Source organism: Coregonus clupeaformis, chromosome 8, assembly GCF_020615455.1.
Source record: "Coregonus clupeaformis isolate EN_2021a chromosome 8, ASM2061545v1, whole genome shotgun sequence".
Lineage (NCBI taxonomy): Eukaryota > Metazoa > Chordata > Actinopteri > Salmoniformes > Salmonidae > Coregonus > Coregonus clupeaformis.
In genome coordinates, this window is record NC_059199.1 from 54,727,944 (window position 1) to 54,791,461 (window position 63,518).

The window sequence follows — 63,518 nt, forward strand, 5'->3', positions numbered from 1 at the left end:
GTTGTATCAACATGTTTTGACCATGACAGTTTACAATCCAGGGTTACTCCAAGCAGTTTAGTCACCTCAACCTGCTCAATTTCCACATTATTTATTACAAGATTTAGTTGAGGTTTAGGGTTTAGTGAATGATTTGTCCCAAATACAATGCTTTAAGTTTTGGAAATATTTAGGACTAACTTATTCCTTGCCACCCATTCTAAAACTAACTGCAGCTCTTTGTTAAGTGTTGCAGTGATTTCACTCGCTGTAATAGCTGACGTGTATAGTGTTGAGTCATCCGCATACATAGACACATTGGCTTTACTCAAGGCCAGTGGCATGTAATTAGTAAAGATTCATGTCACATCGCACCACCTCTAACCTAATCATCCCATCAGAGGAACACCTCTGTTTCCATCCACGTCAATGGCTCAGATTATTGTGTGTGTGTGTGTGTGTGTGTGTGTGTGAGTGTGTGTGTGTGTGAGTGTGTATGATTATGAGTATGAGAATGTCATGTCAGAGGAACAAATCTTTCCATCCACGTCATGGTTATGTTATTATATTACCAGGTTATTATTATTATTACCTGATTATCACACCTATGACAAACGTATTACTTAGTGTGTGTGTGAGAAAGAAGTAGCGGAATAGCAGAAGTAGTGTGTGTGCATGCGTGCACATGTGTGTGTGTGGTATTGGGTATTTTTCTGTAGACTATATGTTAAACATAGTAAATCTTTTTAGACTATAATGTTAAAACATAGTTAATCATAAAAACAAGCAGTATGACTAAGTGAATACAGAGGGTGGTACAGAGTGATACAGAGTGTGGTACTGAGTGGAACACAAGGAGGGAGCCTGAGCCAGAGTCAGGACATGGCTCCTGGGAATGGGCCTGCTCATTCTTACTATGTGTGGGAAATATACACTATGCATGAAAACGGTACATGTCTGAGAATTGATTATACTGTTGTGCATGAGGCAATGCATAAGGAATGTCTTGAATGTATACGGTTGAGAATTGGTTATGTACCTGCCATGTTTAAACCATATTTAAGTATGGATTGATATGTTTTAGAATAAACATAGCAGAGCCAGGAGATGGCTCTGTTATTTTTTACATGAGGAAGCTTGGTTCTGCCACTATTGTTTCCAAACTAGATACATAGAAGGCGGAGATTGAATACATGGGAAGAGGAGAAGTCAGATTTTGCCACTATCATAAATAAAGAGAGTGGGCGGAGCGGTCAAAAGATGAAAGCTTGGAAACAATGGTGGAGGAACTAAACTGGGAGGGTTTAAGCTAAAGAGTATGTAAAATGAGCAGGAATAGAATTGTATAGAAACTGAGGGCTGAGGGTTGGGAAGGCAGTTGCTCTGCAGACCAGCTCGGCTTTTGTTGCTTTGTGTAATAAAGTCTATCTTGATTCTACAAAAACTCTGGAAGAACTTTGATTTTTAATAAGTATAGTGATACTTTTCTAAGACAGTGGTAGGACTTGTACCAGGTACGGGCTGGTAGACAGGGTGAGATGTTTATGCAACATGGGCCATAAAGCTCATTGGTATCCGGGTTGGACTGTTACCTCTCCCTCAACGTGATCAAGACAAAGGAGATTATTGTGGACTACAGGAAAAAAAGAGGACTGAGCACGCCCCCATTCTCATCGACGGGGCTGTAGTGGAACAGGTTGAGTGCTTCAAGTTCCTTGGTGTCCACATCACCAACAAACTATCATGGTCCAAACACACCAAGACAGTCGTGAAGAGGGCACGACAAAGCCTATTCCACCTCAGGAGACTGAAAAGATTTGTCATGGGTCCTCAGATCCTCAAAAAGTTATACAGCTGCACCATCGAGAGCATCCTGACTGGTTGCATCACTGCCTGGTAGGGCAACTGCTCGGGCCTCTGACCACAAGGTACTACAGAGGGTAGTGCGTACGGCCCAGTACATCACTAGGGCCAAGCTTCCTGCCATCCAGGACCTCTATACCAGGCGGTGTCAGAGGAAGGCCCTAAAAATTGTCAAAGACTCCAGCCACCCTAGTCATGGACTGTTCTCTCTGCTACTGCACGGCAGGCGGTACCGGAGCGCAAAGTCTAGGTCCAAAAGGCTTCTTAACAGCTTCTACCGCAAAGCCATAAGACTGCTGAACAGCTAATCATGGCTACTCAGACTATTTGCATTGACCACCCGCTCTTTTACCCTGCTGCTACTCTCTGTTTATTATCTATGCATAGTCACTTTAGCTCTACCCACATGTACATATTACCTCAATTACCTCGACTAACCTGTGCCCCCCCACAATGACTCTGTACCGGTACCCCCTGTATATAGCCTCCCTACTGTTATTTTATTTTACTGCTGCTCTTTAATTATTTTTTATTTTTATTTTTTACTTATCTATTTCTTTACTTAACACTTATTTTTCTTAAAACTGCATTGTTAGTTAAGGGCTTGTAAGTATGCATTTCACTGTTGTATTCGGCGCATGTAGCAAATTTGATTTGAATTGATTTGTTATGTCTCCTACAGTTACCAACCAATAAACGGTATATTTTTATTTAAAATCTGCTTTAGTGATGCTTTAGCCCTTTAAAATTGAGGGAATATCACTGTAAATTCATTTAGTGTTGCGAAGTAGATGGTAAACCAACGTGACGCAAGGGTTGCTGTCTGTTGTCTCACCAAACGTGTAACTTGTCATAGTCACTATAACATAGTGTGAATTATGTTTTTTTTCTCACGGTTCTAACTCTTGTGAAAACGATGTCCTAGTCTAATCTAGTCTACTGTTCATTTGAATCAGCTTGCTGCTAATTTGTACACTAATTTTGAGACAATTCAAAACCTTATCTTGTCTCTCTAGTCCCTGTGCCTTAAGGTATATCTCAATAGTCAATAATCACATTAAACGAGACACTATCAATCAATAACTAATGAATGCATTTTAATTTTCTTTGATAATCTTGAAATACAGTAAGCGGCTGAGCCACAGTCAACATTTTAGTGGGGAAACACTTTAATGAGTCCCCTTTCATTCATAGTTGATTTCTGTTCTCTCTCCTGAGAGGTCAATGTTCTTCTACGGGAGTCTCTGAAAGAGATAGGGAGGGTGTGGAATGGAACGGAGTTAGGTAGTATGACGGGAGGGGAGTCCCGAAGATTAAGATTAGTATTTTACGACCGGTAACAGCCTGAGTACAGCACACCACCTGGCCTGCACGTCTCACTACCACCATAGTCAAAGAATAGGGCACACACAGCTTGGACACCCATGTATACCCCACAAGACATGCCACCAGAGGTCTCTTCACAGTCCCCAAGTCCAGAACAGACTATGGGAGGCGCACAGTACTACATAGAGCCATGACTACATGGAACTCTATTCCACATCAAGGATCTCATGAAAGCAGTAATATTAGATTTAAAAAACAGATCAAAATACACCTTATGGAACAGCGGGGACTGTGAAGCAACACAAACATAGGCACAGACACATGCATACACACAAGATAACATACACACTATACACACACATACACATGGATTTGGTGTTGGAGACCCTAACCCTAACCCTAACCCTAACCCAAAACGTTTGACCCAAGTTAAACAATTTAAAGGCAATGCTACCAAATACTAATTGAGTGTATGTAAACTTCTGACCCACTGGGAATGTGATGAAAGAAATAAAAGCTGAAATAAATAACTCTCTACTATTATGACATTTCACATTCTTAAAATAAAGTGGTGATCCTAACTGGCCTAAGACAGGGAATTTTTACTAAGATTAAATGTCAGGAATTGTGAAAAACTGAGTTTAAATGTATTTGGCTAAGGTGTATGTAAACTTCCGACTTCAACTGTAGGCTTTAGTCATTTATCCACAGCATACAGTCTGAAGAGCTCAGGTTTTCAGTGGAAAGCCATTTCTAGAATGTCTTAAGAGGTATTCCATTACAAATCTATCCATGTCATAGAATTAGTGGGAAAATTATGGGTGGTCAAAACAGTATGACCCCAACGTGATTTGAACACGCAACCTTCTGATCTGGAGTCAGATGCGCTACCGTTGCGCCACGAGGTCCATGTACTAACCATCTCTCTCTCTCTCTCTCTCTCTCTCTCTCTCTCTCTCTCTCTCTCTCTCTCTCTCTCTCTCTCTCTCTCTCTCTCTCTCTCTCTCTCTCTCTCTCTCTCTCTCTCTCTCTCTCTCTCTCTCTCTCTCTCTCTCTCTCTCTCTCTCTCTCTCTCTCTCTCTCTCTCTCTCTCTCTCTCTCTCTCTCTCTCTCTCTCTCTCTCTCTCTCTCTCTCTCTCTCTCTCTCTCTCTTCTCTCTCTCTCTCCTCACAAAAGTTTCAAAGGAATAGAGACATTTGAAATGTCATATTATTTGTGGGTCTGTGTAATCTGAGGGAAAGATGTGTCTCTAATATGGTCATACATTTGGCAGGAGGTTTCCACCTCATTTTGTGGGCAGTGTGCACATAGCCTGTCTTCTCTTGAGAGCCAGGTCTGCCTACTGCTGCCTCTCAATAGTAATGCCATGCTCACTGAGTCTATACATAGTCAAAGCTTTCCTTAATTTTGGGTCAGTCACAGTGGTCAGGTATTCCAGTTTGCTCTGTTTTTTGGTAAATTCTTTCCAATGTGTCAAGTAATTATCTTTTTATTTTCTCATGATTTGGTTGGGTCTAATTGTGTTGCTTTTGCTGTCCTGGGGCTCTGTGGGGTCTGTTTGTGTTTGTGAACAGAGCCCCAGGACCAGCTTGCTTAGTGGAGTCTTCTCTAGGTTAATCTGTCCGTAGGTGATGGCTTTGTTATGGAAGGTTTGTGAATCGCTTCCTTTTAGGTGGTTGTAGAATTTAACGGCTCTTTTCTGGATTTTGATAATTGGCAGGTATCGGCCTAATTCTGCTCTGAATGCATCAATTTGGTGTTTGTCCCATTTTGTGAATTGTTGGTTTGTGAGCGGACCTGAGACCTCACAACCATAAAGGGCAATGGGTTCTAAAACGGATTCAAGTATTTTTCTGCCAGATCCGAATTGGGATGTCAAATTTTATGCTACTTTTGATGGCGTAGAAGGCCCTTCTTGCCTTGCCTCTCAGATCGTTCACAGCTTTGTGGAAGTTACCTGTGGTGCTGATGTTTAGGCCGAGGTAGGTTTTGTGTGCTATAGGGCAATAGTGTCTAGATGGAATTTGTGGTCCTTGCAACTGGACCTTTTTTGGAACACCATTATTTTTGTCTTACTGAGATTTACTGTCAGGCAATGTTAACTTTAAAAAATGTAGGCACTGAGCAAATTTCAGGTCTGCTTAGCGCAAACTTGAACGTTGTGAAAATTCTGTGCAACTTCCAGCGAGCGTATACTGTGAACACTGAGGCTGTACCTGCTTTAAGTTACAGTTTTAAAAGTGGCCAAGTAGTCTACTGTGGCTATTTGATCATAATGTAGGCCTACCAGAGTGGCCTACCATAAAAAAAACTATGGAGAAAATGCATCCCATAACATTTTAACATGGAAATAGCTGTTCTATCATTCAGCCTACAGTAGCAGACAATGTGTGGTGTTCAATGTAGGCCTTAATTCCATGAGACTTTTGAAGAAAACATGCAGAGCTTGACATTAACCTGTTTATCCACTTGTCCATCAGAGAGGGAGGTGACTGAAAATGTTGTTGTGTTATTTGATGCAAGAAACCACTTTACAAAATAAAAAGCATTATTATTCCTATACCATTATTAGAGAATCAGACAAATTATGCTACCCTCTGCCTATTGGCTACTTAGCTTATTCAAGCCCGTCTCAAAATACAACACTGCCCCTTTACCTGACTCGCTTTTCAAAGATGTCTAGAAATGTACACGTTTTGTGCTCTTGTAGGAAGCGATCACTCCCCTATTGCTGACAACAAATGATCTATAACTGGGCTAGTAACTCACTAACTAGCAAAGGATATTAACAAAATGTGCACACGTGGCTACATGCAGCTCTCGCTTTGATCTCAAAACATGCACATCTACTCACGACCGCTCATGCTGTAAAACAGTCCAGTTCAAAGTGAATGGCACAGATCCATATGTGGCAATGGTCTATTTGCATGTAGGCCTACTGCAGCTCTGGTTGGTTATGCCGCACCGGTCTGTGTAGAGTACGGAATGAGTCATGCTTGTCAATGCAATAGAATCCTACTCCAATGCGTTCTGCCTACAACAAAATTCCTTGCATAGTTAGTTTTGGATACTAAGTCTGGCATAGTTTGTTTTGTTTCGGTATGTTGCATTGAAAGTGGCAAATATTGCATTGATTCGATCACAATTGCCACAGTAAAGGGAAACGTTGATAGTGTTAAATAACAGGGAAAACTCTCGAAAGTTGAGTGAAGTTCAATCTCATGCTTCTCTCAGTGGGCTGATATTTCTTCTGAGTGGCAGTCCCGGGAGCTGTGCGGCAGTCTTAGAGGGAACATTGGTGTCAGGGCCCTGGTCTGACAGAATCTGTGCAGAAGATCTAGGTGCTGCAGTAGGCCCTCCTTGGTTGGGGACAGAAGCACCAGATCATCAGCAAACAGTAGACATTTGACTTCAGATTCTAGTAGGGTGAGGCCGGGTGCTGCAGACTGTTCTAGTGCCCTCGCCAATTTGTTGATATATATGTTGAAGAGGGTGGGGCTCAAGCTTCATCCCTGTCTCACCCCACAGCCCTGTGGAAAGAAATGTGTGCATTTTTTTGCCAATTTTAACTGCACACTTGTTGTTTGTGTACATGGATTTTATAATGTCGTATGTTTTTCCCCCAACAACACTTTCCATCAATTTGTATAGCGGAACCTCATGCCAAATCCGAGCTCCTAAGTCCCATAGGGCGGCGCACAATTGGTCTGGGGTAGGCCGTCATTGTAAATAAGAATTTGTTATTAACTGACTTGCCTAGTTAAATAAAAAGCTTTTTTGAAATGAACAAAGCATGAGAAGTGTTATAATATAATAATAATATGCCATTTAGCAGACACTTTTATCCAAAGCGACTCAAATTTGTCTCCACTTTTGTGGATTGAGGTGATCAGTCCTTGGTTCCAAATATTGGGGAAGATGCCAGAGCTGAGGATGTTAAAGAGTTTAAATATAGCCAATTGGAATTTGTGGTCTGTATATTTTATCATTTCATTTAGGATACCATCAACACCACAAGCCTTTTTGAGTTGGAGGGTTTGTATTTTTTCCTGTAGTTGATTCAATGTAAATGGAGAATCCAGTGTGTTCTGGTAGTCTTTAATAGCTGATTCTAAGATTTGTAATTGATCATGTATATGTTTTTGCTGTTTGTTCTTTGTTATAGAGCCAAAAAGATTGGAGAAGTGGTTTATCATACATCTCCATTTTGGATAGATAACTCTTCGTGTTGTTGTTTGTTTATTGTGTTCCGACTTTGAGCTGATTTCTGACGAGCTGTTCCTTCTTTTCCCGTAGTGTATTTCTGTATTGTTTTAGTGATTGACCATACTGAAGGCGTAGGCTCAGGTTTTCTGGGTCTCTACTGTATGTTTTTGGTTGGATAGGTTTCTCAATTTATTTCTTATCTTTTTTTCATACTGACCCCCATGGGAATCGAACCCACAACCCTGGCGTTGCAAACACCATGCTCTTCCAACTGAGCTACATCCCCGCCAGCCATTCCCTCCCCTACCCTGGGCCAATTGTGCCCCACCCCATGAGTCTCCCGGTCGCGGCCAGCTACGACAGAGCCTGGATTCAAACCAGGATCTCTAGTGGCACAGCTAGCACTGTGATGCAGTGCCTTAGACCACTGCGCCACTCGGGAGTATACAGTACAGTGATAGTACTTGCATACTTGCATAGTAGCAATATCAAAAACAGAAAGTGTCCAGATAAAAATATAGTATAAATATTTTATCGTTATTAGATGCGCTTACCCGTGAAGGAAATGTGAAGGAAATGCTAAGTGGATGGTTCACTATTGTCTAGACATATACACATGTTCATGAAATACAATCAATCACCCCCAGACACACCTGCTAATTTGATGGGTCATGTAATAATCCGGCCTAAGTGGAGTCTTTTGTTTAGACATGTAGCTAGCTAGGTAGCTAGCTAGCTAAACAATGAACAGGCATAACCCCAACTAATACTACTACTAATACAAACATTGTTATATCTGCAGGTAGCTAAAGCTAACAAACTAGGTTCAATGTTAACTAGCTAACATTAGGCTACAACTAGCAATGCAAATTGATTTTCTGATTCAAATAATATTACTACACAGATCATACACATAACATTAACTAGTGAGCCTAGCTAACTAACAGTATGCTTTAACTTTCAATAAAAATGACTTTCTGACAAAATCAGGAAAATGTAGCTAGACTCTTACCCGTATACATGGATGAACGCTTCGCAGGCAGCTTTGTGTCAAGTCACTCCGGTTCACACTGACAGTGGCGTGTGCAGAAAGTAGCCCATCACTTTTTCCTACTGATCTGTCGATAGCGCCTGCTAAATTCAGGGCATCAATGTTGTTGAGAAAAGTAGTACAACTTTTGTAGTTCTCGATGGCAAACGTTATATCTTTCAAAAATGGCTCGGTAGAAAGGACTGTCAACACATACTGAACAGCTCACGTTATAGACAGAAGCATACCCCCTGAGTCTCTTCCCTGTTTCACACCTGGTAGTTTGGTGAACGGGACTACCCGCTCTCTATTACCTCTATAGGTTATAGAGACAACCAGTGGGACTGTCTCCTCTATACCATGTTTCTTGTTGGATGACAATGTCTGTATTTTCAATTTCTTTGATGAAGTCTGGTTTCCTACTCTTTAGGCCAAAGGCAGATGACCTCAGACCTTGTATATTCCAGCATGAGATAGTAAAAGCTTTGTGTTCCATAGTGTCTAGTGTTGTTTCCGTGTGGTTTAGGCTCAGACCATTACAGTAGATGTGAGCAGAGCATGTTGAGCATCTGATACATACCACAGGTGTATTAGTGGGGGTTGGGTCTGTTGCTCTGCTCACGGCCTGGGCATATGTGCGGCTGTCAGGTTGAGGTCCTTGCTGCAGACACACACACAAACACACACACACACACAAACACAAAGCAGGAGACTGAAGAGAGCACTCGCCAGTCCCGTTCTGTGAGCTTGTGTTGCCTACCACTTCGCAGCTGAGCCGTTGTTGCTCGTAGACGTTTCCACTTCACAATAACAGCACTTACAGTTGACCGGGGCAGCTTTAGCAGGGCAGAAATTTTACAAACTGACTTGTTAGAAAGATGGCATCCTATGAATGTGCCACATTGAAAGTCACTGAGCTCTTCAGTAAGGCCATTCTACTGCCAATGTTTGTCTATGGAGATTGCATGGCTGTGTGCTTGATTTTATACACCTGTCAGCAGCGGGTGTGGCTGAAATAGCTGAATCCACTAATTTAAAGGGGGGTCCACATACTTTTGTATATATAGTGTATGATTTCCTCCAGGAATTTCACCCACCTGATTAAAGTCTCTATTCTTGAAGTGCATTGGAAAACTCTGAACTCTATCAGGTCCATGATATAATAGGATGCCATTGTCAGTTTTTCCCTTAAATGGTTTTATGGTGGTCATTTGAGTGTTTGTCTGATATGGAAGTGAATTAGGGTTCCCTCCTCTGAAAAGCAGTAGTATAGTGGGAGGTAGAGTCCAGAGTTCACATTAGAGGTTTCGTCCCAAATGGCACCCTATTCCCCATATAGTGCACTACTTTTCCCATATGGGGTGGGGTGTCAAACTAATTGTTTTGCTTTGGGGAGGAGTAATGTCGTTTTTTATTGAGCACGGGAGGATAGTGCTTTTCCCTGGTGTATATAATTTCTTCCATCCTAGCCAAATGTCCTAATTTGCTTGCTCGTGCCTCCCCTATATCAAGGTGTTTTGGTACTTCCCTTATGCACTACGCGTTTCCGCACGCTGACTATACGAAGGTCAATATAGTCTACCAGTCTGTCTATCCTGCCCTCTATCTACCACTTATGGTGACAATAGTGGCAGGTGGATCTGCAATAGGCTAACTAGCAATCATACTGTTGCATCCCCGGTTAAAGGAAACGGGTTCTTTTTAGTTATTGCAAAGAGAAACTCGACAGTATAAAGCATTAACATCATGAAGATGGTTTATTTCCAACATGACAGTGGATACAACATAGCCGGTTCCAAGCTGAGTCCATCTGCACCCGCTCAAAGGTAGAACACTTGAATACCCTGGCCAACAACCAATGAGGGCCTGCCAATTAAGTTATGTGCATCAAATCAGATACATATTTTGAATATCACGCACTGAGCATGTGCATACCATTTTAACCAGGTGTGCATAATAACATGCTGCTTATCTCTCAAACACTTCAGCTTCTCCCCTGTAACGTCAACTAGTTTTGAGAACCTTAATCTCTTATTTTACCTTTAACAATACAACTCCTGAGTACATAACCTATTGACAGCGTTTTAACATTTCCTTTTACAGGTAACAGGATTCTTCAAAACAAGTTGTTACACAGTTCTTTATTTACATATTTTATTTTGTTGTACTTTTTACAGTCTTTTTCCAGTAGTCCTTTTACAAGTCCAGCCTCTGTGGTGGGCATTTGTTACGGACAGGACGGGGTCTCCGAACAACATTCTGAGGCTGTGGTGGAGGCATCTCAACTGCTTCAGCAGCTGTGCTCTGAGGCACATTGATAGCATTGTCCATCTCAATGTCCATATCAATATCATCCACATCATAGTCCCAAAATCCTCCTACATAAAGAGAACCATCTAACTGTGCAAGTGCATCACCTTGTCTCATTGGCTTGATGTTCAACATCTGATTCACATGTCTTTTCACACAGTTACCCTCAACATTAACCATGTACAGTACCAATCAAGGGTTTTTCTTTATTTTTACTATTTTATATTTGAGATTCTTCAAATAGCCACCCTTTGCCTTGATGACAGCTTTGCACACTCTTGGCATTCTCTCAACCATCTTCACCTGGAATGCTTTTTCTTGAAGGAGTTCCCACATATGCTGAGCACTTGTTGGCTGCTTTTCCTTCACTCTGCCATCCGACTCATCCCAAACAATCTCAATTGGGTTTAGGTCGGGGAATTGTGGAGAACAGGTCATCTGATGCAGCACTCCATCACTCTCCTTATGGGTAAAATAGCCCTTACACTGCCTGGAGGTGTGTTGGGTCATTGTCCTGTTGAAAAACAAATGATAGTCCCACTAAGCTCAAACCAGATGGGATGGCGTATCGCTGCAGAATGTTGTGGTAGCCATGCTGGTTAAGTGTGCCTTGAATTCTAAATTAATCAGAGACAGTGTCACCAGCAAAGCACCCTCACACCATAACACCTCTTCCTCCATGCTTTACGGTGGGAACTACACATGTGGAGATAATCCGTTCACCCACACCGCGTCTCACAAAGACATGGCGGTTGGAAACAAAAATCTCCAATTTGGACTCCAGACCAAAGGACACATTTCCACCGGTCTAATGTCCATTGCTCGTGTTTCTTGGCACAAGCAGGTCTCTTCATATTCATGTCCTGGAGTAGTGGTTTCTTTGCAGCAATTAAACCATGAAGGCCTGATTCACACAGTCCCCTCTGAACAGTTGATGTTGAGATGTGTCTGTTACTTGAACTGTGAAGCATTTATTTGGGCTGCAATTTCTGAGGCTGGTAACTCTAATGAACTTATCCTCTGCAGCAGAGGTAAATCTGGGTCTTCCATTCCTGTGGCGGTCCTCATTAAAGCCTGTTTCATCATAGCGCTTGATGGTTTTTGCGACTCCACTTGAAGAAACGTTCAAAGTTCTTGAAATGTTCCGTATTGACTGACCTTCATGTCTTAAAGTAATGATGGACTGTCGTTTCTCTTTGCTTATTTGAGCTGTTCTTGCCATAATATGGACTTGGTCTTTTACCAAATAGGGTGGCTATCTTCTGTTTACCAATCCTACCTTGTCACAACACAACTGATTGGCTCAAACGCATTAAGAAGGAAAGAAATTCCACAAATTAACTTTTAAGAAGGCACACCTGTTAATTGAAATGCATTCCAGGTGACTACCTCATGAAGCTGGTTGAGAGAATGCCAAGAGTGTGCAAAGCTGTCATCAAGGCAAAGGGTAGCTTTTTGAAGAATCTCAAATATAAAATATTTATTTGTATAAACCTTTTTTGGTTAATACATGATTCCATGTGTTATTTCATAGTTTTGATGTCTTCACTATTATTCTACAATGTAGAAAATAGTAAAAATAAAGAAAGACCCTTGAATGAGTAGGTGTGTCCAAACTTTTGACTGGTAGTGTATGTGACAGGACCCAAAACCTTAGTTATCACACCATTCAACCATTTTCTCCTCCCCTGTAATTCTTTACCAAGACCTCTTGATCAACAGAGAAGGATCTGACCTTTTTTTATTATTATTTTTTTTTTCTCATTTAGCAGACGCTCTTATCCAGAGCAACTTACAGGAGCAATTAAGGTTAAGTGCCTTGCTCAAGGGCACAGACAGATTTTTCACCTTGTCGGCTCGGGGATTAGAACCAGCAACCTTTCAGTTACTGGCTTGTGCCAACAACCGAAAGATGACAATACTCTTAACCACTAAGCTACCTCCTGTGGTTTGTAACTGTTGACTTGTGACCCCTCAGTCTGTTCCCTCGGCGAGAACTGTGGTTTGACCAGGGACAGTCGTGTGTCTCTTTAAGAACAGCTCTACTGGCATTTTGCGTATACTAGTATGTGGTGTTTTGCGGTAGCCATATAAGAAGTTAGTAACACAATGCTGTAACGTCATACCACCTACTGCTCTGTTCTTAGCCAGCGACTTCTTAGGATTTTGCGCTAGCCTTTCAGCTAACCCATTTGAAGCTGGGTGATATGCAGGTGATGTAGTATGCTTGATACTGTTCAATTCTAAGAACGTTTTCATTTCACAGGAAGTGAATTGTGGGCCATTATCTGTGACTATTTCCTGGGGCAGACCATAGGAAGCAAACAGAGTTCTGAGTACCTCAACAGTTTTAGCTGAAGTAGTACTCTGCATGTGTACAATTTCTGGCCATCTAGCATAAGCATCCATAACAACCAAAAACATTTGCTTTTGGTCTTCTGCAAAGTCTAAGTGAATTCTCTCCCATGGACCTGATTCTCATTTCCATGTACAGTTGAAGTCGGAAGTTTACATACACTTAGGTTGGAGTCATTAAAACTCATTTTTCAACCACTCCACACATTTTTTGTTAACAAACTATAGTTTTGGCAAGTCGGTTAGGACATCTACTTTGTGCATGACACAAGTAATTTTTCCAACAATTGTTTACAGACAGATTATTTCACTTCTAATTCACTGTATCACAATTCCAGTGGGTCAGAAGTTTACATACACTAAGTTGCCTTTAAACAGCTTGGAAAATTCCAGAAAATGATGTCATGGCTTTAGAAGCTTCTGATAGGCTAATTGACATCATTTGAATCAATTGGAGGTGTACCTGTGGATGTATTTCAAGGCCTACCTTCAAACTCATTGCCTCTTTGCTTGACATCATGGGAAAATCAAAAGAAATCAGCCAAGACCTCAGAAAAATAATTGTAGACCTTCACAAGTCTGGTTCATCCTTGGGAGCAATTTCCAAACGCCTGAAGGTACCACGTTCATCTGTACAAACAATAGTCCGCAAGTATAAAAACCATGGAACCACGCAGCCGTCATACCGCTCAGGAAGGAGATGTGTTCTGTCTCTTAGAGATTAACGTACTTTGATGCGAAAAGTACAAATCAATCCTAGAACAAAAGCAAAGGACCTTGTGAAGATGCTGGAGGAAACAGGTACAAAAGCATCTACTGTATATTCACAGTAAAACAAGTCCTTGAAGAAACGTTCAAAGTTCTTGAAATGTTCCGTATTGACTGACCTTCATGTCTTAAAGTAATGATGGACTGTCGTTTCTCTTTGCTTATTTGAGCTGTTCTTGCCATAATATGGACTTGGTCTTTTACCAAATAGGGTGGCTATCTTCTGTTTACCAACCCTACCTTGTCACAACACAACTGATTGGCTCAAACGCATTAAGAAGGAAAGAAATTCCACAAATTAACTTTTAAGAAGGCACACCTGTTAATTGAAATGCATTCCAGGTGACTACCTCATGAAGCTGGTTGAGAGAATGCCAAGAGTGTGCAAAGCTGTCATCAAGGCAAAGGGTAGCTTTTTGAAGAATCTCAAAAATAAAATATTTATTTGTATAAACCTTTTTTGGTTAATACATGATTCCAGTGTTATTTCATAGTTTTGATGTCTTCACTATTATTCTACAATGTAGAAGTCTGGTTCATCCTTGGGAGCAATTTCCAAACGCCTGAAGGTACCACGTTCATCTGTACAAACAATAGTCCGCAAGTATAAAAACCATGGAACCACGCAGCCGTCATACCGCTCAGGAAGGAGATGTGTTCTGTCTCTTAGAGATGAACGTACTTTGATGCGAAAAGTGCAAATCAATCCTAGAACAAAAGCAAAGGACCTTGTGAAGATGCTGGAGGAAACAGGTACAAAAGCATCTACTGTATATTCACAGTAAAACAAGTCCTATATCGACATAACCTGAAAGGCCGCTCAGCAAGGAAGACGCCACTGCTCCAAAACCGCCTTAAAAAAGCCAGACTACCGTTTGCAACTCATGGGGACAAAGATCGTACTTTTTGGAGAAATGTCCTCTGGTCTGATGAAACAAAAACAGAACTTTAAGGATTTCATCTTAACTATACCCCAATGACTCTCATGTAGTTCTGCCAATAGTCTGCTTTGCAGGCTTTGTGGAATCACCACCCTATAACCCCAAAGAATACAGTCATCCTCAATGGTAAGTTCAAACTTTCTTTTGACATAAGCTTTAAAGACTTAGTCTGGTACATGGTTTGGCCAACCTGACATTACATACTGCTTAACCCTTTTTAATACAGGATCTTTCTCAGTTTCAAGTGCTATATCTTTAGCAGTGACTGGCAAGTCATCTATAAATTACACTCTATACACTGGATTTGGTGGGAGTCTGGATAAAGCATCTGCATTGACATGCTGCTCGGACAGTATCTCATATGTGTAAGCTGCTAAAATCAAAGACCATCGTTGCATTCTAGCTGCTGCAAGTGTTGGGACACCTGTCTTTATTTAACTAGGCAAGTCAGTTAAGAACAAATTCTTATTTAGAATGACGGCCTACCCGGCCAAACCCTCCCCTAACCCAGACAATGCTGGGCCAATTGTGCGCCGCCCTATGGGACTCCCGATCATGGCCGGTTGTGATACAGCCCAGGATCGAACCAGGGTCTGTAGTGACACCTCTAGCACTGAGATGCACAGTGCATTAGACCGCTGCGCCACTTGGGAGTCCCATAGCACCTGGCTAGCAAGTAGATGTCTCTTAGCTTCCTCGAAAGCACTTTGACTTTTCTGTGACCATTCCCATTTTACATCTTTCTGCAGTAGAGCGGTCATAGGCTTAACTATGGTAGACAGATTTGGAATGAATTTGCCATAATAGTTAAGTAACGAAAGAAAAGACCTGAGCTCAGTGGTGTTTGTAGGAATGGGAGCCTTCTCAATAGCTTCAGTTTTCTGTTTCATGGGGTGCATCCCCTCTGCATCTACCACATGACCTAGATAGGCTACGCTGTCCTGGAAGAAATAACATTTCTCTCTTTTAACCTTCAGGTTGCAGACTTTCAGTCATTTTAGCACTTCTTCCAGATTTCTCATGTGCTCTTCTGTCACGCCCTGTGAGAAGTATATCATCAAGATAGCAGATTACCCCATCTATACCTTTTTAGGACCTGATCCATCATTTTCTGACAAATAGCTGGCGCACAGGCAACACCATAAGGAAGCCTGTTGACCTTAAATAACCCCTTATGCGTATTAATGGTGAGATAGTGCTTAGAGCTCTCCTCTAACTGTACTTGCTGGTATGCCTGTGACAAATCCAGCTTTGTGAACTTCTCACCCCCTGTCAGCTTTGTGAACAAGTCATGCATTCTTGGTAACAGATACTGATCAACTTCCTGCCACGGATTGATAGTTACCTTGTAATCTACACATATTCTTACAGTATTGTCTGTTTTGGAGCAGCCCATTGTAGTTAACTGGAGTAAGGACCCCTTCTGACTCCAACTTGACTAGCTGTTTTTCAACAGCTTCTCTAAGTGCATACGGCACTGGGCGAGGCTTGCAGAACTTAGGTACCGCCCCCTTAGTTACAGTGAGGGAAAAAAGTATTTGATCCCCTGCTGATTTTGTACGTTTGCCCACTGACAAAGACATGATCAGTCTATAATTTTAATGGTAGGTTTATTTGAACAGTGAGAGACAGAATAACAACAAAAAAATCCAGAAAAACGCATGTCAAAAATGTTATAAATTGATCTGCATTTTAATGAGGGAAATAAGTATTTGACCCCTCTGCAAAACATGACTCAGTACTTGGTGGCAAAACCCTTGTTGGCAATCACAGAGGTCAGACGTTTCTTGTAGTTGGCCACCAGGTTTGCACACATCTCAGGAGGGATTTTGTCCCAGTCCTCTTTGCAGATCTTCTCCAAGTCATTAAGGTTTCGAGGCTGACGTTTGGCAACTCGAACCTTCAGCTCCCTCCACAGATTTTCTATGGGATTAAGGTCTGGAGACTGGCTAGGCCACTCCAGGACCTTAATGTGCTTCTTCTTGAGCCACTCCTTTGTTGCCTTGGCCGTGTGTTTTGGGTCATTGTCATGCTGGAATACCCATCCATGACCCATTTTCAATGCCGTGGCTGAGGGAAGGAGGTTCTCACCCAAGATTTGACGGTACATGGCCCCGTCCGTCGTCCCTTTGATGCGGTGAAGTTGTCCTGTCCCCTTAGCAGAAAAACATCCCCAAAGCATAATGTTTCCACCTCCATGTTTGACGGTGGGGATGGTGTTCTTGGGGTCATAGGCAGCATTCCTCCTCCATTTACATTTACGAGTTGAGTTGATGCCAAAGAGCTCGATTTTGGTCTCATCTGACCACAACACTTTCACCCAGTTCTCCTCTGAATCATTCAGATGTTCATTGGCAAACTTCAGACGGGCCTGTATATGTGCTTTCTTGACCAGGGGGACCTTGCGGGCGCTGCAGGATTTCAGTCCTTCACGGCGTAGTGTGTTACCAATTGTTTTCTTGGTGACTATGGTCCCAGCTGCCTTGAGATCATTGACAAGATCCTCCCGTGTAGTTCTGGGCTGATTCCTCACCGTTCTCATGATCATTGCAACTCCACGAGGTGAGATCTTGCATGGAGCCCCAGGCCGAGGGAGATTGACAGTTATTTTGTGTTTCTTCCATTTGCGAATAATCGCACCAACTGTTGTCACCTTCTCACCAAGCTGCTTGGCGGTAGTCTTGTAGCCCATTCCAGCCTTGTGTAGGTCTACAATCTTGTCCCTGACATCCTTGGAGCGCTCGTTGGTCTTGGCCATGGTGGAGAGTTTGGAATCTGATTGATTGATTGCTTCTGTGGACAGGTGTCTTTTATACAGGTAACAAGCTGAGATTAGGAGCACTCCCTTTAAGAGTGTGCTCCTAATCTCAGCTTGTTACCTGTATAAAAGACACCTGGGAGCCAGAAATCTTTGTGATTGATAGGGGGTCAAATACTTATTTCCCTCATTAAAATGCAAATCAATTTATAACATTTTTGACATGCGTTTTTCTGGATTTTGTTGTTGTTATTCTGTCTCTCACTGTTCAAATAAACCTACCATTAAAATTATAGACTGATCATTTCTTTGTCAGTGGGCAAACGTACAAAATCAGCAGGGGATCAAATACTTTTTTCCCTCACTGTACATGTATCTTGGCTGTGATGCCTTTTAGCATTCCCAGCTCTGGCTAAAACACAGAGGAATATTTTTCACACAAACCCTCTACTGTCTCTACAGCTGTTACTCTGTGTACACGTGACCAGTCTAGCTTTAACTGACTGATCCAGTCTCTACCCAGCAGGGCAGGACAATTTCCCTTGACCACCAGCAAGTCAAACGTTTTAGTGCTCCCATTACACTTGACCTTGACTGAGATTTTCCCTCTTAGAACTAACTAGTGACTCTTTACTGTATGTTTTTAACAATTGTGAACAATTTTGCCTTTTTACCTCTCTGATATCACAGAAACTGCTGCACCTGTATCAACTTCCATTTTGAGTCTCACATCATCTACCCTTACATACACACAGTACGGTTTAGTAATGTATTTACCTGTAACTTGCTTCGTGTCATTCTTTCCCACTTGACGTGAGCGGCATGCCCTGGCTATGTGTCCTTTCTTCTTGCACTCCCGACAGTCAAAATCTTTGTAACGGCACTCATCTGGCTTGTGCCCTTTTCCCGCGCAAGGGTAACATGGTTTACCTGTTGCCTCCAATGCTTTTCTTCTCGACTGCATTTGCTTTAAAAGTATTTCGTGAAAACTGCTGTGCACTTTTCTTTGTTAATTCAAAAGAAAATCCCATATCCACAGCAAGTCCTAATGTTAAGTATTTTGTGTGAGCTACGTTCAGTAAACGGTCTCTCAGCTCTGCACTTTTAACACCGCACACAAATCTATCACTTAATGACTCTTCAAGAAACTGACCGAATTTACATGTGGCTGATAGTTTTCTTAAACTAGCCAAGTACTCACTAATCGACTCTCCCTCGAGTTGACTCCTTGCATGAAACTTGCATCTTTCACCAATAAAATGTGTCCTCGGTATGTAGTGACTTTTCAACAGCGTGACCAACTCTGTCAACGTTTTTTCACTTGGTTTCTGTGAGTCTTTCTGCCAACAATCGTCAGAAAAATTGCTTTAGACTTATCATCCTCGTACTTGAGCCCATTAGCTTCAAAATACTGTTCCAACTTTTCCAAATAGGCTTCGAAACTTTCCTCACATCCTCGAAGTGAAAATCCTCGGCCTTGCCGGATGCCATCTTCGGTGCTAGCTTTTCCACAGACTGTCTCGATGGAGCTAGCACTTTCTTGCTCGCTCTGTTCCCCTTCAGACAAAAACTCTGGTACATCGTCGCCAAACTGTTGCATCCCCAGTTAAAGGAAGTGGGTTATTTTTAGTTATTGCAAAGAGAAACTTGACAGTATAAAGCATTAACATCACGAAGATGGTTTATTTCCAACATGACAGCGGATACAACATAGCCGGTTCCAAGCTGAGTCCATCTGCACCCTCTCAAAGGTAGCACACTTGAATACCCTGGCCAACAACCAATGACGGCCTGCCAATTAAGCTATGTGAATCCAATCAGATACATATTTCTAATATCACGCACTGAACACGTGCATACCATTTTAACCAGGTGTGCATAATAACATGCTGCTTATTACATTGACATTTTAGTCATTTAGCAGACGCTCTTATCCAGAGCGACTTACAGTTAGTGAGTGTATACATTATATTTTTCATACTGGCCCCCCGTGGGAATCGAACCCACAACCCAGGCATTGCAAACGCCATGCTCTACCAACTGAGCTACATCCCTGCCGGCCATTCCCTCCCCTACCCTGGACGACACTGGGCCAATTGTGCGCCGCCCCATGGGTCTCCCGGTCGCTTATCTCTCAAACACTACTCATACCACTCATAAAAGAATGCAAAGCTGCAATAATTTTCAATATGAATCCACAAGTACAAATAGGAATAGCTGATAGGCAGCGGAGAGGCCAGGTGCATCATTGCTCATGAAAGAACATGATCTTGTTTAGGGACAATACAATCAGGGGTGCAGTGCTACCTGAGCAATTTGACTCGAATACACGGAGCTGGTAAAACTATTTCTGGAAAAAAAATTCTGATAAATTCTGATCTATTCTAAATACATTATATTTAATTACCACTAAAATTATATGACAAACTATGGAATGCAAACCAAATAAATATGTATACCAGAGGTAGGTAAATGGAGGTTTCTTCCGGTCTTCTTTCTGGCAGTGGCGAGAATGATGAACTATTAGGCTACCTGTGTGCACTGCTGAAACCTGTCAGTCTTGACCACTTTGGCCAACCAGAACGTTGTAAAAGGCCTTGAGGATGTTCATAAAACTCCATGGACCACTCTTGCACAGTGGAACCCAGAACTATATGTAACCACTTGGTTAAGGCGACGCCGTTATGCCAAGGACACCCAAACAAACCAGAGTGGCCACCGAAAAATTCCAAGGAGCCTGTCCCTCTCTGGAAGTTGCTGTAGTCCTGCTTGGCATATTTAGCCTGTTGGCTATTGGTTGAGACACAGGGCCGGTTCTAACTTGGTATGTCAGGATGGGCAATTGGACATGCGAATTGGGCCAAGTTGGAGGTAATAATGCATTTAGGTTATAGTTTCTGAGATGCATGAATACACCACACCAAAAACTAGATTTTATGGCTGTACAATTCTACATAGTAATGATTTATGTTCACTACTTGGTCAATTGATTTACGCAAATCAATTCTATGAATTCATAGTTCAAGTCTCTGTTTTCTTTTATTATGTAATAGGGTATATTATAAACATGTGTTCAAGATAATCAAATCAAATATGATTTATGATACAGCGTGTAAGCTACACAATACAGTGAAATGCATACTCGCAATAAAGCTCTCCTCGCAAACAGTGCAACGATATTAAGCTATATGTATTCACACAACGATTAATTTGCATGTTACATAACAGAACCGAATATAATACCGTAGCATAGTAGGGCTATAACGTTACTGCTACGCCAAAAACACCTCATTTCAAATGAGATTTTAGGATGGTTAGCTGAAGCCGAATAGTTTTTTCTCATGCGCCAAAACTGAAGAGAGCGGGATATAGGAAGGATATGTTTTAATTGAAACAAAACAAAATACAAGAAAGGCTAATTTGCTCACGAAAAAGTAATTCAAGAAGATCTAAATGCTTATTCCCTTGAAACTGATGGAGATGCAGTTTGGACGTTTCACCGGTAAAACATGAAGAATTATAATTCACGATAGACAGTGATGGCCTATTTTTAAATTAGGTAGCCTATGCCTAACTTGGCGTTTGAGGGTATTAAAAGTATACATTTTTCTTTAGACAATAGCCTATGTGTGGGTATAGGCAGACGTTGCAATTGGAGGATGCATTTTTTATGCATATTCTATAATGATAGGCTGTTAAATTGGCTACATTAGTCGGTACAAACTTTGAGGATTTTATGACTTAATTATTTTAATTGTTTTAATTGCGCTCCCTCGCTTAAAGAAATGGCACTACACCACTGAATACAAGTATCCTACATAGACTAGCCTACAACACCATAATGCAATGAATAATTGCATTATTGTTATCTAGTGAGTATAACATTCTACTCTAGGCTGCAGTGAAAATGTCATTTGAATAACTGCGCAAAAGACCTGTGATTTCAATATTTAATTCCATTTGGATCAGGTGTGGGTCTACTCTCAACAGTTTATAAGGTCCAGAAAGCCACGGTAGCAGGTCAGTCTGGCTGTATTTGTTTGTATATTGGTTGTGTGGTGCATTGGCAAAGAAACCTGTTGGTGGAGAATTCATTGCATATATTTTATATAGTTATAAATATGGCATCAAAATTGGGAAAATCTAATATCCCCCTAGCTGATCATTGTCCGCTGCAGGCTCTGATCGTAGTGTAATGAAATCGGCAGAGAGTGAGCTTGTCGATGGTGGTCGGCGAACCGTCAACCTTCTGGCCCGTAGCCCTGTGTGGCATCGACTGTGCCACAAAAGTATTATACTGTTGCAAAGTCGATATCCACGTTTATAAATACAGGGTCACCACAGTTATTGTTATTTGTGGTTGTAAACATTATTCCGAGTTAATTCTATGAGGGGGGAGGGTGTGCAATTTATTTTACAGTACAAGGGGAAGGTCATGTGAAAATATTTTTAAAGTTGGGGAGGTGGGTGCATTTTCTTATGACACCTTCACCCTTATCAGTAGCCATGGTGATCACATAATGTTCTTATTAAAACACAGATACTGCATCCCCTAAAACTACAGGTTCAACACCAACCCCATGGAGTCCATCTTCAAGTATAGGTTACCCATTCATTAGCCAAAATGTAAATCCTATCAAATTAGATGAACAAACAAAGCGCTACCAAGTTTACGGATGTATATTAGAAGAACAAATGTAATCACTAAATGTGATGCGCCTCCTTACATACAGGTTCAACAGGAATATTTGTAAGCAATAGGTAGACAAGATAGAATAGAAATGAGTAGGACAGCTAATGTTGTTCAAAGCAATGTTCTGAGGTGGGTGCGCCAGCCACACAGGCAGCCATATCTGGTTTGCCATTTGGAATGTTCGATTTATTGACACGACATCTCTGAACTATGTGCCGCATCAATTCTACGCCTTTATCAGTGTTCTACACATGAAACAACTCCAGCAGTTTCCATTGTCTTGCCATATTAGACTACCAACAGCTATAGATCCACCCAAAAGTGGCAGGGAAATGTTCAGGCAGGACAGCAATATGGTCTCACTAAACACAAATACTGCGTTTGTAAAGGATGTCTGAGTGTTGGAGTGTGCCCCTGGCTGTCCGGAAATACATTTAAAAAAAGGAAATCGTGCCATCTGGTTTGATTAATATTAACAATTTGATGTATAGCAATTACTTTTACTTTTTACTTTTACTCAACTATGACATTTGCATACCTTTTCCACCACTGTACTTAAGTACATTTAAAACCAGATCCTTTTAGACTTTTACTCAAGTAGTATTTTACTGTGACTTTTTACTTTATTAAGGTATCTTTACTTTTACTCAAGTATGACAACTGAGTACTTTTTCCACCACTGCCTGACTCTATGTGGATAGACAACCCCAACCCAGTTTTATGACATAATGAGGCCAACTAAAGGTGATGAAGTGATGCGGTCACTGGCAGGCAAGTTCACAGATCAGGCTCTAGGGGTTCCTGAGCACCTACCCTTTCGCCCTCCTATGAGAAAAGTGCCATAAAGTGCCCTTTCAGATTGGTAGCATTTTTTAAATAATACAAGTTTATTCTACTTTTAGTATATTTTCTTTCCTTTTCTGTAAAGAATTGCCCCATCAAACTAGGTAATCATTTTTGAATCTTGGGAAATTCCCCTCCTCCCCCGCTCTGCTCCTCTCTTCTTTCCCACGCTAGAGTGCACTGCACTTGTCCTCATGCTGGTGCAGAAGCTACTGGCGCCTATTGGTAGTATGAGGCTACTTTTTAAGTTGTATGGCGTCTCTCACGGTCAGGGACAGGGAAGGGTTCCATTCAACAGTTTTTAAGTAGGCCTACAATGCAGATGTTAGCACCTGCCCCTCCAAAGGTTGGTGCACGGCCCTGGTCACTGGGGTTTGGAGTCAATAAGGGGGTGGTCTACAGATTAGTTTTATCACCTAACTAGCCCCTCCTCTACCAAGCTAACCTCCACCCTAGATACCACCACCAGGATTTAAGCAGCTTTGCATCTACCTCTAGAGCCATTCTGTAGCTAGCTGAGAAGAGAGCACAGGACAACTGAAGTATACCATATCTCCTTTTACGTGGAAACCAAAGAGGCAGTTTTTCTCCTTCAATGTTGAAAAAACTGTGCAACTAGCAACATGTGTACAGGAAAGTGCTCTAAGGTCATTGCGATCTCGCTCTACATCCTGGCGGGGGTCTCAATCATCTGTAACATCATTGCATTCTTCCCTGACTGGTCTACGAAGTACGCCAAGTTGGACAGAGAAGAAAATGGAGCCCGGATCACCGACGAGGTTAAATACATGGGAGGTGTCATCGGCGGAGGAATCATGGTGAATTGAAAGTTTAGTTAGACTATTATGTGACTTCATTGGTTTAGAAGACTAGACTTATGTTCAGTTCCATTTAAATCCAGTCAATTTGGAAATGTTCAATTGAAATTGGTCAAATTTTGAATAGAAATGTCAGTTTGTTGACTGAACTGAAATGGAATTGACCCCAACCCCCGTTTAGACATGCTGATTCTATGGAGTATTGGTCACACCATGATCACAGTTTTGTGTGGTCATTTCCAAGATAAATCTGTACATTTTAAATATGCTGTCTCTAAATATGCTACTCAACACCAAAACAGTTGTGATTAAAGTATTCTCAAATGTTTTATTTTCCTATGCTCTCGCTCTCTCTCTCTCTCGCTCTCTCTCTCTCTCTCTCTCTCTCTCACTCTTCAGTGCCTTATTCCAGCAATCCATATCCACCTGACTAGCAGCAATGGTTGCTGTGCCAACCGCTGTGGGGTAAGTCTAACTACACTCTCCTAACCACAGATCTAGGATCAGTTTACTCTGCCCCCCCAATCCCAACATTAACCATTAATATCTGATCCTGTATCAGTTGTTAAAGACAACTTCTACCTACTTTAAACCCATAACACCTTACACAATATGAGGGTGAGCGGCTTGGACCTATGGGTGGGGCAATGACTGTTACAGCCATAACAGTTAAAGAAAAAAGACCCTTACTTTACCACACCCTGCTGGTGAAACAGGTGTAATACCAGGAAATAACTCACTGGGTGTCTATGGCCAATGATTGCCCACAAAGTAACACTCACATTATGGTTAGTGTAATTTCACAATAAAGCAATTTGTGACAAGGAACATACCTCTTTTGGCAAAAGCATTACATTACAAGATAAATCAAATGTAACTACTGGCTGAGAAACTCACTGTATTTATTCAACCTTTAGTTAATCCAAGTTTGTAGAAGCCTAAAAAAATCTTATTTTCCAAGTGGTAAATACACAACAAAGATTAAATGTACAACATACTCAACCTTCTCTTCCCCTGACCCCTGACCTCTGGATTATCCTTACTACACTTTAGATGTTCCTGTCCATTGGGTTTGCTGCTGCTGGGGTTGTTGGAGCGCTGTACAGTCTGGCTACGTCTGCCCTGGGCCTGTCCAATGGACCTGTCTGCCTCTTTATGGAAACACCAACCTCTGTTCCAGGGTGGGGGAGACCTTTCCTGAACAAGTAAGTATTTTATTCACTTATTTTTATATGGTTTATTTTATTACTTGTTTATAATTGTATTTTTATGGTTTATTTGACCAGGTAGTCCCATTGAGGTCAAAGACGGTTTTTTCAAAGATAATATATGTATATTTATTTTTGCTATGTCTTTGGGGACTAGGCCTGGCTACTGTAAAGAACTTTCTGACTAAATATAATTGATTGATTGTTCCTCATTGCAGCAACGGGAGTTACCTGGGTGACAGTGACCTGTGGGCGAAGTGTAAAGAGCCCAAAGGTGTTGTGGAGTTTAACCTTGGGTTGTTCGCCACACTGCTGGTGGTGGCTTGTCTGGAGCTGGTGCTGTGTGGAATACAGATGGTCAACGGACTGTTCGGATGCATCTGTGGTACCTGCGTTGGCAAGGAGGTGAGAGGGGGGGGGGGGGTGAAAGAAAGATAGAGGATTAGTGTTCACCTAACCTTTGACCTCTATTTCCTGCCAGTAGGAAGCGTGATGAACCATCGACGCTTGAGGACCACGACGTAGAACAGACCACATCCACATCTGCACCCATTTGTCAAGAGGAATTAATGGTTATTGAAGAATGGTTGACATATTCACTGTCTCTTCTCTGTAAGGCCTACAAAGACTGGAGTATTTATAATGGACTTATAATGGCTTAGTGTAGTAGGCTGTTAAAACACATCAGTGACTGTAATAATCAGTAGTTATGTTCATTGATATGACATTCTGTAAATGTTATGTTTCTCTATAATTCTATGCATATTTTATGTTATATTTTGTAATAAATGCTGGGGGGAAAAACGTATTCTGTTTATTCTTTATTTCGTTTTTGACTTTTTTTTGGTAACATTTCCTTGTGACATTTTTTGTCATGAAAATATTTTATTCAATTGTAAGTAAATATGCTCACAGTTGAAGGGTATTCAACAGAACAGATCATATCATTATCATTCATTACATGATCACAGCATTACATTTATTGAATGATTCGATGGTATTCCGTTACAAATGTAGCCTGCATGAAACAGTATGGAGGAAGAAATACGTAAGACATTTAAAGCTGCAATATGTTTTTTTTTGGGCAAACCAACGAAATTCACATAACATTTAAAGTTATAGATCTGTCGTTCTCATTGAAAGCAAGTCTAAGAAGCGGTAAATCTGTTCTATGTCCGCTATTTATATGCTTCCCTTCTAACGTTTAGTTTTTGCATCTTTTACTTTCGGTTTTGTATACCAGCTTTAAACAGCTGAAAATAAAATATTTTTGGTTATGGAAGATATATTTACAGCGTTTTAGATGGTACAATGATTATCTACACCTGCTTATTTTGTCACATAAACAAACTGAAACTGAGCGAACTATTATAATTTTTGCAACCAAGACATGTCGGCGCTATTTCTGCATATTGCACATTTAAACAAAATAATATGACCCCGACGTGATTTGAACACGCAACCTTCTGATCTGGAGTCAGACGCGCTACCGTTGCGCCACGAGGTCCATACAGAATAAGCTTAGTATAGTTTATATAACCTAGCTTAGTATGGTTTATATAACTTCTGGTGCCCGTTAGCTGTAGTGAAACAGCTATATTGTGACCGTTATTTGTTACATTGTTAGCTACAACTGTACAAAGTGGTTCTTCCGGTTTGCGAAATGTAGCCTAAAATATATATATATATATACAATACAAGTTTAAAATTAAAAACGTTTTGATACTGCTACTGTTCAAATGGGATGTAAATTCTTAATTACACAAAAATATAATCATTTCTTGATTCAAAACGTTTTTCTTTTTCGAATCCAAATGATATCTAGCTACGTCATGATTAACAGCATGCATTGTCAAGTGAATTTAAATGTCCATTCCTTCTCTTTCCAGTCACGTAAAAGTCAGTGGCAGTCCTATAATTCTCACTCAGTGGGCCCTTAATAGGAACTGTAACAGAGAGGCTGTGTGTGTGTGAATGCATTGAGAGCAGTTAGCTTCCCCTTATAAACGCAGAAAAGAAACAGTCAATAATGTCACAGACAGAGAGACATACATTCACTAACACAGATATAGAGTGAGAGAAGAATGAGAACAGATACAGAAAGAGAGAGCAGAGAGAGACTGAGAGAAAAAAATAGAGAGGTTTGAGAAAAAAAGAAGAGAGAGTGATGGAGAGAGAAAACGAGAAGAGAGATTGAGAGAGGGCTACTCCTTCTTTGCAGACTGATGATTCGCATTTCCTGATCAGAACAGAGACACATATCTTGTCTGTAGTTCAGAGAGATAAGACAGAGGAACCAAGGGACTGCTATTTAGACCTCAAGAACTTAGAATCTCCAACTCACAGAATCATCAAACAGGTGAGTTCCATTCCATGCAATCACTATTAGCTGTGTATGACTCTAGTCTCTGTGTGTACCAACATCATACTCACTCCACACTGGTACTGTATGCTTCCAAACATCAATGATACTTTGTAACTACATCAATAATTGCAGATGAGGTTGAATGATGACTTCATCTGTGTGGGTGTGTGTGTGTGTTTGTATTTACATTACAGTATAGGTGATGAGAGAAAGAGAGAAAGAGGAAAAAGTCAGGGGGAAAAAATGAAATGACTTGAGAGAGAAACATCTCAACGGTTGCTTCACACAGAGTACCATCTTTGCTTTATTCTCTACAGTTACAGATACCATTGCAATGGAGATTGAAGTAACTCTATACCAGGCGGTCATAAACTGTTCTCTCTGCTACCGCACGGCAAGCGATACCGGAGCGCCAAGTCTGGTCCAAAAGGTTTCTTAACAGCTTCTACCCCCAAGCCATAAGACTCCTGAACAGCTAATCATGGCTACTCAGAAAACTTGGGGGGACAAATAAAACCACCCGCGGGCCAAATTCGCCCCGGGGTCGTCAGTTGGGGAACCCTGATCTAGACCATAGAAAACAATTACATCTTGGCTACAAAGGAATTCAATCGATTTTCAGAAAATATACATACCAGGAGACATAACACATCAACCGAGATACATTTCTCAACTGTTTTGCGATGCTATAGCAGTCATGTAATGTCTGATCATGCTTTTATTGCATGGGGAAACACAGCCTTTACAGTCTCCGTGACTTTATGAGACATTAATAAAGGCATTAGCTTTCACTGTAGTAAGAATGTGGATAAAACATATTTTTGTTCCTCTTTGGTAAATGCAATAACCAATTTGAATATTACACTGAGTGTACAAAACATTAAGAACACCTTTCTAATAGTGAGTTGCCCTCAGAACAGCCTCAATTTGTCAGGGCATGGATTCTACAAGGTGTTGAAAGCGTACCACAGGGATGCTGGCCCATGTGGACTCCAATGCTTCCCACAGTTGTGTCAAGTTTGCTGCAGTTCTTGACACAAACTGGTGCGCCTGGCACCTACTACCGTACCCCGTTCAAAGGCACTTAAATCTTTTGTTGCTTTTATGTATTTTGTTTTGTTGCTTTTTCTGCTATTGCTCTGTCTGCGTGCTACGTGTTGCTTGTCCTATGCCTCTCTGCATGTGCTCACTGCTAATTGTTTGGCTGTATTGTTATTGTAATTGTTTTTAATAACCTGCCCAGGGACTGCGGTTGAAATTTAGCCGACTGGCTGAAACATTGATTAATGTGCACTGTCCCTGTAAAAATATAACTCTTGCCCAATCACCCTCTGAATGGCACACATACACAATCCATGTCTCAATTATCTCAAGGCTTAAAAATCATTCTTTAATCCTCCTCTTCATCTACACTGGTTACGTGGATTTAACAAGTGACATCAATAAGGGATCAGTCTGTGGCATGGAAAGAGATGTTCATAATGTTTTGTACACTCAGTGTATATGGCATTGTATCTGTCAGGGGGAAATCTTTACAGCGTTAAAAAATGACTTCCTCCCTGACTGACTGGCTGTTCAGTATCCTGATTTCATAATCTTGGCAGTTAGACTTTGTATACAAGACAACAACAGTGAAAATAGATGTGCGTGAAATCAGATTCCATCCCTTTACCCCTTCCTTTGAAGGAGACAACTGAATTAATATTTTATTAATCAAATGTTTTTTTGTGTATAAAAACAGTCATGTTAAAATATATCACATTAAACATTTAATAATGACAGAATGCATTTTAAACTTCACGCAATGTAACACTTGTATGACGTAATTCAAAAATAAATATAAATAGGAGTGGGGAAAACGGTTATTGTTGATTGATGAGCACACCAAACTACACCAAAGACGGCATTAAAGATAAGTAATCAAATAAAGATGGCACTTCTAAAAGCCTATTTCACACCATAACTTGCTGAATTTGCAAGATAACCTTTCTTTCATTTTGATCCCTGGCCGTGACCCCACTCTCCGAGGGTGCCTCAGGAGGAGTAGGTATATACCAAAAATATATTTCCATTTCACACCTCACACTCATACAGGTTACCCACCTGTCCTTGCAGTGAAACAGCGGCAGGCGTTCGAGAAATAAAACCGTCATAGTATAGATGAAGCCTGAGCTGGAATGTGACGCTAACTGAAGCTGGTTAGCTTTAGAAAACCCTGAGTAGATCTAGCTTGCTTCGTAGGATACCCCTCTGGGGATACAAATGAGACAGTCAAAAAAATACACAGACAGACTGTTGGGGAAATGGAGCCTCTTTCACAATAACTCTGTAAAAGACCAGTACACAGAGGGAGATGAAGGGAGAAATAGGAAATCGAAATACTTAGAAGAGGGAGAATGATAGAGCAGACTTTCACACTCTCTGCTGTGGCGTGATTCTTACGAAACACCTAATTGTATTAGTTTCGACACCAACCACCTCTCTAGCACACACACAAACACCCAAAAAAATAACTAGTTAAGAGGGGACTACAGAGTCTTCAGAGGAAAGGGTGGGGGTTGTGGTAGAGGTACTTCAAAGGGAACAGTTTGATCTTGTTCTCTGTCTATCAATCTATCTATCTCTCTCTCTATCTGCCTCGCCTCTCTTTCCTGTCCTCCTCCTGACAGGTAGACAACACAACAGAATTCACATAGAATTTAGAAGGAAACTACCCATGTCCACATGTAACTGACATTCTCGCTCTCTCGCACTTGCTCTCTTGCTCTCTTTTGCTCTCCCCCTCTGCAGAACAGCACCACCAAAGACAAGGTAACGATGACCATCAACACCACCCATAACTGCACCGAGCCCCAGAGTAACCTTATTTTCGTGGGGGTCTATGCCATTGTCTTCACCGTCGGCCTCTTCCTCAACGTCACAGGTACAGGGAGAGAGCATACTCAACTCTTACCCTCTTACATAAAGAAATAAAAGGGTGCTTGGAGCCAACAATCTATCACATCAAAAATGAAGCCTCCTCAGGCCATATGTATCAAGCGTCTCAGAATAGATCTACTGTAGGATCAGGCCCTCCCCATCCATGTAATCTTATTCATTGTGATCTGAATGTCACACCCTGGCTCTGGGGACTCTAATATGTTGAGCCAGGGTGTGTAGAGTCGATGTGTGTTGTTCTATGTTCTCATTCTAGTCATTTGTGTTTCTATGTTGGCCAGTGTGGTTCTCAATCAGAGGCAACGTGAATCAGCTGTTGCTTGTTGTCTCTGATTGGGAACCATACTTAGTCAGCCTGTTTCCCACAATGTGTTGTGGGATCTTGTTCCGTGTTGGTTTATGTTTGTTAACCAAGGACTTCACGTTATCGTTTGTTGTTTTGTTCGTGTTGGAATCATTAAATAAATAAGTATGTTTGCAAATAACGCTGCGCGTTGGTCCTCCTCCTTCGACGACCGTGACAGAAGATCCCACCAATATAGGACCAAGCAGCGTGCCCAGGAGCAGACAGCCTGGACGTGGGAGCAGATATTGGACGGGCAGGGGTCCTGGACCTGGGAGGAAATCCAGGCCGGGATGGATCGCCGTCCGTGGGAGGAGACGGTGGAGGCGCGCCGGAGAGAGGAGCAACGGCGTCAACAGTGTCGTCGTCGGATGGACGAGAGGCAACCCCCAAATTTTTTTAGGGGGGGGCACACGGCATGGGCGACGGGGCAGCAGGAGGCAGCCACAGGGCGTATTGGGAGGTTAGGAGAGGAGGCCACCAGGTTAAGGGGGCTATTGGTAAGGAGAGAGCAGGAGTTAGTGGGTCAGAGGGAGGAGCTACTGGATGCTAGAAGGGAGAAGGAGAGACTAGAGGCAAGACGAGAGGAACTGAGTAGGCAGCTGAGGGAGCGGAGGGTTATGAAGAAACCCAGTCCCGCTCCTCACACCAAGCAAGTGGTGTGTGTCACCAGTCCGGTCCGGCTCGTTACTGCTCCCCGCACTAAGTTAGTAGTGCGTGTTCCCAGTCCGGCCCGACCCGTTCCTGCTCCCCGCACAAAGTTAGTAGTGCGTGTTCCCAGTCCGGCCCGACCCGTTCCTGCTCCCCGCACTAAGTTAGTAGTGCGTGTTCCCAGTCCGGCCCGACCCGTTCCTGCTCCCCGCACTAAGTTAGTAGTGCGTGTTCCCAGTCGGCCCGACCCGTTCCTGCTCCCCGCACTAAGTTAGTAGTGCGTGTTCCCAGTCCGGCCCGACCCGTTCCTGCTCCCCGCACTAAGTTAGTAGTGCGTGTTCCCAGCCCGGCCCGGCCTGTTCCTGCTCCCCGCACCAAGCCTATGATGTGCGTCGCCAGCCCGGTCCGGCCCGTTCCTGCCACTCGCACCAAGCCTACGGTGCGCGTCGCCAGCCCGGCCCGGCCTGTTCCTGCCACTCGCACCAAGCCTACGGTGCGCGTCGTCAGCCCGGTCCGGCCTGTTCCTGCTCCCCGCACCAAGCCAATGGTGCGCGTCGTCAGCCCGGTCCGGCCCGTTCCTGCTCCACGCATCAAGCCAGGGGTGCGCATCGTCAGCCCGGTCCGGCCCGTTCCTGCTCCCCGCACCAAGCCAATGGTGCGCGTCGTCAGCCCGGTCCGGCCCGTTCCTGCTCCCCGCACCAAGCCTATGGTGTGCGTCGCCAGCCCGGCCCGGCCTGTTCCAGCTCCACGCACCAAGCCAGGGGTGCACGTCGTCAGCCCGGTCCGGCCCGTTCCTGTTCCCCGCACCAAGCCAATGGTGCGCGTCGTCAGCCCGGTCCGGCCTGTTCCTGCTCCCCGCACCAAGCCAATGGTGCGCGTCGTCAGCCCGGTCCGGCCCGTTCCTGCTCCACGCACCAAGCCAGGGGTGCGCATCGTCAGCCCGGTCCGGCCCGTTCCTGCTCCCCGCACCAAGCCAATGGTGCGCGTCGTCAGCCCGGTCCGGCCTGTTCCTGCTCCCCGCACCAAGCCAATGGTGCGCGTCGTCAGCCCGGTCCGGCCCGTTCCTGCTCCACGCACCAAGCCAGGGGTGCGCATCGTCAGCCCAGTCCGGCCCAGTCCTGCTCCCCGCACCAAGCCTGTGGTGCGCATCGTCAGTCCGGCACAACCCGTGCCTGGGTCACCGGTACCTGGTCAGGTACCGGTCAGCTGCTCCACATCGGAGTCCAAGCAATCCACTCCACCGATGTCCAGTCCAGCTCCAGCCAGCGGGGCCAGACCGGACCAGGGGTGCTACGGGGGGATAGTTGAGGGGTGGTGGTCATGCCCGGAGCCGGATCCGCCTCCGAGGAGGAATGCCCACCCAGCCCTCCCCTGTTCGGTTATGTTTGGCGCGGTCGCAGTCCGCGCCTTTGGGGGGTACTGTCACACCCTGGCTCTGGGGACTCTAATATGTTGAGCCAGGGTGTGTAGAGTTTATGTGTGTTGTTCTATGTTCTCATTCTAGTCATTTGTGTTTCTATGTTGGCCGGTGTGGTTCTCAATCAGAGGCAACGTGAATCAGCTGTTGCTTGTTGTCTCTGATTGGGAACCATACTTAGTCAGCCTGTTTCCCACAATGAGTTGTGGGATCTTGTTCCGTGTTGGTTTATGTTTGTTAACCAAGGACTTCACATTATCGTTTGTTGTTTTGTTCGTGTTGGAATCATTAAATAAATAAGTATGTTTGCAAATAACGCTGCGCGTTGGTCCTCCTTCTTCGACGACCGTGACACTGAAAGGCAAAACGGATCCTTAATCAGCCCTCCTTCTCTGAGACACTTGATACAGTGCATTTGGAAAATATTCAGACCCCTTGACTTTTTCCACATTTTGTTACAGCCTTATTCTGAAATTGATTAAATTGTTTTTTGTCCTCATCAATCTACACGCAATACCCCATAATGACAAAGCAAAAACAGGTTTTTGGATTTTTTTGCAAATGTATTAAAAATAAAAAATGAAAATATCACATTTACATAAGTAGTCAGACCAATTACTCAGTACTTTGTTGAAGCAACTTTGGCAGCGATTACAGCCTCGAGTCTTCTTGGGTATGACGCTACAAGCTTGGCAAACCTGTATTTGGGGAGTTTCTCCCATTTGTCTCTGCAGATCCTCTCAAGCTCTGTCAGGTTGGATGGGGAGCGTTGCTGCACAGCTATTTTCAGGTCTCAGCTTTGCACACTCTTGGCATTCTCTCAACCAGCTTCATGAGGTAGTCACCTGCATTGCATTTCAATTAACAGGTGTGCCTTCTTAAAAGTTGGTGGAATTTCTTTCCTTCGTAATGCGTTTGAGCCAATCAGTTGTGTTGTGACAAGGTAGGGGGGGTATACAGAAGATAGCCCTATTTGGTAAAAGACCAAGTCCATATTATGGCAAGAACAGCTCAAATAAGCAAAGAGAAATGACAGTCCATCATTACTTTAAGACATGAAGGTCAGTCAATACGGAACATTTCAATAACTTTGAACGTTTCTTCAAGTGCAGTCGCAAAAACCATCAAGCGCTATGATGAAACGGGCTCTCATGAGGACCGCCACAGGAATGGAAGACCCAGATATACCTCTAATGCAGAGGATAAGTTCATTAGAGTTACCAGCCTCAGAAATTGCAGCCCATATACAGTGGGGAAAAAAAGTATTTAGTCAGCCACCAATTGTGCAAGTTCTCCCACTTAAAAAGATGAGAGAGGCCTGTAATTTTCATCATAGGTACACATCAACTATGACAGACAAATTGAGAAAAAAAAAATCCCGAAAATCACATTGTAGGATTTTTTATGAATTTATTTGCAAATTATGGTGGAAAATAAGTATTTGGTCACCTACAAACAAGCAAGATTTCTGGCTCTCACAGACCTGTAACTTCTTCTTTAAGAGGCTCCTCTGTCCTCCACTCGTTACCTGTATTAATGGCACCTGTTTGAACTTGTTATCAGTATAAAAGACACCTGTCCACAACCTCAAACAGTCACACTCCAAACTCCACTATGGCCAAGACCAAAGAGCTGTCAAAGGACACCAGAAACAAAATTGTAGACCTGCACCAGGCTGGGAAGACTGAATCTGCAATAGGTAAGCAGCTTGGTTTGAAGAAATCAACTGTGGGAGCAATTATTAGGAAATGGAAGACATACAAGACCACTGATAATCTCCCTCGATCTGGGGCTCCACGCAAGATCTCACCCCGTGGGGTCAAAATGATCACAAGAACGGTGAGCAAAAATCCCAGAACCACACGGGGGGACCTAGGGAATGACCTGCAGAGAGCTGGGACCAAAGTAACAAAGCCTACCATCAGTAACACACTACGCCGCCAGGGACTCAAATCCTGCAGTGCAAGACGTGTCCCCCTGCTTAAGCCAGTACATGTCCAGGCCCGTCTGAAGTTTGCTAGAGTGCATTTGGATGATCCAGAAGAGGATTGGGAGAAAGTCATATGGTCAGATGAAACCAAAATATAACTTTTTGGTAAAAACTCAACTCGTCGTGTTTGGAGGACAAAGAATGCTGAGTTGCATCCAAAGAACACCATACCTACTGTGAAGCATGGGGGTGGAAACATCATGCTTTGGGGCTGTTTTTCTGCAAAGGGACCAGGACGACTGATCCGTGTAAAGGAAAGAATGAATGGGGCCATGTATCGTGAGATTTTGAGTGAAAACCTCCTTCCATCAGCAAGGGCATTGAAGATGAAACGTGGCTGGGTCTTTCAGCATGACAATGATCCCAAACACACCGCCCGGGCAACGAAGGAGTGGCTTCGTAAGAAGCATTTCAAGGTCCTGGAGTGGCCTAGCCAGTCTCCAGCTCTCAACCCCATAGAAAATCTTTGGAGGGAGTTGAAAGTCCGTGTTGCCCAACGACAGCCCCAAAACATCACTGCTCTAGAGGAGATCTGCATGGAGGGATGGGCCAAAATACCAGCAACAGTGTGTGAAAACCTTGTGAAGACTTACAGAAAACGTTTGACCTGTGTCATTGCCAACAAATGGTATATAACAAAGTATTGAGAAACTTTTGTTATTGACCAAATACTTATTTTCCACCATAATTTGCAAATAAATTCATTAAAAATCCTACAATGTGATTTTCTGGAAAAAATTTTCTCATTTTGTCTGTCATAGTTGACGTGTACCTATGATGAAAATTACAGGCCTCTCTCATCTTTTTAAGTGGGAGAACATGCACAATTGGTGGCTGACTAAATACTTTTTTTCCCCACTGTAAGTGCTTCACAGTTCAAAAAAAGAAGCTGGTTGAGAGAATTGCAAGCGTGTGCAAAGCTGTCATCAAGGCAAAGGGTGGCTATTTGAAGAATCTCAAATATAAAATATTTGTTTATTTGTTTAACACTTTTTGGGTTACTACATGAAAAAACTCCAGAAAAACGCATGTCAAAAATGTTATAAATTGATTTTAATGAGGGAAATAAGTATTTGACCCCCTCTCAATCAGAAAGATTTCTGGCTCCCAGGTGTCTTTTATACAGGTAACGAGCTGAGATTAGGAGCACACTCTTAAAGGGAGTGCTCCTAATCTCAGCTTGTTACCTGTATAAAAGACACCTGTCCACAGAAGCAATCAATCAACCAGATTCCAAACTCTCCACCATGGCCAAGACCAAAGAGCTCTCCAAGGATGTCAGGGACAAGATTGTAGACCTACACAAGGCTGGAATGGGCTACAAGACTACCGCCAAGCAGCTTGGTGAGAAGGTGACAACAGTTGGTGCGATTATTCCCAAATGGAAGAAACACAAAAGAACTGTCAATCTCCCTCGGCCTGGGGCTCCATGCAAGATCTCACCTCGTGGAGTTGCAATGATCATGAGAACGGTGAGGAATCAGCCCAGAACTACACGGGAGAATCTTGTCAATGATCTCAAGGCAGCTGGGACCATAGTCACCAAGAAAACAATTGGTAACACACTACGCCGTGAAGGACTGAAATCCTGCAGCGCCCGCAAGGTCCCCCTGCTCAAGAAAGCACATATACATGCCCGTCTGAAGTTTGCCAATGAACATCTGAATGATTCAGAGGAGAACGGGGTGAAAGTGCTGTGGTCAGATGAGACCAAAATGTAGCTCTTTGGCATCAACTCAACTCGCCATGTTTGGAGGAGGAGGAATGCTGTCTATGACCCCAAGAACACCATCCCCACCGTCAAACATGGAGGTGGAAACATTATGCTTTGGGGGTGTTTTTCTGCTAAGGGGACAGGACAACTTCACTGCATCAAAGGGACGATGGACGGGGCCATGTACCGTCAAATCTTGGGTGAGAACCTCCTTCCCTCAGCCAGGGCATTGAAAATGGGTCGTGGATGGGTATTCCAGCATGACAATGACCCAAAACACACGGCCAAGGCAACAAAGGAGTGGCTCAAGAAGAAGCACATTAAGGTCCTGGAGTGGCCTAGCCAGTCTCCAGACCTTAATCCCATAGAAAATCTGTGGAGGGAGCTGAAGGTTCGAGTTGCCAAACGTCAGCCTCGAAACCTTAATGACTTGGAGAAGATCTGCAAAGAGGAGTGGGACAAAATCCCTCCTGAGATGTGTGCAAACCTGGTGGCCAACTACAAGATACGTCTGACCTCTGTGATTGCCAACAAGGGTTTTGCCACCAAGTACTAAGTCATGTTTTGCAGAGGGGTCAAATACTTATTTCCCTCATTCAAATGCAAATCAATATATAACATTTTTGCCATGGGTTTTTCTGGATTTTTTTTGTTCAAATAAACCTACCATTAAAATTATAGACTGATCATGTCTTTGTCAGTGGGCAAACGTACAAAATCAGCAGGGGATCAAATACTTTTTTTCCCTCACAGTGTGACTAAAGAGTTAATCAGGGTGATTTTTCCACAAATAGACATGCATTTTCCTTTCCATGGTAGCAAGATCTTATCTATTTTTGCTAACTTTCTATTAAAATGTATTGTAGTGAGATCATTTATTTCTGGATATGAATGCAGAGTATTTCCACATCACCATCAGACCATTTTATTGGTAAACTACACGGTAATGTAAAAGTTATATTTTTTAGTGATCCAATACGTAATATAATAGTACACTTATCATAATTTGGTTGTAATCCAGAGAGGTTAGAAAAAGTATCTAGATCCTCTACGAGGCTGTGGAGAGATCCAAATTGTGGATTTAAAAGAAAAACTTTGTTTTTAAGCCCTGGATTTCTAGTCCCTTGATATTATTGTTAGATCTGATTTTAATAGCAAAAATGTCGTTGCCCATAATAAATAGATATGCCGATAGTGGACAACCTTGTTTTACTCCTCTTGACAGTTTAATACTTTCTGAGAAGTAGCCATTATTTCATATTTTACACGTAGGGCTACTATACATAACTTTAACCCATTGTATAAGAGATTCTCCAAAATTGAAATATTCCAGGCATTTATTAATACATTTGAGTCATGCTTTATCAAAAGCCTTTTCAAAGTCAGCTATATGAATACCAGGCCTGGTCCCAGATTTTTCAAAGTGCTATATTGTTTCCAGTACTTGTCTTATATTTTCTCCAATATATCGACCATGTAAAGAACCTGTCTGATTAGGATGAATAATATCCGACAATACCTTTTTAATTCTATCCGCTATGCATTTAGCTATAATTTTTGCATCACAACACTGAAGTGTAAGGGGCCTCCATTTTTTTTAATGGACTGGATCTTTGTATTTACCACTTGGGTCCTGTTTCAGTAATAATGAAATCAGACCATATTGTTGAGTATCTGATAATCTACCATTTATATGGAAGTGGTTAAAACATGCTAATAAAGGTTCTCTGCGTACATCAAAATAGGTTTGGTATACCTCAACTGGTATGCCATCCAGCCCTGGAGTTTTCACCGACTTAAAGGCTTTAATTGCATCAAGAAGTTCCTCCTCTGTAATTTGGCCTTCACATGAGTCTTTCTGTACAGCTGTTAATTTTACATTATTAATAGAAAAAACTCCATACAATTAACTTTGGTTAGTGGAGATGGAGGAGACTGATACGAAAACATGCTTAAAGTACTTTGCTTCCTCTTTCAAAATATTGTTTGGTGAATCATGGGTGACTCCGTCATTTGTAACAAGTTTTAGTACATTCTTTTTGGTGGCATTTCTATGTTGAAGATTTAAAAATAATTTGTTGCATTTTTCCCCATATTCCATCCAGTTCACTTTATTTTATAATATATTACATTTGATCTTTCTTGAATAAGTTCCTCCATTTCTTTTTGTTTTTCCTCTAACTTATTCTGTGCCTCTATGGTACCGTTTTATTTGCTATCTATCTGTACTGTTAGTCCTTCTATTTCCTTCGTTAATATGAACTCTTTTGACCTAAATTGCTTTTGTTTTAAAGATGAGTTTTAAATTGCATGGCCTCTAATGGCACATTTAAAAGTGTCCCATACAATAAGAGGATTTGCTGTACCTATGTTATGTTGGAAAACGTCAGTTATAAAATCTTCTGTCCTGGTTAAAAACAAGTTATCATCCAATAGGCTTTGATTAAATGTCCAATATCCTCTCCCACATGGAAATTCTGTAAGACTAATGTATATGCCAATTATTTGATGGTCCGACCGCATTCTGTCCCCTATCAACACTTTTTTTCAGAGGATTGTTTGTCTAGAAAGAAAAATAGGGAGAGCCAACTAAAGGCGTTAACCCTCCGCATCTATCTATTATTATCCAGACCAACTGGAGCACTGGCCAGCCACTCTTAAATAGCACCTGGGCCAGCACAGGTGAAACACATTCCGACTAACATGATGGACAAGCCTGCACAGGTGTAACACATACTGACTAACGTGGTGACACCAATCGGTGCACCCCACATGCTAACGTCCTAACGTGCTAAAGTCCAACCTTGAAATGTAAATGAAAAACCAAAGCCTGTAACAATACGACCCCAGCACTCACTTAAGTTGCAATTGAAGCTTTGTTTTCATTTTCAATGTTCAACCTTACAGCCCTGGTAGTCTTCTTCTGCTATACCAAGTTGCGGTCCCACACCACTGTCTACATGACAAACCTGGCCATCGCAGACCTCCTCCTGGTCCTCACTCTGCCCCTGAGAATCTACTACCATCTGGGCTTGTCCAGGTTACCTCAGATCTTGTGTGAAGGTAATGGCTGGCTCGGTGTTGTTAACAGGGTTGGGGTCTATAATGTGTCAATTTAGTCAAGTAAATTCTTCTTCTTCTTCTTCTTCTTCATTCATTAATTCATTCCAGGGATGGGCCTGGTTCTTCTGGCCAACATGTATGGCAGCATATTCCTCCTCACCTGCATGTGTTTCGACCGCTGCATGGCCGTGTGCCTACCCATGTCGTCCTGGGTCCAGGAGGGGCGTAAGAAAGCTCCGCTGGTCTGCCTTGGGGTGTGGCTGCTCACCGCCGGCGCCAGCCTCCCCATCTACATCTCCAAACGCAGGTATAGGAAACAACTAGGGCCAAGAGTTTTTCCTGGTCAGGTTAACATGAGTGCTGATGTATGGGGGGCTGATCCTAGTTCAGCACTTCTGCTCTGAGACACTTTATGAATACAGGCCCTGGTCAGAGAGAACTCCTGGCCCTATAACATCATGTCAGTCCTAACACTGTTTTAATTCCTATATCCTCTGATATTCTCTCTCTCTCTCTCTCTCTCTCTCTCTCTCTCCCTATCTGTACCCTTTTTTCTCTCTCTTTCTCTCCCTCTCTCTCCCTCTCTCTTTAGAGAGGCATCCAATGACATCCAGGAGGTCAATTGTTTCGGGAACCTCCCAGTCTACGCCATTCAGCCCATGGCGGTCGCCTCAACTTTAACCGTCGGCTTCGGCATCCCCTTGGTGGTGATGTTAGTCTGTTCCTGGGCATTGATCCGGGCCATCACAAGGAGCTCCATAGCCCAAACAGACTTAATCGACTCTGGGAAGATTCAGAGGATGATCACCATCAGCCTGGTGATATTCCTCACCTGTTTCCTGCCCTACCATGGGACTCTGGCCCTCCTCTATGTCCATAGGGAGGCGATAACATGCCCCCTTCTGGCAGCATACCACTATAGGTAAGTAGCTTTAGGTTTACTGTATCTACTTATTTAGTACATTTCTTGTCTGTTATATTTTGATGAATATTACTTGTTATTTTTTTATGCACTTTATGCACTTTTGTTATTAAAAAGCTTTACAAATGTATTATTATCATTATTATCATTAGGCTTATTATTATTATTATTATTATTATTGCAGCCTAATGGTGGCCTGTCTGAATGCCATGTTGGACCCACTGGCCTACTACTTCACAACAGAGACGTTCAGGAGGAAGGTGGATAAGGATTCTGACAGAAAGATGTTCCCACTCAACAGTCAGAACAGCTCTGAGGGGAACAACAGGGGATCCAGAGGACCAGTCAATACTTAAAGGACGTTCCATCAAGGGCGGAACAGTTTCTTGAACATTAGACAGAGTCTAACATTTGGGCATTATGGATGTTCCCTGTAGTCAGTCACAGCTCTGAGGGGATCCAGAGGACCTGTCAATACCTAGAAAACATTAAATATAGCTAAAATGTACAATCTTTATGACAATGATGTATTTATAAAAGGATCCACAGGCAGATGATTCTCATATTGTACTTTCATCCAATGAAGCCTCGTCTGCAGAACTGCATCGGTTAGCGACGTTTGCAGAAGTTACACGAGGCTAAATGATGCAGTTCCAGGTTTCTGCAGGCCAAATGGTGTCAGGATCCACTGATTCCTGCGGGGTCTTTGCCTTGAGAAACCTGTTTTGTCAACTTTTCAGACTTTTACTGACATTGATTGGTTGATGAAGAGTAGCTAACTAAACTCCACTCCTTGGTGAAGGAAGTTTCTGATGAAATACACCAACGGAGTGGGGCAGACAGAGACCAGGCTTTGTGTAATTCAGCACCGACTACATCGATTCGCCCAAGGTCAATGCTTCAAAAAATTTAAATTATTGTCACGCCCTGACTCTAGGGACTTGTATTGGTTGAGTCAGGGTGTGTATTTTCTGTGTTGGGTTTATCTATGTTAGTTTCTAGATCGTTTAGATCTATGTTGGCCAGGGTGGTTCCCAATCAGAGGCAGCTGTAGCTCGTTGTCTCTGATTGGGGACCATACTTAGGTAGCCTGTTGGCACTAGTGGGGTGTGGGATCTTGTTCCGTGTGAGGTATGTTATTTGTCTACCTTGGACTTCACGTTTCGTTTGTTGTTTTTGTCGTGTGTTTATTCGTTAATAAATATGAATGCATATCACGCTGCGCCTTGGTCCATCTCGTCCGTAAACGATCGTGACAATTATGAAACTCTTACCTTGTATCTATGTTTGTCCTCTGTAGTTTCGTGCTTTTCTTTGTTTGCTGAAATCCATACTTTTTCAATAAACATTAATCAAACACAACCACCGACTGTTTGCTCATTGCTGTTGCTCTAAGATGGCACTCAGTGCAAATGCACATGTACCAATTTAATCTCAACAAGGAAACATGGCTTCCATGGACTGGACTGCTGGAGTTGAGCTACCCTGAAAATATATTTTTTATACACTGCTCAAAAAAATTAAGGGAACACTAAAATAACACATCCTAGATCTGAATGAATGAAATAATCTTATTAAATACTTTTTTCTTTACATAGTTGAATGTGCTGACAATAAAATCACACAAAAATTATCAATGGAAATCAAATTTATCAACCCATGGAGGTCTGGATTTGGAGTCACCCTCAAAATTAAAGTGGAAAACCACACTACAGGCTGATCCAACTTTGATGTAATGTCCTTAAAACAAGTCAAAATGAGGCTCAGTAGTGTGTGTGGCCTCCACATGCCTGTATGACCTCCCTACAACGCCTGGGCATGCTCCTGATGAGGTGGCGGATGGTCTCCTGAGGGATCTCCTCTCAGACCTGGACTAAAGCATCCGCCAACTCCTGGACAGTCTGTGGTGCAACGTGGCGTTGGTGGATGGAGCGAGACATGATGTCCCAGATGTGCTCAATTGGATTCAAGTCTGGGGAACGGGCGGGCCAGTCCATAGCATCAATGCCTTCCTCTTGCAGGAACTGCTGACACACTCCAGCCACATGAGGTCTATCATTGTCTTGCATTAGGAGGAACCCAGGGCCAACCGCACCAGCATATGGTCTCACAAGGGCTGAGGATCTCATCTCGGTACCTAATGGCAGTCAGGCTACCTCTGGCGAGCACATGGAGGGCTGTGCGGCCCCCCAAAGAAATGCCACCCCACACCTTGACTGACCCACCGCCAAACTGGTTATGCTGGAGGATGTTGCAGGCAGCAGAACGTTCTCCACGGCGTCTCCAGACTCTGTCACGTCTGTCACATGTGCTCAGTGTGAACCTGCTTTCATCTGTGAAGAGCACATGGCGCCAGTGGAGAATTTGCCAATCTTGGTGTTCTCTGGCAAATGCCAAACGTCCTGCACGGTGTTGGGCTGTAAGCACAACCCCCACCTATGGACGTCGGGCCCTCATACCACCCTCATGGAGTCTGTTTCTGACCGTTTGAGCAGACAAATGCACATTTGTGGCCTGCTGGAGGTCATTTTGCAGGGCTCTGGCAGTGCTCCTCCTCCTCCTCCTTGCACAAAGGCGGAGGTAGCAGTCCTGCTGCTGGGTTGTTGCCCTCCTACGGCCTCCTCCACGTCTCCTGATGTACTGGCCTGTCTCCTGGTAGCGCCTCCATGCTCTGGACACTACGCTGACAGACACAGCAAACCTTCTTGCCACAGCTCGCATTGATGTGCCATCCTGGATGAGCTGCACTACCTGAGCCACTTGTGTGGGTTGTAGACTCCGTCTCATGCTACCACTAGAGTGAAAGCACAAAGCACCGCCAGCATTCAAAAGTGACCAAAACATCAGCCAGGAAGCATAGGAACTGAGAAGTGGTCTGTGGTCACCATCTGCAAAACCAGTCCTTTTTTGGGGGGTGTCTTGCTAATTGCCTATAATTTCCACCTGTTGTCTATTCCATTTGCACAACAGCATGTGAAATGTATTATCAATCAGTGTTGCTTCCTAAGTGGACAGTTTGATTTCACAGAAGTGTGATTGACTTGGAGTTACATTGTGTTATTTAAGTGTTCCCTTTATTTTTTTGAGCAGTGTATGTTGCAAATGTGCAAGACGAACAGTGACAAATTCACTGGTACATACGGCGTGAGATGTAGCCACTGAACAAACTGATATGGTAGATTTCACACGTATCCACATCCACAGGAAATGCAGAATGATAAGATGGGAGTAACTTCAGATGGTGTTAAGACTAAAACATTATAATTTGACTAAAACATTATTATAATTAAACTAAAACATAATTTGTGACAAATGGGAAGACATCAATAACTGATGCTAAATGTAAATCCCATGAATGTAGTGCATATTATATGTTAATGCTCCTGAATGATGACACAACGAGTAAGCTCTTTTATAAACAGTTATTTTGAGTTGGCAAAATATTGTAACATCATGAAATGTATTTAGAATGTTTGTTTTGTAAATCTCGATCAAGTTTGAAGTGTTTTTTTTCACATTCCCTGCCTGAAAAAATCTTAACACTGACCATATGCAAAGGAAATGCAGCAAAAGATCTACAGTAGCTGAAGTTTTAATGAGTTTCAGTAGCTTGAATTATTTTATTGCTACATAAGGAAGTATTGCATGTCCCCAACCCACATCTCCCTTTCTGGTGCCTCCCAGCACCACCACTTCCTGTGGGCTCTTGCCCTCAGATAGACAGAGATATAAACACGTTTTGAGTTGTCATTGCAGTTATGCAAATGAACATCAGGGCCAGTGTTGGGGAGTAGTGAACTACATGTAGTTCAACTAGTAATTTAACTACATTTTGTAGTAGCTTGGTGGTAGTTGAGCTCAATTCAAATCTAGGTAGTGTTTTCAGTAATTAATTATGTTTTTGCCATGTAGCGCTGTAGCTAACTACTGGAACTACACACTACTTTTTTTGCAAAAAGAGAAGAAAATATGGGTGAAGTAGACAATAATGTATTTTATTTTTTGGCTTCAGACCTGCCTAATTCTCACTTGAAACATCCCCACTGGGCACAGACATCAGTTCAACATCTAGTTTTGATTTACATTTGGTTAAGTTGTCAACTAACATGAATTCAACGAAAAATGTCACCCTGTCATTGGATTTAGGTTAAAAATAAAGAAAAAAAGAAATTCCCTTACATTGATGACTTTTTGCAAATCCAATCAGTTTTCCACATTGATTCAACGTCATCACATAGAAAAATTTTTTAATAATGATGTGGAAAAAACATTGATTCATCCAGTTTTTGTCAAGAAAAGGAAAATATACATTTTAGTCATTTAGCAGACGCTCTTATCCAGAGCGACATACAGTTAGTGAGTGCATACATTTTACATACTGGCCCCCCATGGGAAACGAACCCACAACCCTGGCGTTGCAAGTGCCATGCTCTACCAACTGAGCTACAGGCCTTTTTAATCTACACGTCACCTTGTCAAACCTATGTATTTTGGGTAGTCACATTTTCTCTGATGGCGCTGCATTCAGAGATGTTCCTCATAATGTGTTTCATTTGTCTGTCTGCATTATTTGCCAGGGAAGGGAAACATTTGGAGAATATTGAAGAATTGTATCCATGCACCCCAAAAATCTGAGGGGGCACAAAGTACTTGAGGATGGCTTGGGGGTGACCAGGAGAGGGGCTAGGCCCCCCGACTTTAAGTTGGAGAATTTTGCATTTGAAACAGCTTTTTCCTGCAATCTAGAGCCATAATCATTATGCTTAATTCTATGTCAAAAACATGTAAATGTTTCTGCTTATCTAAGCATACCTATTGAAATGGCTGCATCCTCCTGACTGGTGCTTATTTTTTTAAAGAAACAAAATACACTACATGGCAAAAAGTATGTGGAGAAATGTGTGGATTCGGCTATTTCAGCCACACCCGTTGTTGACAGGTGTATAAAATTGAGCACACAGCCATGCAGTCTCCATAGACAAACATTGGCAGTGGAATGGCCATTACTGAAGAGCTCAGTGACTTTCAACGTGGCACTGTCATAGGATGTCACCTTTCCAACAAGTCAGTTTGTAAAATGTCTGCCCTGCTAGAGCTGCCCCGGTCAACTGTAAGTGCTGTTATTGTGAAGTGGAAACGTCTAGGAGCAACAACGGCTCAGCTGCGAAGTGGTAGGCCACACAAGCTCACAGAATGGGACCGCCGAGTGCTAAAGTGCGTAGCGTGTAAAAATCGTCTATCCTCAGTTGCAACACTCACTACCGAGTTCCAAACTGCCTCTGGAAGCAACATCAGCACGATAACTATTCATTGGGAGCTTCATGAAATGGATTTCCATGGCCGAGGAGCCACACACAAGCCTAAGATTACCATCCGCAATGCCAAGCGTCGGCTGGGGTGGTGTAAAGCTCGCCGCCATTGGACTCTGGAGCAGTGGAAACGCATTCTCTGGAATGATGAATCACACTTCACCATCTGGCAATCCAACGGATGAATCCGGGTTTGGTGGATGCCAGGAGAACACTACTTGCCCCAATGCATAGTGCCAACTGTAAAGTTTGGTGGAGGAGGAATAAGGGTCTAGGGCTGTTTCTCATGGTTCGGCTTAGGCCCCTTAGTTCCAGTGAAGGGAAATATTTTACACTACAGCATACAATGACGTTCTAGACGATTCTGTGCTTCCAACTTTGTGGCAACAGTTTGGGGAAGGCCCTTTCCTGTTTCAGCATGACAATGCCCCCGTGCACAAAGCGAGGTCCATACAGAAATGGTTTGTCGAGATTGGTGTGGAAGAACTTGACAGGCCTGCACATAGCCCTAATCTCAACCCCATCGAACACCTTTGGGATGAATTGGAACGACTGCGAGCCAGGCCTAATCGCCCAACATCAGTGCCCAACCTCACTAATGCTCTTGTGGCTGAATGGAAGCAAGTCCCTGCAGCAATGTTCCAACATCTAGTGGAAAGCCTTCCCAGAAGAGAGGAGGCTGTTATAGAAGCAATGGGGGGACCAACTCCATATTAATGCCCATGATTTTGGAATGAGATGTTGGCCATGTAGTGTATTTTTCTCTGCATCTCTGCTAAAATCTGAATTCCCAATTAAATTAACCCCTATTTATCAGTTTACCACAAGGTTTACAAAGCGGTTGTTCATTTGCCGACATCAAATTCAAAGCAATCGGCGCACTGCCTAAATGGCCGTACTGGCAAAGCAAACAGGCACTGGCTCTGCTTTCTAAAAGTGAGAGAAAAGGCTGCAGGCTGGCAGCTGCTCTCCGAACGGTGCTCCGCATGGTCCTAAAGCCAGCTCACATTACGCTAAACAGCCATTGCATTTTAATCGAGATTGGAATGATTTTAGTCAACTTATTTTTTGCATACTTAAAATGTTTTGGTCCTGCCATACCCAACGCCCCTGAGATACACCTTGTTTGATTATTTTCCCATATTTGAGTGTGTTGTGTGTGTGTGTGTGTGTGTGTGTGTGTGTGTGTGTGTGTGTGTGTGTGTGTGTGTGTGTGTGTGTGTGTGTGTGTGTGTGTGTGTGTGTGTGTGTGTGTCTGTCTGTGTGTGTGTCTGTGTGTGCGTTCGTGTTAATTTACATTACATTATAGGCAATTTCCCTTTTATAACTAAGGTTATCGGTATGTGTTCTGGTTTGTCTGCAGGCCTCTACAGTATGTTGACGACAAACTGGGCATAGGTCTGTGTGACAGTGTGTTGGTGTAAGAATGCAGGAGAGTGGTTAAAGGGATACACCCCCAGAGTCAGATGAACTCGGCAATACCATTTGTATGTCTCCGCATGCAGTTTGAAAGAAGTTGCTAACGTGCGCTATGCGCAATTGCTAACTAGCGTTAGCACAATGACTGGAACTCTATGGGTATCTGCTAGCATGCTAGCAGATGCTTGCAGGTACCCAAAGACTTCGCTGGGCCAATTGTGTGCCGCCCTATGGGACTCCCGATCACAGCCGGTTGTCATACAGCCCGGGATCAAACCAGCTATCTTGTGTGAAAAGAGTACAGGAAATTTCTGTCGTATGTGTGTGTGTGTTCTCTGTATGTGGTGTGTAAATAGTGCATGTGTCTGGTTTGTGTGTGTGTGCATGTGTGCGCGTGTGCAATCACGCTTGAGTGTGTGCGTGCATGTGTGTTTGTCTTAGCATCTCAATAGATAAGTATCTGTGTGAAGTGTCTGACCTCTCTCTAACTGTGTTGATCCAGCCCCATCTCTCCACAGCTGAGAAAAGGTGAAGAAGTCACTACCACATTCTGCAAAGTGCAAACAACAAACACAGGGGGATACCCCAAACACAGTGGCACAGACTACCACAATTGTTTATCTAGGCCATATATATTACTGCAACTTCTAGGCTTACTAGGCTATCAAATAAACTACCTTAGGCCTACTTATAAACTCAGCAAAAAATACATAATTCATAAAAATCCAAATAACTTCACAGATCTTCATTGTAAAGGGTTTAAACACTGTTTCCCATGCTTGTTCAATGAACCAATTAATGAACATGCACCTGTGGAACGGTCATTATGACACTAACAGCTTACAGACAGTATGCAATTAAGGTCACAGTTATGAAAACTTAGGACACTAAAGAGGCCTTTCTACTGACTATGAAAAACACCAAAAGAAATATGCCCAGGGTCCCTGCTCATCGGTGTGAACGTGCCTTAGGCATGCTGCAAGGAGGCATGAGGACTGCAGATGTGGACAGGGCAATAAATTACAATGTCCGTACTGTGAGACGCCTAAGACAGCGCTACAGGGAGACAGGACGGACAGCTGATCGTCCTCGCAGTGGCAGACCACGTGTAACAACACCTGCACAGGATCGGTACATCCGAACATCACACCTGCGGGACAGGTACAGGATGGCAACAACACCTGCCTAAGTTACACCAGGAACGCACAATCCCTCCATCAGTGCTCAGACTGTCCGCAATAGGCTGAGAGAGGCTGGACTGAGGGCTTGTAGGCCTGTTGTAAGGCAGGTCCTCACCAGACATCACCGGCAACAATGTCGCCTATGGGCACAAACTCACCGTCGCTGGACCAGACAGGACTGGCAAAAAGTGCTCTTCACTGACGAGTCGCGGTTTTGTCTCACCAGGGGTGATGGTCGGATTCGCGTTTATCGTCGAAGGAATGAGCGTTACACTGAGGCCTGTACTCTGGAGCGGGATCGATTTGGAGGTGGAGGGTCCGTCATGGTCTGGGGCGGTGTGTCACAGCATCATCGGACTGAGCTTGTTGTCATTGCAGGCAATCTCAACGCTGTGCGTTACAGGGAAGACATCCTCCTTCCTCATGTGGTACCCTTCCTGCAGGCTCATTCTGACCCTCCAGCTTGACAATGCCACCAGCCATACTGCTCGTTCTGTGCGTGATTTCCTGCAAGACAGGAATGTCAGTGTTCTGCCATGGCCAGCGAAGAGCCCGGATTTCAATCCCATTGAGCACATCTGGGACCTGTTGGATCGGAGGGTGAGGGCTAGAGCCATTCCCCCCAGAAATGTCAGAGAACTTGCAGGTGCCTTGATGGAAGAGTGGGGTAACATCTCACAGCAAGAACTGGCAAATCTGGTGCAGTCCATGAGGAGGAGATGCACTGCAGTACTTAATGCAGCTGGTGGCCACACCAGATACTGACTGTTACTTTTGATTTTGACCCCCCCCCCCCTTTGTTCAGGGACCCATTATTCAATTTCTGTTAGTCACATGTCTGTGGAGTTTATGTCTCAGTTGTTGAATCTTGTTATGTTCATACAAATATTTACACATGTTAAGTTTGCTGAAAATATACTCAGTTGACAGTGAGAGGACGTTTCTTTTTTTTTGCTGAGTTTACTTAGAAGTAGGCCTATAGGTAAGCCTCGTAAATATACTTATAATTGTTCATGCTTTGTTAAATTTGTCTAGATTACCAATTTCAGAACCAAGTCTGTGGCTGTCGCAATCTTGTATATCAAAATATCAGCAGACTAGGCTATAGTATATAGGCGTAAATAATTTAACACCATTCCGTCCCCAACAGCCTAAAACATTGACCAGGTGCAGGAGTGAGCTGGAGGGAAAAAAACTAATTCGGATTTAAGGTCTTAAGATAGCCATTAAGGCTTTAGCACCAAGACCATTCTTCTGTTAACTGGGGGTCATTACGGCCGGACTATAGCATAGAAAAGAAAGAGAGAGACCTTAACGCGCTCCATTGGAGTGTGTCCATCCACGAGATAAAGAGGGGGGACAATAATAAGAGAGAGAGAGAGGGGGGTTGGTCGTTGGTAAAGAAGCGCTAGGAAAGGGGGATGGAAAAGAAGGGTGGCAGGGAGAAGGGACGGAGATAATAGGTTGAGAATTCTTCCATTGCGATATTGAAAAGAAGGGTTGTGTGGAGATCTCTTTAGCTGCTATTGTTGTGCGACTTTTTTCATCCCGTCGGACTTTCTTTTGTGTTTGGGTGCTGAAAAGTCTGAAGGTTGGTTTTATTGGTGCAGTTTCTTCGATTGCATGTTGTTTATGTCTAAATCAATACATTTTCTTACATTTTCTTAATTAACAGATGATTTCCGTTTTCTTATTAATACATGTATTATAGGCATAGATTAACTAAGTAGCAAATTATAGTAACACTTTAGGGAGGGTAATGATGTGTTATCATTGACAACTGTAACGGAATTATAGATATATCACCATGTCAATTATCTTTAGTTAGGCAATTAAGAAAACAAGAACAAGTTCTGCTAAATGTATCAGCAGGACCAGGTTACTTACGGGCAAAATCACTTCCTGATCCCGAGATGACATCATTGATCATAACGTTCTACCCAGCAATGAAATTATTTGCGCATCACCTTTCCCAACTCCCTTTCCCATCCGCGTTCTACAGGTCGCCCCCGTCCGCGCCCCCCTCCTACCCTCCCCATTCTCCCGCTTGACAACAGCGGGGAGAATCGGACCCTGTGCCATGAAACGTGCCCACGGCGGGGCTGTGGGAAAGTTCGGGGGAGAGCGCACCCACACATTGTCATGGTAATGTTGGTGGGTGGAGATGTTGGGGGCGCGAGGCTGTGGTGCGTAAAATACATATATATATCAGGGTAGCGCGCCGTTACCCCTTCTCCAGTGTTCCTTTCTCCCTCTCTATTGATCTATTCGTTCATAAAATACTAAACAGTGCAAACGGAGTTTTGTGAGGAGGTATAGCTGCAGAAGAGAGGGGCCATAAGGACACAGATTGTGCGCCTTGCAGCTCGAGGATTACGGCCTTCAACATGGGACACGGGGGAAATGGGCCTGAGAGGAATTTTAGCGCTAAAGAAGAACGAAAGGTAAGCTTGTTGCAATTAAATTGGCCTACATGAAACAGTTTTGATATGAGGCATTTGGGCCTCATGTAAGGAACTGGGTAATACATCAAGTAAAGGGTTGTGCAGGAATTGTGCTTAGTAAAAACATTTTACATTTAAAATCCTTAATTGCATTTATGCATCATGTAAATAAATGCATGCATATTGCACTACCACAATGCATGCATTGATGCAATGTGCAGAGAGTTGGTTTGAGTTTGCAGACTTTGCATCCATGGGTGGGGGGTGGGGGGTGGGTGGCCAGAGAAGGGTTGGCTAGGGTGTTCTATCTCCAAAGTGTCTATTACAGACTTGATTTGAGTATAAAATTGAATCACATTTCCCCTAATATTAAATTGAAACCACTGAAATGTAACAATAATTTCTGATGACATCCATTCAAATCCTTTCAAACAATAGCAAAACTGACTGATTAGTTTTGATCAACATTGATAAACATTGGTGGTGTTCTATTTCTTTATGCCTTTATCATAAATGGTCACTGTAAATGTTTAAACAATCGTCAAGGCATCAATTGGTTAATATGTAGACAGATGTATTAATTGGCCTGTTGATTTGATTGAAAGCTGCGGAAGCCTCTAATTGAGAAGAAGAGACGGGAGCGCATCAACTGCAGTCTGGAACAACTGAAAGGGATCATGGTGGATGCATACAACCTGGATGTGAGTACACACACACACACACACACACACACACACACACACACACACACACACACACACACACACACACACACACACACACACACACACACACAAGATGATAATATTTTGAGAATGCAATTGCAAATTTCATTCTTCCTCCAATCTCCTTCTGATTCACTCCTCTTACACAGCAATCTAAACTGGAGAAGGCTGATGTACTGGAGGTTACTGTGCAACATATGGAGGGTCTGCAGAAGGGTCACGGTTCAGGTAAGCACCTAACACACACACACACACACACACACACCGTCACCTTTGAAGACAGTAGTCCACTTGGCTGTTTTCATTCTTAAAACGTTGTTCCAAGTTCTAACAGAACATACAGAACCTGTTTAAAATTCTTACAGTGATGGAAGCCTTGGAACCTCCCATGATGTGGAGGATTATCATGCGTTGTCAATCATTGAATAATGTCACCCAATAGGGGTCCTTCACTCTACATATCAATGAGCTCCCATTGGGTCAAATCAGTCAAATGATTGACAACAGAGACAAACTGGGATTCAAAGCAAGCCAGGGAATGGGATAGACACTCCTTCACTACCCTGATCACACATTTCACGAATTGATATCAGCTGATTTGTTTTATTTCAAGTTATTTTAAGTAATATATTCTATTGACTGATATAAACCTGTTCACAACGCTCACTGCATATGAATTAGTGCATAATACCATCAATATCCTGCATACCCTACTATGTGGTAACTACGCATTGTAGGCCTACTAAGCCCGTGAGTTGGTGTTCCATCCTGACTCACCGCTTCCCCCTTGTGTTCGTATCTCTCTCTAGGTTCCCCTTCTGGTCCCAGTATAGGGTTTGAGTCCCGGCATCGCTACAGCAGTGGATACATCCAGTGTATGCATGAGGTCCACAACCTGCTCCTGAGCTGCCCAGGCATGGACAAGCCACTGGGGGCCCGGCTCCTCAACCACCTGCTCAAGTCTCTGCCCCACATCAGCTCTGAGACTGGGGCTGGGAACACTGGTGGCAATGGGACCAATGGTATCAATCGGACTCCGACTAGGGCTATTGGTATTAGTAATAGTAACAGTGGTAGTATTGGTGGTGGTAGTAGTAATGGTGGTAGTCCCATGTCTGGATCTGGGCCTGCCTCACCTCCCCAGTCTCCACTTTCTCTGCCATCTGGAGGTGGAGCTCAGTCATTCCAGCCTCGCTGTTTACAGATGCATCATGCCAAGCCCCCCACGCAGCCATCACCCCCACCCATAGGATGTTCACCGCTCCACGCCCTTCGCAGCCAGGTACATTCTGGTAGAGATGGGAGGGATCAGCAGAAGCCCTTCTCCTCCTCCTCCCCTCCTAGCTCCCCCAATTCCTCCCCCAATCTACCCCAGCCTGGGGTGTTTCACCCCACCCCCCTGTCCCCTTTCTTCCCCCCTGGGGGAGACCCCTCCATGTGGAGGCCTTGGTGAAGACCTCAGGGAACAGACAAACACACACCTTCCATGATTTTTTCCTGAACCCGTGACCTGACTAGGAAAATGCCCAGGCAGCAGGCCGACTAGGGCCTGGAGTTTTTCCCAATCAGGTCATAATGCTGTGGCAAGGAAAAACTCAGGGCCCTTTTATGTTTTATGTAGCCCATCTCATGGGATCGCTCAATTCTGTTTTTACTGGATCTAGTGGAGGATTCAGAAAATGCAGATCCTGGTGTATCTGCAGTTTCACTTATGTAAAGTTAAAACCAATGTGTTGTGGTGCGACTGGGCCAGCGCCCTAGGAACATGGCTCTGGTGCTCTGCTATATTACACAATGCCAACAGTTCTATAGCCACATGGCAAAATGAAAGGATCTAATTTTCACTTTTAAATGTTTGGTCATTTATACCTTTTAGACATAAACATATTTTATGAGATTGGGGAGGAGTAAGCATTATAGCTATTTCAAGTTTGTACAGTTTTTTTCTTTTTTTTCTTCCTATGTTGTAAACTTCTCTTTTCAAATAGTTAATATTTTGTGTTTTAGAAGTGTATCAAAATGTTTTAGTTGAATTTCTTGTCACTCATCTTTAATTGATTGATTAATTAATTGATACAACTGATTAATTGATTCAGGTCTAGCTATGTTCGGTAATTAAAAACTCAATGACTTCGGAAATGTCTTCATCCTTGTATATTACAAGAAGTTGCTAGGCTGTTTCATATTGAAGCAGCTAAATAAAGTGTTGTTGGCTGACAGTTGAAGTGTTGTATGGTATCGAAATTGAATACAAAATGTAAAACAACTGTAGCCTAAATGTGAATCTTTTTATACCAGTCTCATATTAAAGCAGCCAAAATAAAGTGTGAAGTTGGTTGACAGTCGGAGCTTATGGTTTCAGAATTGATTAAAACGTTCTAAAAACAACAAGTAATGCAATTGAATTGACAATTACAATGATAGTGTATGAATATCAAATACTAAAAATATAATTATATTTCTGGTGCATAGTAAGATAAACATAATTATGTTGCTATGTATCATAGGCTAAATTGATGTGCTTTTCGTTGTCGACAGATAGCGTGGCCGAGCGGTCTAAGGCGCTGGATTAAGGCTCCAGTCTCTTCGGGGGCGTGGGTTCGAATCCCACCGCTGTCATGAATTCTTTTGACGGAACTTTTGTGAGTGATTATTGCCGAGTCACCACTCAAAACTGGGTGATTAATTTCCAAGACGATGTGCTGTAATGCATAGATCTATCCTTACTAGAAAAAGTTGCGTGCGAGTGACTGTCAAATGAATCATGACCTCCGAATATCCGCTCTAGGGTACACTCGGAAGCCAATATGTATTACCACTACGTAGCACTGTTGCGTTACTAATTGCCTTTTCGGCTACTTCTGGCTTGTGTGTTTACTTCAATGGCATTTCCACACTTCCAAATTCACTAAATGTTCTCCTAAACGATTGGTTTACATTTCCCCCATTAAGAGAAGGCTTATGTGAACCATTAGGCCTATATATTATTGTTTTCACCCCACAGAGAGAGAGAGAGAGAGAGAGAGAGAGAGAGAGAGAGAGAGAGAGAGAGAGAGAGAGAGAGAGACTGAGTCTGGAAAACTGTCTGAGTAGTTCAACATATGGAATTCAAGGTATAAAATTATCTCTAAAAGAACATAGTGTACAGCAGACTCCATGCTTTTTTCCATAGGCTCTGTCATTCTTGAAATAGCAGAAAGAGAGAGAGAGAGAGAGAGAGAGAGAGAGAGAGAGAGAGATCAGAGTGAGAGATCAGAGTGAGAGATAAATTATATGTGTAAGAATGGAGGGTATAGAGAGAGGGGGGTCTGTGGCCTTTGGCACACCTGTGTGAGACAGAGAGAGATCAAAGTGAGAGAGATAGCGAGAGAGACTGTATATATGGGTGTAAGAAGAGAGGGTATAGAGAGAGCAGGGGAAGTTTGAACGTGTTTGAGAGCTGTGGAACCAGATACAGCTGTAGAGGGGGAGGAAGACCACTGGGCACACACTGGTTGAATCAACGTCGTTTCCACTTCATTTCAATGAAATTACGTTGAACCAACGTGGAATAGACGTTGAATTGACGTCTGTGCCCAGTGGGAGGTGCGTGGGGTGAAGATAGGTATGTGGCAGTTGAATGAGTAACACATGGGAAATGTTGCTGTCTAGCTAGGCTAGGGAGGCCCGTGCCTCAGTCAGTAATGTGATACATACTCTGCGGTCCACTTTCAGCTTTCAGACATGTAACCTACACACGCGCACACACGCGCAAAGGCATTATTATGATGATAATAATAATCACCACATGACCATGAAACTGGGGGTCACATAATTCTGTAACAGTAGGCTCTAACAGTGTAACACATTTTTGTAACAACTCAAACAGAATTAGTGCCAAAATTAGTTTAATCTTAAAACCAAGAAAATCCATCCATTAAACATGGATTTCCATCAAGTAGCCTAAACCATGAGTTCTTAAAAAAATATTAAACCTCAAACCACTTTGACAAATCCGACTGGTCCAGCTACTCTGTGTAGGTCACAGGAGGTTGGTGGCACCTTAATTGGGGAGGACGGGCTCGTGATAATGGCTGGAGTGGAATTAGTGGAATGGTATCAAATACATCAAACACATGGTTGCCATTTGTTTGATGCCATTCCCTTTGCTCCGTTCCAGCCATTTTTATGAGCAGTCCTTCCCTGAGCAGCCTCCACTGGTGTAGCTCTAAATGTAAATCCGAGACACTCAAATTAGTACAATATGTTACGTTTGTTATGGTTACATATGACAGAAAGTTACTTAAGGCAAAAACCAAAGGAGGGTGGTTGGTTGGTTGGTTGGTTGGGGTGGAAGTGTAGCATATAAGGTGAACATCTACCAACCCAAAGGTTGCATGTTTGAATCCCATCACAGATAACTTTATCTAATTTGCAACTTTGGAACTATTTACTACTTTTTAGCTACTTTGCAAGTACTTAGCATGTTAGCTAACCCTTCCCCTAACCTTAATCTTAACCCTTTAACCTAACTCCTAACCCTAACCTTAACCTTAACCTTAAAGGGAAACTTTGGGATTTTGGCAATGAGGCCCTTTATCTACTTCCCCAGAGTCAGATGAACTCGAGGATACCATTTTTATGTCTCTGTGACCAGTATGAAGGAATACATACAGTGCATTTGGAAAATATTCAGATCCCTTGACTTTTTCCAAATGTTGTTACGTTACAGCCTTATTCTAAAATTGATTAAATAATTGTTTTCCCTCATCAATCTACACACAATACCCCATAATGACGAAGCAAAAACAGGTTTTTAGAAATACCTTATTTACATAAGTATTCAGACCCTTTGCTATGAGATTCGAAATTGAACTCAGGTGCATCCTGTTTCCATTGATCATCCTTGAGATGTTTCTACAACTTGATTGGAGTTCACCTGTGGTAAATTCAATTGATTGGATATGATTTGGAAAGGGACACACCTGTCTATATAAGGTCCCACAGTTGACAGTGCATGTCAGAGCAAAAACCAAGCCATCAGGTCAACGGAATTATCCATAGAGCTCCAAGACCGGATTGTGTCGAGGCACAGATCTGGGGAAGGGTACCAAAACATTTCTGCAGCATTGAAGGTCCCCAAGAACACAGTGGCCTCCATCATTCTTAAATGGAAGAAGTTTGGAACCACCAAGACTCTTCCTAGTGCTGGCAATTGAGGGAGAAGGGTCTTGGTCAGGGAGGTGACCAAGAACCCAATGGTCACTCTGAGAGAGCTCCAGAGTTCCTCTTTGGAGATGGGAGAACCTTCCAGAAGGACAACCATCTCTGCATCTCTCCACCAATCAGGCCTTTATGGTAGAGAGGCCAGACGGAAGCCACTCCTCAGTAAAAGGCACATGACATTCCGCTTGGAGTTTGCCAAAAGGCACCTAAAGGACTCTCAGACCATGAGAAACAAGATTCTCTGGTCTGATGAAACCAATATTGAACTCTTTGGCCTGAATGCCAAGTGTCACGTCTGGAGTAAACCTGGCACCATCCCTACGGTGAAGCATGGTGGTGGCATCATCATGCTGTGGGGATGTTTTTCAGCTACAGGGACTGGGAGACTAGACATGATCGAGGAAAAGATGAACGGAGAAAAGTACAGAGAGATCCTTGATGTAAACCTGCTCCAGAGCGCTCAGAACCTCAAACTGGGGCGAAGGTTGACCTTCCAACGCAGGAGTGGCTTCGGGACAAGTCTCTGAATGTCCTTGACTGGCCCAGCCAGAGCCTGGACTTGAACCCGATCGAACATCTCTGGAGAGACCTGAAAATAGCTGTGCAGCGACGCTCCCCATCCAACCTGACAGAGCTTGAGAGGATCTGCAGAGAAGAATGGGAGAAACTCCCCAAATACAGGTGTGCCAAGCTTGTAGCGTCATACCCAAGAAGACTTGAAGCTGTAATCACTGCCAATGGTGCTTCAACAAAGTACTGAGTAAAGGGTCTGAATAGTTATGTAAATGTGATATTTGCAAACATTTCTAAAAAACTGTTTTTGCTTTGTCATTATGGAGTATTGTGTGTAGATTGATGGGGGGGGGGGGACTATTTAATCCATTTTAGAATAAGGTTGTAACGTAACACAATGTGGAAAAAGTCAAAGGTCTGAATACTTTCCGAATACACTGTTCTTGCACTGGCTCTATGCACACTCACTGGACTCTACCAACACACTCTACACATAGGAGTACGGACTCATTGTAATAAATGGAACGGAGTCAAACATGTGGTTTCCATATGTTTGATGTGTTTGATACCGTTCCATTTATTCAATTCCAGCCATTACAATGAGCCTGTCCTCCTATAGCTCCTCCCACCAGCCTCCACTGTCCAACACACACATTCACACACACACATACTCACACACAGCATACGCTCACACACACAACACGCATGTGACAAATTAAACTTGATTTGAGTTAGAGGTAGTTTTCTGAACCAATGCTAACTCGCATTAGCGCAATGACTGGAAGTCTATGGGTATCTGCAGCATACCCATAGACTTCCAGTCATTATGCTAATGCTAGTTAGCATTGGCTTGTGAAACTACCTCTAACTTTCTTCATACTAGACACAGAGACATAAAAACGGTATCCACAAGTTCATCTGACTCTGGGGAAGTAGATCAAGGACCTCATTACCAAAATCCTGAAATATCCCTTTAACCAGCCTGGTCTCATAGACTAGACGTAACATAGCCCCCGCGATATGCAACTTTTCAGGGAAGTCAGGAACCAATATACACAATCAGTTAGGAAAGCAAAGGCTAGCTTTTTCAAACAGAAATTTGCTTCCTGTAGCACTAACTCCAAAAAGTTTTGGGACACTGTAAAGTCCATGGAAAATAAGAGCACCTCCTCCCAACTGCCCACAGCACTGAGGCTAGGAAACACTGTCACCACCGATAAATCTACAATAATCGAGAATTTCAACAAGCATTTTGCTATGGCTGGCCATGCTTTCCACCTGGCTACCACTACCCCAGCCACCAGCTCTGCACCCTCCGCTGCAATTTGCCCAATCCCCCCGCTTCTCCTTCACACAAATTCAGACAGCTGATGTTCTGAAAGAGCTGAACAATCTGGACCCCTACAAACCAGCTGGGCTAGACAATCTGGACCCTTTCTCTCTAAAATTAGCTGCCGAAATTGTCGCAACCCCTATTACTAGCCTGTTCAACCTCTCTTTCGTAACGTCTGAGATCCCCAGAGATTGGAAAGCTGCCGCGGTCATCCCACTCTTCAAAGGGGGTGACACTCTAGATCCAAACTGTTACAGACCTATATCCATCCTGCCCTGCCTTTCGAAAGTATTTGAATGCCAAGTTAACAAACAGATCACCGACCATTTCGAATCCCACCGTACCTTCTCCGCTATGCAATCCAGTTTCCGAGCTAGTCATGGGTGCACCTCAGCCACGCTCAAGGTCCTAAACGATATTATAACCGAGATCGATAAAAGACAGTACTGCGCAGCCGTCTTCATCGACCTGGCCAAGGCTTTCGACTCTGTCAACCACTACATACTTATTGGCAGACTAAATAGCCTTGGTTTCTCTAATGACTGCCTCGCCTGATTCACCAACTACTTCTCAGATAGAGTTCAATGTGTCAAATCGGAAGGCCTGTTGTCTGGACCTATGGCTGTCTCTATGCGGGTGCCACAGGGTTCAATTCTCGGGCCGACTCTATTCTCTGTGTATATCAATAATGTCGCTCTTGCTGCTGGTGACGCTCGGATCCACCTCTATGCGGACGACACCATTTTGTATACATCTGGCCCTTCATTGGACACTGTGTTAACAAACCTCCAAACGAGCTTCAACGCCATACAACACTCCTTCCGTAGCCTCCAACTGTTCTTAAACACTAGTAAAACTAAATGCATGCTCTTCAACCGAACGCTGCTTGCACCCGCCCACCCGACTAGAATCACTACTCTCGGCGGGTCTGAGTATGTGGACAACTACAAACACGTAGGTGTCTGGTTAGACTGTAAACTCTCCTTCCAGACTCACATTAAGCATCTCCAATCAAAAGTTAAATCTATAATCGGCTTCCTATTTCGCAACAAAGCCTCCTTCACTCATGCTGCCAAACATGCCCTCGTAAAACTGACTATCCTACTGATCCTTGACTTCGGCGATGTCATTTACAAAATAGCCTCCAACACTCTACTCAGCAAATTGGATGTAGTCTATCACAGTGCCATCCGTTTTGTCACCAAAGCCCCATATACTACCCACCATTGTGACCTGTACGCTCTCGTTGGCTGGCCCTCACTACATATTTGTCGCCAAACCCACTGGCTCCAGGTCATCTATAAATCACTGCTAGGCAAATCCCTGTCTTATCTTAGCTCACTAGTCACCATAGCAACACCCACCCGTAGTCTGCGCTCCAGCAGATATATCTCACTGGTCATCCCCAAAGCCAACACCTCCTTTGGTCGCCATTCCTTCCAGTTCTCTGCTGCCAATGACTGGAACGAACTGCAAAAATCTCTGAAGCTGGAGACTCTTATCTCCCTCACTAACTTTAAGCGTCAGTTGTCAGAGCAGTTTACCGATCACTGCACCTGTACACAGCCATTCTGAAATTAGCCCACTCAACTACCTCATCCCCATATTGTTATTTATTTTGCTAATTTGCACCCCAGTATCTCTATTTGCACATCATCTTTTGCACATCTATCATTCCAGTGTTAATTACGAAATTGTAACTATTTTTGCACTATGGCCTATTTATTTATTGCCTTACCTCCATAATATTCACACACACTGTATATACAGTGGGGAGAACAAGTATTTGATACACTGCCGATTTTGCAGGTTTTCCTACTTACAAAGCATGTAGAGGTCTGTCATTTTTATCATAGGTACACTTCAACTGTGAGAGATGGAATCTAAAACAAAAATCCAGAAAATCACATTGTATGATTTTTAAGTAATTAATTTACATTTTATTGCATGACATAAGTATTTGATCACCTACCAACCAGTAAGAATTCCGGCTCTCACAGACCTGTTAGTTTTTCTTTAACATTTACATTTACATTTTAGTCATTTAGCAGACGCTCTTATCCAGAACGACTTACAGTTAGTGAATACATATTTTTTTTTATACTGGCCCCCCGTGGGAATCAAACCCACAACCCTGGCGTTGCAAACGCCATGCTCTATCAACTGAGCAACATCCCTGCCGGCCATTCCCTCCCCTACCCTGGACGACGCTGGGCCAATTGTGTGCCGCCCATGAGTCTCCCGGTCGCGGCCGGCTGCGACAGAGCCTGGATTCGAACCAGGATCTCTAGTGGCACAGTTAGCACTGCGATGCAGTGCCTTAGACTGCGCCCTCCTGTTCTCCACTCATTACCTGTATTAACTGCACCTGTTTGAACTCGTTACCTGTATAAAAGACACCTGTCCACACACTCAATCAAACAGACTTCAACCTCTCCACAATGGCCAAGACAAGAGAGCTGTGTAAGGACATCAGAGATAAAATTGTAGACCTGCACAAGGCTGGGATGGGCTACAGGACAATAGGCAAGCAGCTTGGTGAGAAGGCAACAACTGTTGGCGCAATAATTAGAAAATGGAAGAAGTTCAAGATGACGGTCAATCACCCTCGGTCTGGGGCTCCATGCAAGATCTCACCTCGAGGGGCATCAATGATCATGAGGAAGGTGAGGAATCAGCCCAGAACTACACGGCAGGACCTGGTCAATGACCTGAAGAGAGCTGGGACCACAGTCTCAAAGAAAACCATTAGTAACACACTACGCCGTCATGGATTAAAATCCTGCAGCGCACGCAAGGTCCCCCTGCTCAAACCAGCGCATGGCCAGGCTCGTCTGAAGTTTGCCAATGACCATCTGGATGATCCAGAGGAGGAATGGGAGAAGGTCATGTGGTCTGATGAGACAAAAATTGAGCTTTTTGGTCTAAACTCCACTCGCCGTGTTTGGAGGAAGAAGAAGGATGAGTACAACCCCAAGAACACCATCCCAACCGTGAAGCATGGAGGTGGAAACATCATTCTTTGGGGATGCTTTTCTGCAAAGGGGACAGGACGACTGCACCGTATTGAGGGGGAGGATGGATGGGGCCATGTATCGCGAGATCTTGGCCAACAACCTCCTTCCCTCAGTAAGAGCATTGAAGATGGGTCATGGCTGGGTCTTCCAGCATGACAACGACCCGAAACACACAGCCAGGGCAACTAAGGAGTGGCTCCGTAAGAAGCATCTCAAGGTCCTGGAGTGGCCTAGCCAGTCTCCAGACCTGAACCCAATAGAAAATCTTTGGAGGGAGCTGAAAGTCCGTATTGCCCAGCGACAGCCCCGAAACCTGAAGGATCTGGAGAAGGTCTGTATGGAGGAGTGGGCCAAAATCCCTGCTGAAGTGTGTGCAAACCTGGTCAAGACCTGCAGGAAACATATGATCTCTGTAATTGCAAACAAAGGTTTCTGTACCAAATATTAAGTTCTGCTTTTCTGATGTATCAAATACTTATGTCATGCAATAAAATGCAAATTAATTACTTAAAATTCATACAATGTGATTTTATTGATTTTTGTTTTAGATTCCGTCTCTCACAGTTGAAGTGTACATATGATAAAAATGACCGACCTCTACATGCTTTGTAAGTAGGAAAACCTGCAAAATCGGCAGTGTATCAAATACTTGTTCTCCCCACTGTATATTTTTTGTTGTATTTTTGACTTTGTTTGTTTACCACAAATGTAACTCTGTGTTGTTTTTATCGCACTGCTTTGCTTTATCTTGGCCAGGTCGCAGTTGTAAATGAGAACTTGTTCTCAACTGGCTTACCTGGTTAAATAAAGGTTAAATAAATAAAAAATAGTAAACGTAAATCTGGAACACTCAAATTAGTATGATATGTTCTGTTTGGTATGGCTACATAAGACAGAAGGTTACTTAAGGAAAAAACAAATAGAGGGTGGTTGGTCAGGATGGATGAGTGAATGGTTGCGGGTAACTTTAGCATTTAGCAACTAGCAACTTTTAACTTTTCAACTACTTACTACTTTTTAGCTACTTTGCAACTACTTTGCATATTAGCTAACCCTTCCTCTAACCCTAACCTCAACCCTTTTAGCTAACCCTTCCCCTAACCCTAACCCTTTAACCTAGCTCCTAACCTTAACCCTAACCTTAACCCTAACCCCTAACCTTAACCCCTAGCCTAGCTAATGTTAGCCAGCTAGCTAATGTTAGCATTAGCCAACTAGCCACCTAGCTAACATTAGCCCCAATAAATTGGAATTTGTAAAGTATGATACGTTTAGCAAATTTGTAAGATATTGTACATTTTGCAAATTCGTAACATATTGTACAAATTGCAATTCCTAACATAATGTACGAATTGCAATTCGTAACATATAATACGAAGTGTAATTCATAACACATTATACGAAATGGATGATGGACCAGGGTTTCCATTAGCCGGTTATAGCCGGCTTTTGTCCGATAAAAAAATTGAAAAGGCGATAAATAAAATTGGCACCGCCCAATTGTCCGGAAGAAGAAGAAAAAATCCCAAATTGGAAAGTCAGAGCTCTACAAAGAGGCCGGGTGTTCCTGAGTTGGAATTCCGAGTTGGATGACAGTTCAAAACGATTTTTCCCAGTCAGAGCTCTTTTTTTTTTTAACAGTTCCCAGTTGTCTTGAACGCACTGAAGTTGGAAGTTGGAGATATCCGTGGCATCAAACGGCAACGGAAGGCAGGCTTCATCAGCGGGTCACACACCACTTTGCAATGAGCTGGAGGCAGAATGCATTTTGAAAAAGTAAGCATTATTGACACTGGAAAGCTGCTGTGTCTGATCCCATGTAAACCTACCCCCCTCCTGCCGTTGTGCCGTTGATCAAGGCAATTACCCCCC

At 43.1% G+C, this 63,518-nt stretch overlaps 3 protein-coding genes and 3 non-coding genes across 9 annotated transcripts; 4 read left to right on the forward strand and 2 right to left on the reverse strand.

Moving 5' to 3' along the window:
• Window positions 1–4,004: 4,004 nt before the first annotated feature.
• On the reverse strand, window positions 4,005–4,076 carry trnaw-cca. The gene has a single exon. It is a non-coding gene; the product is annotated as a tRNA-Trp (tRNA).
• Window positions 4,077–23,550: 19,474 nt separating this feature from the next.
• On the forward strand, window positions 23,551–25,906 carry tm4sf21b (transmembrane 4 L six family member 21b). 2 transcript variants are annotated; one of them, XM_041884766.2, is made up of 5 exons: window positions 23,551–23,890; window positions 24,290–24,355; window positions 24,944–25,095; window positions 25,317–25,503; window positions 25,580–25,906. In XM_041884766.2, exons 1-5 carry the CDS (start codon window positions 23,696–23,698, stop codon window positions 25,580–25,582), a joined length of 603 nt encoding a protein of 200 aa, XP_041740700.1. In that variant the 5' UTR covers window positions 23,551–23,695; the 3' UTR covers window positions 25,583–25,906. The 2 variants fall into 2 exon arrangements, with proteins under 2 accessions (XP_041740700.1, XP_041740699.1); XM_041884765.2 differs by having other exon boundaries at window positions 23,552–23,890; window positions 25,583–25,906.
• Window positions 25,907–26,533: 627 nt separating this feature from the next.
• trnaw-cca lies at window positions 26,534–26,605 on the reverse strand. The gene has a single exon. It is a non-coding gene; the product is annotated as a tRNA-Trp (tRNA).
• Window positions 26,606–27,322: 717 nt separating this feature from the next.
• Window positions 27,323–41,479, forward strand: LOC121572741 (lysophosphatidic acid receptor 6-like). Of its 2 annotated transcripts, XM_045222398.1 has the most exons (6): window positions 27,323–27,457; window positions 30,254–30,386; window positions 39,423–39,578; window positions 39,687–39,885; window positions 40,171–40,500; window positions 40,685–41,479. In XM_045222398.1, exons 2-6 carry the CDS (start codon window positions 30,281–30,283, stop codon window positions 40,854–40,856), a joined length of 963 nt encoding a protein of 320 aa, XP_045078333.1. In that variant the 5' UTR covers window positions 27,323–27,457; window positions 30,254–30,280; the 3' UTR covers window positions 40,857–41,479. The 2 variants fall into 2 exon arrangements, with proteins under 2 accessions (XP_045078333.1, XP_045078334.1); XM_045222399.1 differs by lacking the exon at window positions 30,254–30,386.
• An 8,344-nt stretch (window positions 41,480–49,823) lies between these two features.
• Window positions 49,824–53,883, forward strand: her8a (hairy-related 8a). 2 transcript variants are annotated; one of them, XM_041884763.2, is made up of 5 exons: window positions 49,824–50,000; window positions 50,412–50,853; window positions 51,459–51,554; window positions 51,728–51,806; window positions 52,388–53,883. In XM_041884763.2, the coding sequence occupies exons 2-5, from the start codon at window positions 50,797–50,799 to the stop codon at window positions 53,029–53,031; spliced, it is 876 nt and encodes a 291-aa protein (XP_041740697.2). In that variant the 5' UTR covers window positions 49,824–50,000; window positions 50,412–50,796; the 3' UTR covers window positions 53,032–53,883. The 2 variants fall into 2 exon arrangements, with proteins under 2 accessions (XP_041740697.2, XP_041740696.2); XM_041884762.2 differs by having other exon boundaries at window positions 49,824–50,853.
• A 232-nt stretch (window positions 53,884–54,115) lies between these two features.
• Window positions 54,116–54,197, forward strand: trnal-aag. The gene has a single exon. It is a non-coding gene; the product is annotated as a tRNA-Leu (tRNA).
• The last annotated feature ends 9,321 nt before the right edge of the window (window positions 54,198–63,518 follow it).

What these genes read in the sequence shown, in the direction of transcription:
- tm4sf21b (XM_041884765.2), top strand. Translation starts at nt 23,696, where the DNA reads ATGTGTACAGGAAAGTGCTCTAAGGTCATTGCGATCTCGCTCTACATC. An exon ending in GCTGTGCCAACCGCTGTGGG is followed by an intron (nt 24,356 to 24,943) that starts GTAAGTCTAACT and finishes ACTACACTTTAG; the next exon opens with ATGTTCCTGTCCATTGGGTT. An exon ending in GGGAGACCTTTCCTGAACAA is followed by an intron (nt 25,096 to 25,316) that starts GTAAGTATTTTA and finishes TCCTCATTGCAG; the next exon opens with CAACGGGAGTTACCTGGGTG.
- LOC121572741 (XM_045222398.1), top strand. Translation starts at nt 30,281, where the DNA reads ATGACCATCAACACCACCCATAACTGCACCGAGCCCCAGAGTAACCTT. An exon ending in ACCTCAGATCTTGTGTGAAG is followed by an intron (nt 39,579 to 39,686) that starts GTAATGGCTGGC and finishes AATTCATTCCAG; the next exon opens with GGATGGGCCTGGTTCTTCTG. An exon ending in CTGGCAGCATACCACTATAG is followed by an intron (nt 40,501 to 40,684) that starts GTAAGTAGCTTT and finishes TTATTATTGCAG; the next exon opens with CCTAATGGTGGCCTGTCTGA.
- her8a (XM_041884762.2), top strand. Translation starts at nt 50,797, where the DNA reads ATGGGACACGGGGGAAATGGGCCTGAGAGGAATTTTAGCGCTAAAGAA. An exon ending in GCGCTAAAGAAGAACGAAAG is followed by an intron (nt 50,854 to 51,458) that starts GTAAGCTTGTTG and finishes TTTGATTGAAAG; the next exon opens with CTGCGGAAGCCTCTAATTGA. An exon ending in GCAGAAGGGTCACGGTTCAG is followed by an intron (nt 51,807 to 52,387) that starts GTAAGCACCTAA and finishes ATCTCTCTCTAG; the next exon opens with GTTCCCCTTCTGGTCCCAGT.